Source organism: Crocodylus siamensis, chromosome 8 (assembly GCF_052110815.1).
Source record: "Crocodylus siamensis isolate JL-2025a chromosome 8, ASM5211081v1, whole genome shotgun sequence".
In the NCBI taxonomy this organism is placed as follows: Eukaryota; Metazoa; Chordata; order Crocodylia; family Crocodylidae; genus Crocodylus; species Crocodylus siamensis.
In genome coordinates, this window is record NC_143402.1 from 43,433,177 (window position 1) to 43,505,265 (window position 72,089).

The window sequence follows — 72,089 nt, forward strand, 5'->3', positions numbered from 1 at the left end:
GAAGCAAAACCAAGACCTTTTCTGAAGGGCGAGGGCAAGGAGCAGCTGGACCTGAATCGGAGCTGCGCCAGCCGGGTCTGGAGAACGTCGGGGGTGGAGCCCCTGAAGAGTATAAAAGGGGAGTGTGCTCAGCCCGCTAGAGAGAGATGATGAGGGACAGCGAGGAGAGAGGAACTCCGGAGATGGCCGTGCTCGGGACCCTGCTTAAGCTTCAGCAGTGTGTGAATCAGCACACGGGGATCAGGCTCTAGAAGCTGCCTGAGGTGGATTGAGCTTGCGAACCTGGTAAGTGGCTGGGCAGTCACTGTGCAGATTGGCACATAGAGAGCTGGCCCTGGGAGGAGCTTGAGGCTGCTTGGGCCCTATGCAGTGCAGATCGGCACACGGAGAATCTGCCCTGGGAGCAGCTCGGGCCTCACCTGGTGCACAGGTCGACCACGGAGAAGACCAAGCTGAATTTTCAGAAATCCCCAGGAGTGCCTCATGTTTTTGGTTGTAGCCATGTTGATCTAAGGAAGGGCAATTATTTTGGGTGGAGGGCCGCTTGCCAAGTTTTGTCAAGCCATTGGGGGCCGCATGACAGGCAGCCAGGGGCAGATAAATATACATTTTCTAAATTTTTTAGGAGCCCTGTGGGCTGGATAGAATAGCCTGGTAAGCTACATCCAGCCCACAGGCTGCATTTTGCCCGCCCCTGGTCTAAGGACGTAGGCAGGCAAGGTTCTTTGGGTAAATGTGTTATTTTTTATTAGACCAATTGAGTAGTTGGGGAAAAGTGCTTTGCAAGCTTTTGGGCACAGTCACCCTTCTTCACGCACAGGGAGTCTCTGCTGTTCTGAGCTCTCCAGGGAATAAAAGAAGCTAAAAGTGTGACATGATGTCAGTGAGAAGGTAAATAGGTGGAAATGAGGAAAACAAAAGGTAGAGTGGGGGGTGGGGGGAATGCCAAAGGTAAGTAAGGGAGAGTACCCTACTTGAGTTCTCCAAGGTAGAGAAGAGGCTGTCCTGAAAAAGTAAATAGTTTTTACCACAGATAGGACATGGTGCTGCCCCCTGATGTTGACAATGAAGCAATGCCCCAAGTCAATGCTAGGGGATGCTCAGACTTGATTTTGGTCATGATCCTACGGTTCTCTACCCCAAAGCCAGGGCGATCTGATGCTTCAACCAGATGACACGGTGTCTTTGCTCAACTGCTAGCATTCCCATGTCAGCTGAAACAGGCGCCTGCTTTCTCCTCCCCTTGCATAGTTTTGCTGGGCACACTTCAGCAGCTGCCTCATTCCACTGCAGAGATAGCTCCATTTAGTGGTGGTTGGCAAGCACTCTCTCTGTATCTTACCTACCTCACTGAGGTCTCAATCAGCACTGGTAAAGACTTTGAGACCACTAGGTGCCACGTGCCAAAAGAAGGACAAAACAGCATTATCCTCTTCACTAAAACGTTGTTCACCGTAATGAATGGTTCCAGTCACATCAAAAACTCTCAGAGAGCCCAGCGGCATCAAAGGGGAGCCAGGGCTGAAATCCCCTTTGATATATAACATCAAAGATGCAGTCAGGTTTGTAAGGCAAAATGGTGTTTATGTCCCTCTGAAAGTCTTCTCCATCCTCAGTAGGAATATGCCAAGTCACTGTGGAAATCATTTCCTCCAAACGTTTGACAGCATCATTGTTGCTGAGAAGCAGGCCTTCAAGGCCCAGAGCATCTGCACTTCAGAGAAGCATGAAGAAATGTCTTCCCTAGATGGTGAGCAGTCATCCCAGTCAAACAGGACATGGAGAAACAAATACAGCCACAGAGGAAGAGCTTCATTCATAGTCAGGCTGCACCAGAGGGGACAGAGGCCCTGGGTCATTCCCAGAAACAGCCAGGCGTAGCCTGGCATCTCCTCCAGAGGCACGGTGCCAGGGAGCCAAGGGGCAGGGCACGGTGCAAGGGTGGCTGCAGCTGGGTTCTGCCTGCTCCCTGCCTGTGCACCCCACTCCTGCCTTTGACAGTGATGCCGTGCCATGTACATCCCTGCTGGGCAGGCCGGGCAGTGAGGCACATGGCACCATGTTTCTGTCAAAGCAGGAGCAAGGCGCACAGGCAGGCGGCAGGCAGAGCCCAGCCTGCCACTGCGTCTGCCCTTGCCCCATGCACAGATCGGGAGCGACATGGCCCCCCACCTTTTTGCCTCCCCAGCACCACACCTCTGGAGGGCATTGCCAGGCTCTTCCCAGGACTGAGCGGGGTGGGCACACGGGTCCTGGGGACTCCGGCCCAGCAGTGCAGCCAAGACTGGCTCCGCTCCGGCTCCATGTCCCCCTCCCCACCACCCAGGTGGTGCGATGAGGCAGCCTGGGCCAGTGCAGAGCTGGAGGGCAGTGGTTTCGCAGGGGACACTGGTGCCAGGCAGCAACCCTGGCATGGGAGAAGGGGCAGCTGCACGGGCCCAGCAGGCCCCAGCTCTGATTCCGATCCCAGGCCTGGCTCTGCTCCGGTCCCAGGCCCCCTCCTCCAACAGACTTTCCCGATGAGGGGTGGCACATGCGTGCACACTCAGCCTCCCCCTCAAATTCTTTTTCTCCCTCTGTGTGTGCATTCATGCATGCATGTATGTGTGTGTGTGCATCTGTTCATGGCAGGAGGGAGAGTGTGTTTGTGTCTGTCCATTTGCAGAAAGTGAGTGAGTAGTGTGCGTGCCCATCTCTGCGTGTGCGTGTGTGTGTCTGTGTTCATGGCAGAGAGAGTGTGTTTGTGTCTGTGTGTCCATGTGCAGAGTGAGTGAGAGTGCGCGCCCGTCTGTGTGTGTGCATGCATGTGTCTGTGGGTGCATGCTTGCATGTGTGTGTGTCTGTGTGTCTGTTCATGGCAGGAGGGAGAATGTGTTTGTTTCTGTGTGTCCATATACACGTAGTGAGTAAACGCAGTGTGCATCTGTCTGCACGTGTGCATGCATAAGTGCATGTATGTGCGTGCCTGCATGCATGTGTGCTCATGGAAGGAGAGACAGTGTCTTTGTGTCTGTGTGCCCATGTGCAGAGAGTGAGTAGAGTGTGCACCTGTCTATGTATGTGTGTGTGCGTGCATGTCTGTGTTCCTGGCTTGGAGAGTATATTCGTGTCTGTGTGTCCATATGCAGAGAGTGAGTGAGAGTAATGTGTGCATGTCTGTGTGCACACCGTGCATGTCTGTGCCTGTGTGTGTATATGTTTGGCAATAGTAAAACAGGAGGGCAGGGAGCAGGGAGAAGAGGCAGGCATATGCCCCACTAACCCCAGCCAGGCAGGGTCCCCCCAGCCTTCTCCACCAGTACCAGGAGGAGAAGGGGCCCTGACCACCCCCAGCAGCCCAGCTCCCATAGGGGGAGAGGGCCTTCAATTTTGTGTTTGCCCATGGCCCCAGTACACATTAATCAGCCTCTGGGTGCAGGGCCAGACACAGAGCGGCATGGGGGCAGGTTGGTGCGGAGCCAGACGTGGAGCAGTGTGGGGGGAGCTATGGGGCCAGGCAGGGAGTGGCAGGAGTGGGGGTTGACACGGGGCTGGATGCAGAGCGGTGGCAGCATGGGACAGTGGGTACCAGCAGTGGCAGCCGTGTGCAATCCCTTCCCACCCCTCCAATTCCTGGGAGGCAGCAGTGGCACAGGGTGGTGGGTGCCTGTGCGGTGCTCTGTCCCTGCCCTGGCCCGCCCCCCGTCATTCTTGATGTGAAATCAGCTATTTGATTGCATAGCTCTTTATCCATTCCCACCCCTGAGGTGCCTTGATATTAGCATAGAAGTAACAATGGACACACTTACACACTTATTTATGTCAGGCTTTGGAGTGTGTTCAGATAATGGTCTGGGCATTTGTCCTATTGTCTTATTGTAACTAGCCTGAGGTCACCATTTCACATTGCCAACCCAATAGGGTTACCCAGCCCTGCACGTCTCACTTCACACAGCCTTCAACCCAGTTAATCTGCCCTTGGAAAAGGCACAGTCCCTTCTTGGCCAGGGCTCAGGGACCACTCAGCCCACCAGCAGCTTGCCCCCTGGCCATGGGAGAGGCGGGCAGTTTCTGCCGGAAAAAAAAAAGGATCAGGCCCTTTGCCACTTCTGCCATCAGCAGGAAACTAAGAGGGGCCACTACTGAATTTTCAGAGACTAAGTTTCCAGTCTCCATAGATTCTCAAGCCTGAGTCCCTCCCTCTCATGCCTGTTGGTTCTTATCCATGGGAAGGCCCATGCCTGCGATTCATTTACAGGACTGATTGGGGGATGCCCCAACAGCTTTTCACATTAGGATCCCAGGGTGCTGAGAATGCTTTTTTTTTTGCACACCTGGCTACCCCTGGTTCATTGGCAGGATGGAAGTGCCAAGGGATGATTTGCAGCTACTTACTCGTGGTATGTTCACTGTAGTTCCACTTGTGCTTTCTGCTCAGGTAACCAGCCTCCTTGGGGTCTTCTCCTCAGCTTCATGCTCTGCCCAGACTAGAGGGACACAACAGACAGAAGATATCCCAGTAGGGTTACCCAGCCCTGCACATCTCACTTCACATAGCCTCCAACCCAGTTAAGCTGCCCCTGAAAAAGGCACAGAGCCAGCCAGTATGCATGCCTCACCAGAGGCAGTAGACTGGCTGTGTGTGTCACAGTTCAGGGTGGCCCTGCCAGGGCCCGCAGGAATGCCAGGGGACAGAAGCAAACATACTTACCTGCCAATGCTAGAGTGGGAGGATCAGGGCAGAGCTGCTGTTGTATATGGATGTGGGGTCAGACACTATCACCAGTGCAGAATGACCAAGGATTGCATCCCACTACTACCTTACCCAGCAATGGGGTACAATAAAGTAGTTGCAGCCACCTTCCCTTTCCTTCAGGAAGGGGCAGCCCAGGGGCACAACAGCCCCTTGTATTCAGTACTTCCCTCTGCCTGCAAAGCCCTGTTTCACTGCATGCTGGGATCAGCACTTCACTTGAGCTGTCCCCGTTTCCTAGCAGAAGTGAAGGCCATCTTAAAGCACTCCATGGGCCCCTAGCTGCCTCCCCTCCTCTGGACCCTGCTGTTTCTGTGGCATCCACTGCTCCCCCACAAATGCCATTGCCCAGCTTTGCTATGACAGAATGAAAAAGGAGAGGGTGCAGGAAGACTTCTAATAAAAAACCTGCTGTGCAACTTCTGTGGGTGATATTTGGATTCAGAAATGTCCCCCTGATAACAAGCCTCAAGTTCGCTGATGACACCAAACTTTGGAGTAAAACATCCACACCTGAGGACAGGAGGGTGATCCAGGCTGACCTTGACAGGCGCAGGAAATAGGCAGACGAGAACCTGATAGTGTTTAACACCGAAAAATGCAAGCTTCTCCACCTTGGGAAGAAAAACCCACAGCATGCTTATAGGCTCGGCAGTGCTACGCTGGTTAGCACTACAGACGAAAGGGCCTTGGGAGTCATGATTGACCACAAGATAAGTATGAGCCTTCAATGTGATGCTGCAGCTAGTAAAGTGAGCAAAACGCTGGCTTGCATCTATAGATGCTTCTCGAGCAAATCCTGGGATGTCATTCTCCCCTTGTACTCGGCCTTGGTGAGGCCACAGCTGGAGTACTGCGTCCAGTTTTGGGTTCTGCAATTCAAAAAAGATATGGAGAAGCTTGAGAGAGTCCAGAGAAGAGCCACGCGCATGATCAGAAGTCAGGAAAACAGACGTTGCAACAACAGGCTGAGAGCCAAGGGGCTCTTCAGCCTGGAAAAGCGCAGGCTCGGCGGTGATCTGATGGCCACCTATAAGTTTATCAGGGGTGTTCACCAGGATCTGGGGGAACATCTGTTCACCAGAGTGCCCCAAGGGATGACAAGGTCAAATGGTTATAAACTCCTGCAAGACTGTTTCAGGCTGAACATAAGGAAGAAGTTCTTTACTGTCCAAGCCCCCAAGGTCTGGAATAGACTGCCGCTGGAGGTGGTGCATGCACCTACTTTGAACACCTTCAAGAGAAATTTGGATGTTTATCTTGCTGGGATCCTATAACCCCAGCTGACTTTCTGCCCCTGGGACAGGGGGGCTGGACTCAAAGATCTTCCGAGGTCCCTTCCAGCCCTAATGTCTATGAAATCTGTGAAACAAATTCCTGAATGCAGAAAATGTAGCACTGGAACAAGCCTGCTGATGTCAGCATTACTGTGGCCCCCGCACTGCAGCAACAGGGCATCTAACACACAGGGACATGATCCTCCTATCTCCCCTCCACCCTGACACAATCATCCTTTATCTCCCCCATAACAGATAGGAGCAGGGAGCAGAATGAAATATGGGGCTTGGCCAAGGTCAGACGTCATATTCTGAGGCACACTGAGACCAGTGATGGCCAAACTGCAGCACAAGTGCCACAAGTGGCATAGGCAGTGTATGTGTGACACACATGCAGACCAGGGAGAGGACAAGCAGTACAGCAGCAGATAGGGCATGGAGCAGAAAGTAGAGCAGCAGATCTGGCAGGAAGCAGAAAGCAGAGGTCTGGATCAGGAAGGGGATGGGAGTGAAATTTGGACAGGGTGCAGTGCTAATCTGTGACACACTTGCCAGAAAGGTTGGCCCCCAATAGACTGTAAGCTAGATTCCCTGCATTCTAGACACGTGCCTTAACTATAAACCAGCTGTATATTTCCATGCTCCCAGCAGCCAGCCTTATTTTAACCCGTGCCACACACCTGAGTCTGTATTGCTAAGTGTGCAGACAGCTCACATTAAGTGACCCAATCAATTTCAATGGCAAAGCAGCCCATGTACTAAATGCCAGTGGGGTTCAGGTACAGGAAAAGAACAATGCCCCATTCCTAGTGTGGACACAGCTCCTCCTGGGCCATGCCCCATTCTCATGGCCCTGCCTCCGCTCTTTCAATGCTTTGAGCCCCAGTTAACTGAACACAGGGCACTTCTACACATACAAATACTGCTGGATGGGTTTACTCTGAAGTAATTTACAGCCCCCTGCAGCCCCAATCATGCCACCCAGGGGAGAAATGGAGCTGGACTCATGCCCTGCTATGCTGCAGCAGCAGCTGCCTCTCACAGGTGGCATCCAGGACTCACTTCTGCAGGAGGCAGGGGGCTAAGGAGCACCAGCAGGTCTAGAGGGCTGTGGCTTGGGAGTGAGGGCCCTGGACCTGCATTATGTGAGTTAAGGGGGCAGGGGGAGATCTGATTTTCCATGATAAATAACCCAAAATCAAATACCAACACTTATAGGTACTTAGAATGTATTTTATTGTAGCCCCTTTTTGGGGCTTGGGTTGAGTCCCAGGTTCAAGGTCTACTGTTTGATTGATGGAGCCAGCCCACCAATCTGGAGGCAGCACAAGGGAAGAAATGCCCCGCCCTTTTCTGAAGGGAGGTGGCAAGGAGCAGCTGGACCTGAATCAGAACCGCGCCAGCCGGGTCTGGAGAACTTTGGGGTGGAGCCCCTGAAAAGTATAAAGGGGAGCATGCTCAGCACGCTGGAGAGAGACAACAAGCGACTGAGGAGAGAGGAGCTCTGGAGACAGCCATCCTTGGGACCCAGCTTGAGCTTCAGCAGTACACAAATCAGCACATGGTAATCAGGCTCTAGGAGACGCTTGAGGCAGCTTGAGTCTGTGAACCCAGCAAGCAGCTGAGCAGTCAGTGTGCAGATCAGCACAGGGAGAGCTGGCCCTGGGAGCAGCTCAAGGCTGCTTGGCCCCCACCTGGTGTGCAGATCGGCACACGGAGAATCTGCCCTGGGAACAGCTCATGGCTGCTCAGGCCTTACCCAGTGCACGGGTCGGCGCATGAACCTGCCTTTGGAGCAGCTCGTGGCTGCTCAAGTTAGCCCCGGCCCTAGGCCGAGTGACCAGAGCCCTGCAGCGCAGCTCTGCCTTTAACTAAAAGAGCCCCAGTGCCCAGAGTAGGGCCCAGGAAAGGGAGGACCTCTGGTGTGAGACCGGAGAACTGGAACCTGTAAGGGTTCAGCTCCTGCACGAGAGAGAGAGCCCTGGGCTGCCCAGTGCAGGGTGCCAGGCCATCAAGGAGAGCAGAAGGCACCACTAGAGAGAGGCCCTCGCAAGATCAGCCTCCAGGGGATGAGCCTTGGCTGCTTCAGAGAGGAAGTGTGAGTTGTTGGGGAAGTGGCCCCGCAGGGGAGGTGGGCACGGGAAAGGAGGGTCTGCCACCTCCACCCTCCATTGTGGGAGGGGCATGTCCACATCCCAGAGCCCTAAAGGGAAGGGGCTCCAGGGAAACCCCTCAGGGAGGTGCTGAGTGCACTCCCTATTTTGGTGTTTGTTGTTGTGCCAAGGTCTATATAGCTATGGGTATTCTTTAAGGGAGTTTATATGGTTCATATGTTTTAATGCATTAATATATTTGTATTGTTACTTGGTAGGTCTAGGAAATATTATTATTAACTTATTTGGGTTATATAAGTTAATTCCCCATATGTGTTTATCGTGTTGTAACCTTAAATATCTTGTTTAACGTATTAATTATTATATATGTTGTAAATTATATGGTTTATGTGGACTGTAGGATATTATATGTAGTGTCATATGCTAAGCTTTATTGTAAATATTTCATGTTTTATCTCAAGTATATGTATTTAGTATAGTAATAAATTGTATATAGTTAAGCACTGGGTCTTGGCCTGGTTCTGTAGAGAGGAGAGGGAACTGCTGTAGTAGCCAGCCCCTCCATCAGGACCCTGCCTGACCCCCACCACTGTCATTGGAAGACAGGGCACACTCCCCTGGGTGTGCCCAGGCTACATTATTATAATGACTGAGGCATTGGTAGGCTTCCAAATTGCTTCAAAATTGTAAATATATCAACAAAGCACTGTGTTCAATTGATATATACACATATACATATATATATTTATATACGTGTGTGTGTGTGTGTGTGTGTGTGTAGAGAGAAAGAGAGTGGTACTTCATTTTAATCACAGAGTTTGGGGGTTTTATCAGAGAAAACCAGGATCACTGCTCATGAGGTTCAACAAGGAAAGATGCAAAGTGCTGCAGTTAGAACAGAAGAATCCCATGCACTAATACAGGCTTAGGACAAACTGGCTAAGTAGCAGCTCTGCAGAAAAGGACCTGGAAGTTACAGTTGACAAGCTGAATATGAGTCAACAGTGTGCCCTTGTTGTCAAGAAGGCTAACGGCACACTGGACTGCATTAGTAGGAGCGTTACCAGCAGATGGAGGGAAGTAATTATTCCCATCTATTCAGCACTGGCGAGGCCACATCTGGAGTTCCATATCCAGTTTTGGGTCCCCAACTACAGAAAGGAATGTGGGCAAGCTGGAGAATCCAGGGGAGGGCAACAAAAATGTTTAGGGGGCTGAGGCACATGACTTCTGAGGAGAGGCTGAGGGAGAAGCTGAGGGCTTATTTAGTCTGCAGAAGAGAAGACTGAGGTAGGATTTGATAGTAACCTTTAACTACCTGAAGGCTAATTACAAAGAGGATGGGATTAGGCTGTTATCAATGGTAGCAGAACAAGGAGCACTGATCACAAGTTGTAGCAAGGAAAGGTTGTATATTAGGAAAAACTCGCTCGTTAGGAGGGTGGTGAAGCACTAGAATGTGGTACCTAGAGAGGTGGTGGAATCTCCGTCCTTGGAGATTTTTAAGGTCTGGCTCAACAAAGCCCTGGCTGGAATGACCTAGTCGCAGAGCAGGGGGTTGGACTAGATGACCTCCTGAGGTCCCTTCCAGCCCTAATTTTCTATGATTCTATGTGAGTGGTATGGCAAGAGAGGCATATTAGGGATATATCTTAAGAATGCCACATGGAAAATGCCCTACACAGTTTTTTGGTGACCCTGGTGAGAGACAGAAAGGTGGACCTGGAGGGACACTGCCCAGCAAAGTCAAGGCTGAAGCAGCTTTATTATCACTGAACATTAAAGACCTGGAAAAACAAGCTCAGGACAGGCCTGACATCTTCTTCCTGATCCCAGCAGTGGAAAGGATGGGGAGAATGAGACATGGGAGGCCAAACTAGATGATTTAATGGCCCCTTCTGGCCAGAAACTCTATGAACCCATGAATCAGCCTACCCAGCCTTGGCACATTTCTGCCACTGAGATCAAAACAACCCAGGCTACCTTCGAAAGGCCAAATGTTGAGATCCTCGCTCAGTCTCTCCTCAAGCTAAGCTCTCACTAAAATAAAACTGACACTTTGCCTGGGAAAGGCCTCAAGATTTTCCCTAAGCTTAGGGCCTCTCCACTCATGTCTAGTGACTGTCCTTCACTGATGCATCCTACAGTTCACAGACACACACACAAGTGGTCCTGTGGGGTCTGGATGGCAGCGCTGGCCTAGACCCAGTCACTGCAACTGGTTCATGATATGCCCCATTTGCAGATGGAGAGGGACATGTTACCCACAGGCAAGGCCAGGCCAAGCAATATTAACTGGCACTATGCAGAAGGCACTTGAGACCAAGTGGAGGAAAGGGAAGTGTGGAGAAAGGGAGATGTGATCAGACTTTCCAGGAGCCTAGAATTTAAGTTCATATTATAATGCCTTTCTAGTTTTATGCCACATGACTGTCAAACACCCTCTGAATTCAAACAAATCTGGGCAGAAGTAGCTAAACACCTGGAGGGAGGGTAGGCAAAGAAATGAAAGGTTCCTTCCACCAGCTGCACTATTGAACATGTCTGTCTAGAGGCCAGAGAGGTACACTTTAATGCCCTTCCCTGGAGGGTAATTATAGGCAAGGATGCATTATGGAAGGGTTATTAGGCTTAGTAATGGACCCCATGTAGATGAAGTTTCTCATGTAATTGGAGTTCATGACTGAATACAAGGAGCCAAATAAAAATTCTCGAAAAATAACAGGAGTGTTTTCTCATACAAGGAGTGGGCAAGGCCTAAAAGGAAGGAAAGCAACAAAAAGGGAGCAAAGAAGCTGAAAGGCAACAGAAGCACTGACAGGCAGGGCAAAAACACGGAGCCATCCCTCCCACTGCCAGAATCAGTAAGTACTGCAGGCTTCAGCCTGTTAGAACGAATAGCCCCTGCTCTGCAGAGTGGGGTGGAGGGGCACTAGCAGGGAGAGCAGAACTAGATCGCTGGGGCTATAGGTCCGGACTGAGGGACAGTGGCAGAGCAGTGGTGGGGGGACCCCATGTCTAGGACAGTACGGGGATTGCAGGTTGGGGTAAAAAGTAATCAGCAGATCTGTGGAGGGAGCAGCAGGCTGAGGCAGCAGTAGGGCTGTGGATTGGGACAGAGGGGCACCTACAGAGCTGTGTGTGGACTGGACTCAAAGTAATGCTGATGGCTGGCCTAGGAGTTCATTGGCAGAGCTGCGGGTGAGAAGCTTATGCTGAGCTTATTCTTGGCTCTAATGGAGGCTTTAAGACTCTCACAAAAATTCAAAATCACATCTTTCAAGGCCTGATCCAAGGGCAATACCCGAGGGCATACACTGGGCATTCAAATACTTCTCAGCTGCTTAGCTGCACCCTACGGTAAGGAAGAAGGGCAGCAGGGGCTCACCAGCTCTTATGCAAGAACTATCCTCTTGTAAAGAAAGAGGCCTATGCAGCCCCACAAACCTTGAAAACTAAGTGCCAACCACAACAGCGCAGCAAAGAAACAGTCCCCAATGGCCAGCCACACCAAGGGTGGGGTGGGAGAGACCTCATGTCCTCCTGAGAGGTTTGTCTTCCAGGGACTTCACAGTTTGGCAAGCTCTGACTCCAACAGGGACCAGAGAAAAATAGCCCAGGTGGGAATAACAAAGGCAGCACCAAGATAGAAGGCCTTTATAGGCTGGAAGTTGCCTTGCACCAAAGGTGCCCCTGGACCTCCCTGCCTACCAGAAATGGGCCAGAGGCCCCCAGTTCCAACTGGAACCAGGCTCTGGGAGCTGATGTTGCCTCTCTTCTCCACACCCTGCTGAGGGCTGAGCCCAGGGTGCCCCCTCAGCAGTAACGCTGGCAGAGTGCCCTGCTTCAGGCTCCTAGGTGCCAGAGCAGACCAAGCTATGGCAGAGGGCTGGGGTTAGAGCAGCAGTGGTGAATGGAGCCAGTGGGCACTGAGCTGAGGTCTTGCTAGAGGGCAAGCTGGGACAGCTGCTGGCCTAGGCCTAAGGGCTGCTGAAGGAGAACATTGTGCACCGAGAGCTAAGCTTGTCTGCAAGCTCAGGGCTGAGCCAGGCTCTCAGGAGCCAGCTGCTGGGGGAGGGAGGGGAGAGGATACCGGCCCTTGTTTTGTTTGTTGCCTGAGTTAGATAACTTCGAAAGCAGAAGCTGGGAGGGCCGGTGTCTGAACAGCTTGTTCTTTCCGACTTCCGCGTTCGCAGTTGCTCTTAACCACAAAACAGTTCTCAGAGCCCAGGGAAGAACTGCCTCCCGCTGCACGGACGCTCCCTTGCACCAGTGCCAGCACCCGCTGCGCCAGGCCCTTCTCCCCCGGTTACCAACACAAAGGCGGCTGCTGAGAGCCCTACGGGACAGAAACCTCCAGACACCCCCAGTGCTGCAAAGCACTCCCACCCTCAGAGGTCCCCATTTCCATAAAGCATTTACAGGGAGATCTGGGCCATGGTATGCCCTCTGCCCTTCACCTTGCAATGGTGGAGGAGCCCCGGCAAACAGGAGCAGCCAAGCCCTAGCAATGGAGCAGGACAGCTGGACTTGCAGGTGTGCTGATGACCCTGCTGCATACACAGAGGCTGCAGGTCATGACTCCAGCCCTGTGGCCCCAGTGGTGACAACATACTGCCATCTAGTGACCAACTGCTGCACTTTGGGGGGCTCTTTATGGGGCATAGATACAAGCACTTTAAAGCGCTTCTATGCAGGGTCAGGGCTCTGAAACAGCTGTAGACTCTCCAGGAAAATACAGAGACTTTGTTAGAGGCAGCTCAGTGAAAATGTCTCCTCCACACACAATGTGGAGGGGAAAAAAGCTGATTTTATGCTTACTGCATTAAGAAGGGTATGGGGAGGAGCCTCGCCCGGCAATTATGTAAAGGCAGCAGGATGCCCTCCTCCTGCTTGGACAGGATGTTTGCGGGGTCTTTATTTCCACAGACACAGAGTAGAAATACAAAGGGAAAGGAAAACAGCTAAGAGCACTGGACTAGGGGAGGGGACTGGCTAATTAGTGTGGGCCAAAAGGATGCTTTGCTCAAAGGCGCATGCAGCAATGGTCAGAACCAGCTGTCAAAAGATATGCAAAGGCAGTGAAAGCAGATTGGCATGGCAATGCTCCATGGACCAGTGAGACTCAATGTCTGCATTCCGCTCATGTGGGGCTTTTGGCCCGCTGATATGTCCTCTACAGGAGGTTTATATTGAGCAGATTCTTTTTGGTATTGGGTGGTGGAACCGGAGCATGCTCCATCCACTCCATGCATTGATCTGGTATTGCAGTGCTTCCAGGACCGGTGCAAAAAAAAAAAAAAAAGAAAAATCAATGTCACAGAACGTGACTGCAGGATCTGCTCTGGGGAAGCCATCAGGAGGAAAAGCAGCTTCATCTTCACCTTCCTAGGATAACAAGGGGTTTCAGTCCACATGCCCCAGGGAATAAGCTGGTGCTAGGGACACCATTCAGACTTGTGAATCTGCTTCGGGAACAAGCAGCAATAGTCATTGTTTGGGACAAGCTACAGGCCTATATGGGCAGCGCCTCCTGTTCCTGAGAGTCCCGAGGGCACAGCATGCTCTCCACTCTGGCAGAATCTACAGGAGCAGCCATGGCTCCAAGACCCTTCTATCTATCATTAGTGCTGAAATCCTGTCACTGTTGTGCAAGAATAGGAAATGCTAATATCCAGGGCAGTTCTCAATGTTAGAGGCGGGCTCTATAGTGTCACCCTCTCCAATAGAGTTGAAAAAGCGCATTACAAACTGGGTGGAGCATCTGCTGCTCCCCAGTGCAGTGATAGTGACATAAGGCAGGCCTATGTATGCTCATGGCTCCATACTAAAGTCAGGGAGACAACAGACATATCCCATCCCCAGCAGCAGGAAGCTAATCTCCCATTGATTCCAGCCTGTGCTCAAAGGGCTTGCAGGGAGAAGATGCACCTCTGATGGTTGAAGCAAGGGAAGCTAATAGCCTGGATTCCCAGGTTCTACCCACACCTCTGCTACTAATAATGTCTGTGGCCAGGAAGTGGTCTCTTTCTCCATGCCTCAGTTTCCCTCTTGTGAGATGGTTATAATGACACTTGACTGTCTCACCAAATGGGTGAGGCTTGAAAAAAGTCTCTATAAAGCTCTTAGAGATCATCTAATAAGGGGAACAACAGAAATGCAAAGAGAATATGGGCTCATCTGCCCCCCAGTGATCCCTGTTGCAACTCCCAGTAAAGCCACTAGTGCTACACATGGGCCTGGGAGAAGCAGCTTAGTAGATTGGCTGTGTCTGGCTGAGTCCATTCATGATCTGACCCTGCCTCAGGTCCTTCTGCAAGCAGCAAGTTGTCACTTCCTGCACTGACATAACGAGGAGCTTGCCCTGTCCCCACCTGGTGCACATGACTTCCCTGGTCAGTGACACAGCAAGAAAAACACATCACATCTGCAGTGATAGCAAAACCAATTAAACCCACGTGAACATCAGCCCTGGCAAAGGAGCTGGTGCCAGATGGCCTCCAGCAGAGACCTGGGGGTGGTTTGCATGTGCCCACATGGTAAGAAATAAGGTCAGCAGCATGGTCAGTGGCTTAGTACCATGCAGAGCTTTCCAGGGAAGCAACTGTTGCCCAGAGAGGCTTCCCACGATTGGTAGCTGAGATGCCCTCATCAGTGGCATACATGGTATTCTTCTGCACAACAATGGGGAGTGCTGGTGCTGTGTGCCCAGCTACAGCATGATGCTTGTGGCCAACCCATCCTTCTCCTGCCACTTTACCTTGCTAGGAGAGTAGATGACTAGCAGCAGGGGCCGCTCAGAGTAAAGTGCTATGTGTTTGCTGTATTCAGGAGCTGTCCAGGGCTGCCTGACAGCAGAAGGTATCAGCCTCCCAGATCCCACCAGCTCTGCATAGGCTAGAGAATCAAAGAGGGGACAGAGCAAATAGGGCTTTTCCTCAGCAAACTTTTACCTCCTGAGGCAAAAATCCTTTAGGCTAGAAGCTTGGAGGGCTGGAAGTGTTCTCCTCAGCCCACACCACCACCACACCTTGCTTTATTAACAGCTTCCATCCTCACACATCCCTGTGACGGCACCAGCTCTCTAGGGTGCAGGCACCAAGCTGAGGCACAGAGTAGGTTCACTGATTTGTCCAAGGTCACTTGGGGAGCACAGTAGCCCAGTCACTGAATTATTGGATTCTGGGGTGAAGGACCAACACAAAGTATTGAGGGGCAGGAAGCTCCAGGCTCTGAAGGCTGGGGAAGATACTGGGGTCTGGCAGGCACTGGGCTCTATCCCTGTCAGGAAGATGAGAGCAGGCCCTGATCCCTTGTGGTACAAGGAACCCAGTCTTTCCCTGGAGCTTCCTCTTATCTCCTTAAAATAAGGGCTTGAGGCACCAGCTGCGCAACCCCCATGCAGTTTGGTCCATGAGGAAGATGACTCCATGCCAGTCACTGACCTGCTCAGATCAACAGATAGAGCCCCACAAACCCAGAAACAGAATGTGTGACTGCAGCATGTGTGCCACGTATTAAAAGGGGAAACACTGCATGAATATGTGCCTTCAATTCAAGGAGCCTGCAGAGGAAAATAACTTCTGCTTCTCCACTTCATGGTGAAGAAACAGCTGGGAGCATTTGGGGTTGTTTGGGAAAAAAAGGCTTCTATTTGTTTGTCCCACTTAAATTCTAGCCCTGTCTCCCCCAAGAGACCCTAGTGCATGGAGGACTCACAACATGGTGGTGTTACAAGAGGGTGAAAGCCTCAGTGAGAGGCAAAGGCATTATTAGTCAGGCCCCTTAACTCTCCAGCTTCCTTTGTTCTGTGTCTGTACAGGATCAAAGATAAGGGGTCTGTGGTAAAGGCTCCTACCCACACTGTAACGCTGCTAATCACAGCATGACTTGGTTCACTTCAGTGTTTCATTAATGTAGAAGAGGCCTTTGCCCAGCTCCTGCCCCTTCAGTTAAACTGTCCTCCCCTCCCCTGCTCCCCATTAGTCTGTCAGCAGAGCAGCGGAGAGCAAGCTGGGCCTGCCTAATATTCTTGAAATAGAAAACAAGGAGCAGCTAAATCCTGATGCTCTCAGCTCCTCTGTCTCTATCACAGAGAGGCAAAGAAAGGCACAGGACCAATTTTTCATTAAACCCCTGCGCCTTCAAAGAAAACTTTTCCCCTTTCCACTCCCAGCCATGGGGAGCTAGGGCAGGGAACCATCAGGGTCGTGTTGACCGGCTGAAGTGAGTGGGCTGCACCTCAAGCCACCACCTCCCTGACCTGTCCATGAAACTGACCCCAGATGCCCTGCACTGCCATCATTAGTCTTTCTAGGGACAGGGGTGGTCTTTGGAGACTCAGAACAAGCCCAAAGTAAACCCTAGGATTCAGAGTGACTATACACATCAGAGCTCCATTGCCCACATCAATAGCGCTCTGCATACCACCCTTGTCTCACTGTACCTAGCACCATTTCCAAAATGCTGACCTGCAAGCAGGGCTCCAAGCACTTGCCCTTTTCCCTAAATACAGGTGACATGCAAAAACCTCATTCAGCAGGTAGCTCACCTGAGTTCCCTGGGCAAAAAAGATCAGCATACTAGTTAAGGTACGTGGAGCTACTCCCACACTGTTCTGTTCCTGGAAACACACCTGGCTGCATCCCAGCAAGCTGGCCAGCCTGATGACAGCAGTGGGGTAAGACAGCATTGTGACAGGACAGCCAACCGGCTCTGTATGAGAGGAAAGTGTAGAGTGTCTGCCAGCAAAGCCGAAGAGGTGAGGAATGAGGTGAACAAGGCTGATCCCAGGAAGGAGACATCGAGACAAAGCTGTCAGAGACAATACAGAGGGATCTCTGTCACCAAAAGGATGTGGCAGAATTGCCTGAGGGCCATTCCCTATGAGGGTGTGCCATGGAACAGCAAGGGTTTGATGATTTTTTATATTTTAGTAGCACTGGAGGAACCCAGCCAAGACTGCTCTTATTGTGCTGAGGCCTGAGGGCTGCAGACCCACAAAAGAGACTGACTCTTGCCTAACAACTTAGCTCAGGAAGTAAACAAGATGAAGCCAGGTCATTAGCCCTGTTTTACAGATAGGGAAACTGAGGCACAGAGACAAGACGGTATGTGCCAAAGGTCACCTGGGGTTCCTTAGCAAGCCCAGGAGTGGAATGCAGGTCTCCTGCATCATGGTCTAGTGCCTTCATCACCAGGGTATCCAGCCTCCTGGCTATGAATAGGCCCAGTCACAGCAGCAAGCTGGTCCAATCTGTATAGTCCTCACACAGGAGTGGGATGCAGTTAAAAATTAAATGACAAACATGAGGCTGTCTCCCACAGAGACTAAACTGGTATTTTCTGAGGGCAGTACCAAAGGCCACCAATGGTGTGTCCCTGTAACCTGCCGTGGGCTTGAGTCCCTGTCTGCTGAGCTGCAAAGCCACAGCAGGGAGTCCTTGCACTGAAGATGCCACAGGAAGACAAGACATTACAGCAGAAAGTCAGCGTGGGAAGAGCCTCCTGTACATGGCACCAGGAGTTCCTTCAAGGGTCTCATGGTGTGTCAGGCTGATACAGGGCTGACTGGATGTCATGTGCCATTGCAGCCTGTGGTAAAGAAGCATGAGGCAGAGCTGGAAGGAGGGGCCTGGAAGAGACAATGACAGTGTGCTTGTGTTGCTAGCACTTGGGATGTTCAGTAAACCGGAAAGACAGCTTGTGGTCTGGCATGAGACTGCTGCTGACAGAGGGTCCTGGAAATCAGACAGCTCAGGTCATCCTCTGGGGCTCAGAAACTTGCTTTTTCAAGTCTGCTTCTGGCCCTTTCATTAACCCAGCAACCTGACAGCATCTCACAAGGCACAGGACTTGCTGTACACATCTACACATGCAGCAGACTGCGCAGTTGTTACTTGCTTAACCAAGTACTAAATGACTGCATAGTAACTGGTATTATTGCACAGTCCCATCACCACACCATTATTTTTAGATGCTACTGCTACTGATTCAAAAAGGATTAGACACTTATATGGATAGTGAGAGCATCTGCAATGACATTAGACAGGATACAAACATACAAAGGACATAATCCTTGTGGCTTCAGGGACTAAGCAGCCAGTGGCTGATAGGATTTGGAGAAAACTTCCCCATTGTAGGTCATGGGCTCACTGTCCTCTACAGGCTTCCTGAGCCTGCCTCTGGCATATCTAGCCACAGACACTGAAACAGGCTACTGATCCCTGTGTTCTTTCTTATGGGCCTTTGCTCTACACCTTCAAGTAAATTTGACTTAAGTGTCAGTGGAGGGCTCTCATCAACTTTCAGACGCTCCTAGCATGCCTCCTGCCCAGCTAAAGAAAATATTCCCCTGCTGTTCCACCTATGCAGACAACTCTGATCCCAAGGGCATTGGCCTCAAACACAGGCAGAGCAGCCAGGGGAACAAATTCCAAGCTAACAACCTTCCTTTGGGTAAATCCAGAACCAGACCTTCAGCTCTGTTCTTCAGTTTTGGCTCAAATGTCAGAAACAGTGTAAGACTATCTTGTCTGGTGTGATTCACATTGCCTAAAGAGCTTTCCATTGCCTTCTAACAATCATCTGGTAAGAAAATAAGAAAATCACACCAAATCCAATTGACATCTAGGATCTAGGTTGAAGTGGTTAAAAACAGAATATTTAATTTCCCAGGGATTTCATTTCTTCAGTTTGGAATTCACTTTGTTGCTTTCGCAATGAGTTGCACATTGCTTTTTATAACAATAATCTGTCATCGGGGCCTGGAGAGTGTCTTGGGTTTGTGTTGTCTTTATTCATATGAAACAGATGAGTTTGCATTTGCTTTACTTCTGCTGACTTAGCACTGTCCTGCATTCTGCCATGCTGAGGATCTTTCAAGAGCTGACACACTGAATGTCTACATTGCAGACTGCAGTGACATGCTGAGATACCTGAGCTAGCTTTAAATAAGACAGCTTGGGTACTGGAAGTGGTTGAGGTGCAGCAGAAGTGAGCTCAGATGGAAGGAATTCACTGTTCCTCAGCAACTTTGGTCAAACTGTTAACACTTTACTTTTACTTCCCAGTGATATTTCATCAGAAACAATATTGTATCCCTATTTAATGGTATGTAGTTGCCATTGTCATTAATTAACCAGAATAAATCTTTTGCTGTATGTAATTCTGTTGCTTATTTCCCATGTTCCAGATAAGCACACAAAATTGTAGACAATAGACACCCATACAAACATTAACAGGTCAGAGATCATTTGTCTTCCATCTAACAGTCTTTCCATGCTAACATTTGTTATATCTCCACTGACACTAACAGAGTTACACTGCTGCAAAACCAAAGTATCAGCGTGGAGAATTAAGCAGGATGTGTGTGTTCTGGGGACAGCCCTTCACTCTGATCGGGGCTCAGGAAGAACCCACGGCTCATAGAACGTAAAGGAACGTGAAGGCAGACAAGTCTTCCTTAAAACATGAGCCGTACAGAACAATATGAACTACACTTGTACTGTGCTTTGGTAAACCTGACCTGAGCCAAGTTTCTGGTGGGAAAAGGTCTCTTTTGTGACATCTGCAGTGCTTCATTACTTGGTGATCAGAAAAGAGCCTGCTACTGAATACAGTGATGATAAACCCACTATTCTAATGCAAGTGTCCATCCATTGACAGAAAGACACTATTTCTTCTCACTCAGTTCTGGACCTCGGCCCGAGTAAGGGGCTGCAGGTCTCTGATCTCTTCCATCATCTGAGGCAGCAGTAAAACTCTGATAGTAAATGGTCAATAAAGATTCCATAACATTTTCAGCAAGAGCTGGAGCACTAGTCCTGGTGTTTGTCTGAAAGGAAAAAAGCAGCCAAAAATGGGGACAAAGTTTCATAGTTAGTAGGGTCAGAAGGGACCTGAGCAGATCATCAAGTCCAACCCCCTGCCCTGAAAGGAAAGAGTACTGGGGTCTAACGACCCCAGCAAAGTGATTGTCAAGCCTTGTCTTAAAGACCCCCAGGGTAGGAGCCAGCACCACTTCCTTTGGAAGTTGGTTCCAGATCCTAGCCACCCTGACCTTGAAGTAGCGCCTCATGATGTCTAATCTGAATTTACCCTCTACCAGCTTGTGACCATTATTTCTAGTCCCTCCTGGTAGTGCTCGGAGGAACAGGGACTCCCCCAATGCCTGCTGGTCCCCTCTGACTAGTTTGTAACAAGCCACTAGATCCTCCCTCAACCTTCTCTTGTGGAGGCTGAACAGGTTCAGGTCCCGTAGCCTCTCCTCGTAGGGCCTGCCCTGCTGCTCCCTGATCACGCAAGTGGCCTCCTCTGGACCCTCTCCATGCTGTCCACATCCCTCCTGAAGTGCAGTGCCCAGAACTAGACACAGTACTCCAGCTGCAGCCTGACCAGTGCTGCATAGAGGGGGAGGATCACCTCCTTGGACCTGCTTGAGATGCATCTGTGGATGCATGGCAAGGTGCGGTTGGCCTTCCTGACTGGATCCCCACATTGTCAGCCCATGTTCATCTTGGCATCAGTGATGACTCCAAGATCCTTTTCTGCCTTTGCACTGACGAGAAGGGAGTTCCCCAGCCTGTAGGTATGCTGCTGGTTCTTCCTCCCCAGGTGCAGCACCTTGCACTTGTCAGTGTTGAATCCCATCCTATTCTCATCTGCCCACCCCATGTAACCTGTCTAGGTGTGATTGTAGCCTATTCCTCCCTTCTAGCATGCCCACATCCCCCCACATCTTAGTGTCATCAGCAAATTTGAACAGGGTGCTTTTTACCCCCTCGTCCAAGTCACTGATGAAGGTGTTGAACAGTGCAGGCCCAAGGACCGAGCCCTGGGGGCCCCCACTACCCACATCCCTCCAGGTCGAAAATGACCCATCCACCACCACTCTCTCGGTGCGGCCCTCCAGCCAGTTGGCGACCCATTTGACTGTGTAGGTGTCGACACCACAGTCCCCCAGTTTTTTAATGAGAACGGGGTGAGAGACAGTGTCGAAGGCCTTCTGAAAGTCCAGAAAGACTACGTCCACTGCTACCCCTGCATCTAAGGATTTGGTGACTTGGTCGTAGAAGGCCACCAGGTTGGTCTGAAAGGACCTGCCTCTAATGAACCCGTGTTGGTTGCCCCTAAGCATAAGTTGACTGAACAAACTGCTGCATCTGCTTTGGACTAACATAGGTAAGTGAGCACTATAGGGCACTTAACTAGATGTTATCATGAAAGACACCTTCCACATCTTGGAAAGGCAGACCCACAGAATGCTAACTGGGAATGCAGACACACAGTACATTGTAGAACTGAGTGAAAAAGGTTTTCCAGCCCTGCGAAAATTTTCAAAATGTTTCCCATCTCACATCTTCATAAATGAAAATCTGGAGGCCCAATGCCAAATGGCTCCTTGCCCAGGAAAAGTGTATAGTGGGCTTGCTGGGCTTTGCCTGGCTTTCCGGGCTTAGGAGACCACGAATGCAATTGGTGGGGCAAAACCTACCAATCAGAGACAGGCAGGGGAAAGGCCAGGAGAACAGTCTGCTCCCCTTCTACTCCAAAGCGGGGGTAGGAGCAGACTTAATTGGGAACTGCAGTTGCAGCCCCCCTAATTGGTTCATTTTCAGTGTGAGGGTGGAGCCCCAGAAGGGGATATAAGCAGCTACATGCCAAGCATGCAGTGCAGTTAGTGAAGGATGAAGAAGAAGAAAGGGGTCCCAGGGCCAAGAAGAGCTGGGAGAGGTGCCCAGCAGGTGTATCCGACTGCCCAGAAGAGCCCGAAAGATCCCACCGTAGGAAAGGGTAGGTGGTGCACGAGTGGCTGCACGGAGGGTCCATGAGGGACTGAGATCCTGGGAGCCACAGTGAGGTGGCTCAGGTCTCCAACCACGGCGTGAGGCCAGGCACAGTAGTCAGTGCTACCGTGGGGTGAGTCATTGTGGGGTGTAAGGCCCAGGAGAAGAACGGGCTGGGCAGTCTGGGACCCATTCCCTGCAGTGGGTACGCAAGGGCCCTGGGAAGACAGTGGTTCCCGAACGCAGGGAGCAGCATTCAGAGTGGCACAGCCCTGGTATGCACGAGGTGGCCCAGGCCCGCAACTCCCCCTAAGAAGGATTGAGCCACTGGGGTACACGAGCAAGTCACGCCACTCCCCTGAGGCCTGGACTGAGCCCTCCCTGGAGAAACATTAGCCAGGCCAGGGAGCTTATAAACAATGCCCCAGCCGGCTCCTTGGGACACTTGGGTAAGTGAGGAAACAGGGCTCCCACCAGGGAGTGACACTCAGGGAAGGTAGCCTCAATAGAGAGGCAGGAGGAAGAGATCCCCTAGAGGAGGGGAACCACTAGAGAACTCTTTCGAGTCTTATATTTTGGAGTGTTTATTGATTGTTTGATACACGCTGATCATTTTAGAGTGTTTATTAACTGTTAATTGTATGCCTTGTATTTTAGAGTGCCATTTATTGTTGTATTTACCTGTTCATATCATTTGGGACCATTATGCTTACTATTTGTATTTGGATGTGTATATAGTTATAATTAAATGCATTTATGACCTGTAAATACTCACTTTAGTTCACTACTTTTATATATATACCTGTATTAAATTTTGTACCTGGTTAAGACATCGCTTTCTGTCCCTCCTCTATTGAGACACAATAGCTGGGAGGGAACTGTGAGTGACTACAGTTTCCATCCCAGCAGTTGTGCCCTGCTGGCTTTCCCCTTCTATTGGTGAGGGGGGACACTCATTTTGGGGACACCCGGGCTACAAGTGTCTGTATTGATGAATCAGAATTTTTCAAAGGGACCACATTTTGCTTGAAAAAAATCCAACCTGGTTTTCTTGAGAAGGCTTCTCAGTGGATCCAGGAGGAGCCGAGCAGCCATACATAGAGAAGGCGTGCTTTGGAGCGCTCTGTACAGCTGCCCCATACCTGAAACGGTGCTCCCTGCATTCCACAGTACAAAAGGGTTCCTCTAAGGAGAACAAGTTCTGTTTATTCATCAAACATAATATTACAAAAGCACCTTGCGCAGCACATTCTTTCCTCAGGTGAAAGAAAAGTGCTGGTATCCAGAGCACGATAATATGCATCTGCTGACTGCTGGACATTCTTGGCTGCTTTCATTCAGAGCAGGCCTGGCAGGTGCATGTGAGGTCAGCCTGAGAAGTGGTTTGCTCCTGTCTGAGTCAAATTGCAGAGGAAGAGGCTGGATTCCTTGCCTCTGACACCAGCAAGGCCTGGCAATCCCCGGTGCTCCCCTACCATATTGCTTCCTTAGAGAGCTGTCCATGAGCAATAATGGTCCTAACCATGTATAGGTCCTAATGGACTAAGACCCTTTTAAATCAAATATTATATAGACATGTTTCCTATTCCCTTCTGGAGCCTTCTGTAAAAATCCCCTAGGAGTTCCATGCAGGGTTCTGTGTCCTTGCATTACACCGAAGTAAAAGGACTGGACTTTTCATATAACAAACTGATCTGTTAGTGTGACAGCTCTTTGCCAGGAACTGCACACACAGGCCAGTCCCCCCTGCCTAGTATCCTGTGATGCCATTGGCATTCATTGCTGCCTGCCAAGAAGCTGATGGAGAGAAAAGTGCTCTGTACAGCTGCCCTGTACCTGAAATAGTGCACCAGGAGTCACTTCTGCTGGAACCCAGATGTGCAAATTCTTGGGAAAGGAGAGGGGTGACTGTCTGCCAGCAACACCCTGAAAAGAAGGAGAAAAGAGAAAAGACAAGAAGAGATCTTTTCATGCACCTGTATGACACTGATGAGGGTACAGTGGCAGATCTCCCTACCATTCCAGAGACATGAATTCAAGCCTCTCCCTGTGCTGAAATCTGACCCCAGCCAGCCCAGCTGTAAATGGGTAAAAAAATCAAAGACACCCAGACATGATGCCAGTCATATCACACTTTCTTATATGCCACAGCCTAAGGAAACTCATATACCTTAACCCAGGTTAGCCTGATGAGTTGTCTAGGCTTGGGTGGACCCCTGATGTTGTGTCAATGCCAACAAAAGCTCCTCGCAGAAGGAGAGATTCAGGCAGAGTCTCAGGGCTTGTAGCCACACTCATGCAGACAGAAACTGCTCCTGAATCATCATGACATCCACTCAACAATCTTAAGATTTAACCCAGACAAATGTTGGGATCTGTCCCTTCACCTCTGAGGGTGGTACGTTAGGGGTTTGGTTTTCAAGCTTCTCTCCACAGCCTGGAGAGCTGGACACTCATTTTTCTTTGTTTGAAAAGCTAAGACTCGCACAATGCCAGCAGCTGAAGCCATAAAAAAGCCCATCAAATCCTACAAGTGCTGAAAACTCAGCTTCATGTGTGGAGAACTTCGAAAAAGCCTATCATCCAACCCGCATCAAAGTGCATGGAAGGGTTCCAGCTGCCTTGGATCAGAGCTGGAGGAGGCCCCGTGTCACCGGTCTCTTAGATGGGATCAGCCAATGCCTGCTCTCTGGAGCTTATTATTTAGATTTGCTTTAAAGCCACAGTTCCCATGGACGGTTTCCACTGCTGCTGTACACAGAAGGGGTGGGAACTCAGTGACCAAGGCAGGGATTACTGTAACAATGCTATTTTTAATCTAACAGTTCCTCTATTACTTTTACCAACCACTGACTGGTTTGGCTGTTTACTGCACGATAAAGAGACCATTTTTTGCTCCACAGGTTATTTTTACCCTTTTCCAAACAGGTCTTTGATGTGGGCAGGAGGAGCTGGCAAGCAGTCTCCTGCTTTGGGTTTCACAGCAATCCCAGAATAGAAGGGGAAGGAAGTTAGAAGGATAGTGGGAAACATGGTGATTTTTCATGGGAGGAGATGCTGTCAAGAAGTGAGAAGGAAGAAGTGTCAGGAATTTGCTAGGAAATGTCACGTCTTTTCTAAAGCAATAATAATGGCAATGTTTGCACTGAAGCTGGCAGGGGAGGTGCCCCAGTATTTTCCATTCCCTGTTCCCGCAGTTCCCTCCATGTGTCACCCATCTTGGTTTTGCTCCAGCACCTTTCAGAATCTCAAAAGCTTGGCAAAGGCAGACACATCTTTCCCCGGGTTACTGATGAAGGAACTAGGCCTCAGAGAGACTGATTTGTCTCTGGGGGCAGGCATGTACAGGGCCTAAGCCTTCTGTATGAAAATCCTATTTTCTGTTGAGTAGACCACGTTGCCTTGTAATTCTTTCATGTTTCTCAGGGCTATAGGTTCCGAAAGATTCATCAGATGGGCAAATTCTCTTGTGCTTGGTGAAAATCTCCAAGATTCACCTGCATCCTGAGAAACTTTGATTTCACCATGTCATGAGTGGGCAATGGCAAGCACCCTAAGCAGAGTCTCACTCTTTCTTCAGTTCCAGCTTCTAAATCCAGAGAGCTGGGTTCCCTCTCAGCCTTAGGAAAGCAGGGAGCCCCTAATGAACAAGGAGGAGGTAGAGAGAAGGACAAACAGCCTAAGCCACCTTGGGGAGCACATGGGTGGATGTGGGAGTTCAGAAAGGCATGGGTGTTTTACAAGAGCTCCAGGAAGAGCACATCTACCAGAACAGAGACACTGAGCAGGTGCCACTGTGAGCAGAAGTGAACAATAAATATGCACAGAGCAGGATAAAGTACCCAGAACAGCCTGACAGTCACCTACTTTGGAGGAAAGCACAAGCCTTTACTTTGTGGAGCTTTTTTCCCCACCTTGGGAGGGCCTGGTAAGAGATATGTGTGCTGTAATATCCTCCAGCCTGGAATCAACTGCACAGTTGGCCTTTCTGCGAAGTTATTCCTTGAAAGGTTACATACACCGGAGGTGGAGGGGGATGAGCCTTGTGCCAAGATACGTTATCTAGTAATGTGGTACTATCTCCTACTAAGTGGCTGGATGTGATGCTAACCACATCACTCCTTTGTTGGCTGTAGTAACTGGTATGCCTTAACCACGCTAGCTCAGTGGGCTCTTAGGCTCAGAGCTTCAGCTTTGCATTTTGCTCTCTGACAAGGAGCTACATGCAGAAAGTATAAACTGTGCAAAAATGCAGCACACAAGGGGCACAGCCTGGAAGTTGAATGGACTAGGAATGCAGAATGGGATTGGAATACAGTAAGTGCAAAAACTATATGAGGTAGGAGCACAGAACAGAGAATAGTCCTAAATGGCTAATTTTGGTGTACAAAGGGTACCAAGAAGCAGTTCACTACTTGATATAAGTAGCAGAAGTAAATGCACAGCACACATGGCACTACAGGACAAGATGCTGAGTGGTTTCCAGAGGTAGTAGTCCAAATCAGCAACTGGAACTGACTCCCTTTGTCTTACATGTGGGTGACACCAGACTTATCCCTTTTTCTTGCAAAGTTTTAGCAGTTCCCCATGAAGAAGTATTTCCAGTGAAACTACTAGAAACCCTTTCCACCACCCCAGGGAAAAAGTCATGAAAAAAATTGCATAAAAGGCCAGTAGAGAATCCTGACTACAACAGAGTAAGTTTATGAATAAAAATTAAAAATCACTCCCCTCTCCTTCTGCATGGGCAAAGGCAGGACACTGGATTTCTTCAAGCAAAGCAGGCTGCCATCCAGTATTTAGTCTAAGGACTTCCCTCCCCTTTGCTACAAGAACATGGAGCAACACTGAGTGACAAGAGACTGGGACAGGCCATGGTGGTCTGGGTCAGTTTGTGAATCAGAATACAGTATACACTTTCATGGAAAATTCTGAGGTTCACCAATTTATTCTGACTCAGAACAAAATCTCAAACCCTCCGAATTTCCTGTAAGTTGGAATTTCCATTTACTGGTCAGCCAAGCTATTTTGCATCCCAGACTAAATCATTTTGTATGAGGTCTGTTGCATGAGTTCTGTGAAAAACTGGCTCAAAGGACACTTTCCTTCCAGTGTCACAAGACCTTCCTTTTAGCAGTTAAACCAGCTATGTCTAGGAGTGGTTTTGCCTTATCAGTGTCTTTGCTGCGTTTTCCATGAAAAATGTAAAATCACGATTTCAGTAGGTCCTGAGCGATGACACTCTGAGCCTGCTCAGGAAGCCATGGAGCACTTCTCTGGTGAGCAAGTCTCCTGTGGTTGTTCAGACGGGAGACTCCTGATGTGACTCACAGGATTTCAAGGGAAATAGAAGAGAAGGGTCAGGCTTCCCTCCTTCACTGTCACCACCCCTGTTTCTGGGGGACAGTGATATCTGGTCTGTCTCGGGGAGAAAGAGGGAGAGGGGCCGTTATGATGCAAGGGCCTTGTCAGGAGGCAGTAGGAGGCCATCAGGACAAAATGGGGAGTAGATGCAGCCTTGGATAGGGAAGTAGCACTGCCCAGAAGAACCTGTGGATTCTTCAGTCATCTCAGCCCAAATGTGCAAGACAAACATAAGGGGAAGCATGTGCAGACTGGGACCCGATTGACTGCCCCTTGACAGCTGGGATGTTCTGTTCTCTCTCAGCAAGCATAAGGAAAATCAATAATACAAACAAGCAGCCTGGAAGCTGGCCCAGCCTGTGTGCTGTGGTGACCTTCAGAAGCTGGGTTACTACAGCAAGCATAGGCACTCTGGGCAGTACCTGAGTCCTCTGTCTTGACAGAGCACTTCCTGAGCCAATAATCATTGTAGGTTAAACACTGGATCCTGCCACGGAGGAATGTGGTGGTTCTTCTCATACAGGTGCAGGAAGCTATAGCCAAGTGCCCATGGTGGGATACTGTAAGAGAGCACACATGTAGGGATATTCACATCTATATAAGACACATTCACACTGGCGATACACATATATACCTAGGATGCACCTGCAGGGGCACAGGCATATGCATACCAGTGTGTTCACATGCACTGGTGTGTATGTACACAATTAGTACACACCTGCTGGGGAACAGCTTCATGTCTACAGAACATTAAACCATGTGTAAATGCATACACATGCACACCACTGTCATACCCCAAGAACACAAAGGACAAGTATGCTTACATATGAGTATACAAAGAACATACTATTCAGTCTAATAAAAGATATCATGTCTACTCAGAGAACCTTGCCTACAAAGAACATACACATGTATGCAACCTGCACCTTGGTTCACAGGGATAGGCATTCACAGACACCTGCAAAGGTTCAAGTACACAAAGCAGAGCCAGACTATTTGTTTAATAACACTGTGCAATTACATAATACCATGCATTGCCAAACAAGAGGCATATAGGAGGCATTTTATAAGTACATCATGAGTGTCAACAAGTAAATACCAGTAAATACCAAATGGTTAGCATAATGGTCCCAAAGCATGTGGGGTGAGAGGGAGCTAATGAGAGGCTGAGCCTGTGACTTTGGCTCAGTACAGGTGCCAGTCCAGGCCCAGTTGGGAAAGCAAAAGGGCTGTGGTGCCATCTTTGAGGCAGCCAGAGGTATGCTACTGCAGCATGCTGCACCCTGAGGAGGATGAATAGTGAGAAGAAGTCCTCCAAGAAGGAAAAATACATTTCAGCTCTGAGCCATGTAAGGCAATATCCTGCAGAGACCTTGCACGCAGATGGAGGCAGACTGTTCTGTGCCCCCTGCCACGTGACTCTGCATGTGTCAAGGAAAAACAGTTTAAACTGACTGACATTTAGAGTCACGTGAAAGGCTGCTGCAGAAGCTGAAGGGCAGAGCAAGAAACAAGCAACCATGTGGTCTCTCTTGAAAAGGAGCACAGAAAGAAGTCTGGCAAGGCAAGTGGCAATATTTTGCCTTGTGGAGACTTTTGGAGCAGCAAACATGCCGCTGGAGAAAATTGATCATCCTACGTTAAGGGACTACCTGAACAAAAACATGCCAAATGCTGGATGTTTCCCACATGTGAAGAAGATTCACCAAGGCTCTCTCACATGTACAGTCCACAAAGTCTGCACTGGCAGAGCATGAATCCTTCTCCATTGTGGCTGATGAAGCCACCAACCCACAAAACAATTGTCTTGCCCATTTTTTTTGCACTTGGGAGCTGGACAGCCTGGGACCTGCCAGGTTTTCAAACAGAGCGGGTCCACCTCACTCCTGTCAATTTTGTATTGTGGCTCAGGCTGTATTGAAGGCTCTTTTCAACTAAGGCTTAGAATTTAAGAAGAGCTCAGCATTTCTGTCTGACAGTGCCATGTAATAAGTGCAAGGCTTTCTCTGATGTGTTTCATGCAATGATGCCCAACACAGTTCATGTCACCTGCAATACACATATTCTGTCTTTAGTAAGTCACATCTGGTGCACACAGTTCCCTAATGTGGATAGCCTGGTTTCCTGCTTCAAGAAATCCTTCAAGCACTGTTCAGGGAGTCCTTCACCAGTCAAAGTGAAGACCCATATATGGCAGTCGCTGTCACCAAAACCTGTCCTCACAGGGCGGAATTTGTGGTTCAACATAGTCCGTTAACATGCCAAGAATATGCATCATTATCAGCATTTTATGTCCCAGGAGCTGGAAATCATACCTGGCACACAGTGCATGCTTAAGCTACACATTCGTCGGGAACAGGGAAACATTCGAGATCAAGTGAAGTTTGTGGCAGAAAGTGCCACCCAGTTCATGGAGCTGCTAATGTGGTTTGAATGCCAGCAGGCTGTGATCCATTACACATACAACAAGCTGATGGATTTGATAAGCTGGGTTGAAGACATGGCATCCCAGGAACTGTCAAGCTGTCATCATGAAAACCAGCAGAGAAGGAACTTTTTTCCAGGCAATAGCTGTGAAGTTGAACCAGTACTACAAGTACAACCCATCACTACTTTCACCTTGCAGAGACAGAGGATGCTAGCTAACATGTATTTCCTGTCTCAAACTTAGCATTAAATATTGCTAAACTCTTTTTTATAATGTTAATAATAAATTATAGTGATGGTATTGGTTACAATTCATGGTGCTTTAGTTTCATAAGACATTTCAGTTTAGAAAAGCTTAGATTACTAAATAATGCATCAGTTAATGGCTTCCGTGGGCTTACCAGGGTAATTGTCATGGATTGGGCCCCATGGCCAATCAGCAGTGAGCAGCAGGACTGCCAGGGCCCCTTGGCCAATCAGTGGCATGGGGAGGGCCCACTGTGAAAAGACCACAAAAACTGTGGCCAGCACTCCAATCTGGCCATGAATTTTGGACTTTTCATCCGCTCTGTAGGTAGACCCCTAGCCGTCACTATCCTCCTTATCTGGTCCTCTCTGCTCCTGGAAAGCTTCCTCTGCCCCGTGGAAGACAGGCACTCCCCCACATCCACATTTCTCCCTTAACCCTTCTTCCATCCCACAAGCCTCCTTCCAAAGATCCCCATCCTCTTGTTCGTTCTCTGCGAAGGTAGAGGCAGTGCTCCCAATAGCTTAGGCATGTGGGGAAACAGCAATGATCCATCCTTTGTTCTAGCTGGCCAGCCACTGGAGGGAGAGAGCTCTAGGAAACTGTAATGGGTGTCAGGCCATAAACCAGAAAATGCTTCCTGTTGTCTCTGAGGTGATGTTAAAATAGCCATGCCTACTTGCAGCCTGGCAGCCTGGGGCCATGGGAACAAGGTATTCTCCTGTGCCTCCTGCTCCGAACATGGCTGCTGCCAATAACTATTTTCTGAATGGCTAGTCCATCAGGACAAGTGTCCCTGTCCAGTTGTGGTGATTGCCAAAAGCGCCCGCCCTCACAGAGTTGTGTCTGGCCTCAGCATGGACTTACAGCAAACGTTCCCTCATTGCAAGGATGTGACAACAGCCCAAGTTCCCAGGGCATCCTCTGCCCTGTCCCCACATTCACAGGGACAGTCACATAATGGGATATGTTCAGCCCCAGAACAACAGGTAACCCTGGCCCACTGCTTCCATCCCAAACCCTCTCACTGAGAGGGTGACCTGACCAGACACTGAGAACAGAAACACTAAACAGAAATGGCTGTTCTCTAATCTCAGCTTTGGGCCTGCTCTCAAACTGACTGCGCAACTGGACAATTCATTGGGCCAAGCCCTGCTGTCAGTTACACCAGTGTAAACCTTAATGGCATCTGTAACTACCAGCATCTAAAAGTGTCTATATCATAGGACCAGCGTATTACAGGCAGCTGTAAGTAGGTTTGTGTGCTTGTAAACTCCAGATGGTTGTAAGGTGGTTATAAGTAACTGGTTGACTTCTTTGCACTCTAATTCTCTATAAGCAATTAACCATTTATTAAAATGTCTATAGTCATTTATTTACCTTTGCAATAATTTATTTATATGGTATAAACGACGTAGGAATGTAGGTGCAGCATTACCTGCAGCCCTTTAATCAATGGGAGCAGTGAGTGTGTTCAGATGAATGGACTTTACTCAGGAGTCTGCCTCAAGGCTTTGAAGCTAAAAAGGTCTGCTTGCAGGGAAAGCCTGGTACCAGATAAGCATGCCTTCTTTTGTGGGGTCTGACCCTGAGTAAACCAGGAACCATTTGGCTCTTGTGGGAAAACCTTGTTTTCATAGACCTGCTTGATTCTTTGCTCCATAACAGCCACTAAGATCAGCTGGGACACTCTTGTTTTATTCCCTAGATAGGAACATGGCAGAACATCCCTGCAGGATGGAACAAAGCTGAGCTTACTCGTGTTTGCCAACCTTCAAGCCACCTTCCAGCTCCAACTGTCCTGGGGACGGGTTAGCAGCCCCGGCTCTCCGTGGCCTTTGCGAGATTGCTTTGGCACTGGGCTGTGCGGCCTGCCTCAGTGTTTGTTACTACAGCAAGTGGTAGCTGCACATGTTGTTCTTGCTTGGTAACTTTCTATCATTATAATAATGAATGTTGTTGAACTGAGCTGGATTTTTGTGCTGTCAGTGGATCCAGATCCCCAGGATCTACAAACTCCATAACAAGTACAGTATGAAATAAATACAGCTCACCTGGCACTTCTTAGATCCCCAACTAGGATTTAATATTACTCCATAATAGCACTGCAGGTCACTGGGGAAGAGGGCAGCTACTTGAAAAGTAGTATATTCCTAACATTTGGCCACGGGAGGCAGATCCTCCATGTAGACTAAGTCACCTTGTTACGGTCCGAGAGGCACAAAGAGGAGTTAAGCTTCCAGCTGTGAAGGAGAAATAAAAAAGGCATAACCATCCCTATGCCAGCCTACCATCACCGTCCTCCATGAGGGAACCACATGTGGAGTAAGATGGAGTCAGGAGCAGGCAAAGGCTCTCCAGGGACAGCTCCAGTTGGCATAAATTAGAGCAGCCTTGTGGCAGCTCTAACTTGCAGTGGCAGCCGAACTGGCCAATGGTCATCCCCAGGCTGGCTGGGGGATAGATGGAAAAGGGACATGCTGCCCTTCAAACCCTTTCCTCAGCTGTACTTGATGCAGGTAAGGAATTCCCATTTGCTCAAGTTTTTGCAGAGGCGCAGGATTGCCTGCCCATTTCTGCCCTACCCAATACATGAGCATTTACGTTTGTTTCTGTCTCAGTGAAGCAGAGATGGCAACAGCTGCCAGGAGGGTCAGCACATGTTTATAAACTGTTACATAACTACAGAGCGGGGCTACTGAAAACATCACTTGATCTCATGGCTGTGCTTTGTACAGAGAACTCCTTCCAGTACCCCTTCCTCCATGCTGGCCATTATCGAGTCCCTGTGGCATGCCAGGGCTTCTCTTGAAGAAGACGAGCGCTGCCAGCCGGCCACAGGACTCTGCGTATCCCGGAGGTGTGCAGGTGAGGCGGGGGGCACCAAAAGACCAGTCAGGAAGGGGCGAACAGCCAGTCCCGCCCCAGCTCCTGCCTGGCAGCGCAGTGCCTGCAATACTGCGAGGAGCTGGATTCGCTGTCCCAGCCCGTGTGAGGAGGAGCAGGGGAGGAAGGCTCTGGTTTGTTTCATGTTTGTTGTCAGGAAGGCCCACGGGTCTGGGCCCAGTCCTAGTAAATTTCCACACGTCTCCCTCCAATGGAGGGAAACAAACATGCTCAGCTACTGGGCTCGGAAAACAATGTAATTGATGTCCCATCACCAAGGTATTGTGTTTGTGTGCAAGATGACCTTTCACAGGCAGCTCCCCAGAGGAATTTCCCTCCAAGAGGCAATGAAAACATCAAAGGCCTGTGCTGTGGTCCACATGAGTGCTGGGCCTGGCCCTGCCCTCATCTACCACATTCACACACAAAGGTACATGCTTCCAGTACTCACAGGGGAGGGGAGTTCACAGAGTTGGGTGTCATGGGGTGCAGGAGCTGCATTCCCGGATTGCCATGTCCAAGTCTTCACGACTGGGGTGCCAGGCCCCAGGTACCGTGAGACTGGCTTAAGAAGCAGTTCTGTTATTTTTTGATTAGAATTTGGCCTAAGGAGCTGAACCTTACAGATTTGCTCAGGACATCCTCAACGTCTTTTTTTTTAACCAACCTGAATTTCTCCTTAAATACTGTGACTCCGAGAGCTTTAAAAAAACACAAAAACTACAAGACTTGAGAATTAGCAATGCTCTGTCATCCTGCCCTAAGGGAATGGAACAGGGATGGAAAGGAGCAAAATCAAGCACAAAAAAGGGATGTTCCTGCAGCAGATACATTTCCTTTCCCTTTCCATCCTGCCCCTATACACTTCTCTAGTCTATGGCTTCTCTCTACCCTCCATCGCTACTCACACACCACCCCACACTTGCCTCCTCACTACTGTCATGGTGGAGAGGAAGGAGTAACAAATGCACCACCAACCCCCAGAAAAGGAGAGATCTTTCCATCTCCCCTCCTTGCCTGCTGAGAGGAGAGGCTGGCAGGGCAACAGATATTGCTGGAAAAGAATGAAGGGGAAAGGAGCTGGCTAGAAGGTCACACCAGCCTGCACAGCTCTCAGCCATAACCAGCCCTTTTCACTGCTTCTACTTCACACCTCCTTGCCTCCTGAGTCCTCACACCCCCTGAAGAGAGGCAGAGTAGGGAGAGCTAGGCTCCCTTACTCTCTCTTGTATTTTAAACCCTGTCAATGCAAGTCTGCTGACAGTGGCAATGGGCCTAGCTCTCCCTTTAAACTACTTGAGCGCTGGCTCCAATTCAATGTCTCCCAATTTACACCAATGTGAAGAATAGCAGAATCCAGCCCTACAGGTCTCTAGGACAACCCAGTACTGGTACTCACTTTTTTCATAAATCAAGACAAAGAAAATGCTTCTGCTGGTTTAAACCAATGATAAGCAGCCTTCCCAACCTTCAGAGGGACCTGTGGAGAGGTAAACTCACCTCCTATAAAATAAAATAAACTTAGGTATTGTCCCCTCATGTACGCCGGGTTTATACCGAGGTCAGTGACAGTATTCTGAAGTTGTGACTGAGGGGAGAATCTGAGCCATACCTTTTACTTTTGTGTGAAACATTTGTACATGGATGACACCCCCGTGATTCCTGCCCGAGAGTCACTCCACCAGCTGCCCACAAACCACGGTAGGTAGTGATGCAGCTCTGCCCAAATGAGAAAAACTGCTAACCCCCAGCACCTTCCCAGTGAGAGTCCCTCTCCACAGCACTCTAAGCAATGCCGTCACAGAAGGGTCCGTGGAAATCACAGGGATTTGCTCAAGTTAAAAGGAATTTAATAAAGTCACCAATAAAGAGAAAAATCATCCTCAAACCCAAAATAACCAAATCCATTCACTATAATTACAGATGATGTCTTCTTTTTACTAATCCCTGAGATTTACTGAATCATTGCATATAAGAGTAAAACCATTAGAGATTGTTTAGGATCTACTATGTAATAAGATAAAGGACATTACTATAAAATCTCACACAAATACACACTCACACATGCCTCATGCACACTCTTGGTACCGACAACTAAGCTCCAAAGTTACAAAGCTCTGGTTCTTGAGCTAAAGAAAGTTCCCCTCTCCTCCCACCATTAGCTTTCAGTTTCTTTGTGAGTCAAACATAGGTAGGCAACATCACTTATTCTTAGCAAGAGGCTAATCTTTGAAAACACTTCAGCATGGCAGTAAATTCACTCACGCAAGTCAGCCTGTTGATGTCATCTCTGAAGTCAGTGAGTGACTCCTCACAGGAATATATTAATTCATGGGGCTGATTGAAGGATCAGACACAAAGGCAGTATTACAATAGGGACAGGTATTTACAATCAGCATTTAGACTTTTCAATTTCAGAGATAAAAGAAAATGGTTTCCACTGAGTCACATAAGGCTGCTCTGTGTAACCAAAGAAATGCAAAGTGGCCAGTCCCCGTTTCTGAAATCCAGCTAACAGCATGGATTAGAGCTTCCTTAGTAGGAAAATCATCATGTTGGGAAGTGATTTCTTGCAGGGTGACTGATGAGTTTTCGCTTACTTGTACTATCTAACCCAGTTACAGGGATGGAAATTGTATCAGGTTTTCTCCCACATAATTCAGTGCTTGAACAGCAGTCTCTGAAGGAATCACCAAAGATGATAAAGTAGATTCACAGCTGTCACAGTGTTGTTATTCTGTCCCAGAAGCACAGAGGTTGTTCTCAGTCTAGCTGATGAAGTGTACATCCTTTCTATTATCACTGTCACCCTCGGTCTCAAAAGATAAAAAATGGGAAGAAGAATTCTTTGAAGGGAAAGTTTATGAGTTGACAAATATTGATCTATTCAAATTGCTCAAGACTGGGCTCCTTGGAAAAACTTCCCCATCTTCCCTTTGTGACTTAGAGAAACTTGGGGGCCAAGGAGACGTATCAAAGTTCAAATCCCAAGGACTGCTGCAGCACAAAACAGTCAAATTAACTTCTGCACCTCCTGCTACTCCTTAAGTGAACAAAGAATCAGCTTCTTTCTCTGCACGTCCAACCCGACAGAGATGGTGTATTGAGATAAGCCTCCCTCCCCACTACTATACCCCATAGGGATCTGAAACTCAGGAAGGCACCTGCCTCTTTTCTTCCGAGCATAGATGTGGGAATGCAAAGCTCCATGAAAATGGGTCCAGCCAAATTATACTGACATGTTACTCACAACATTTGCCTGCAGTCAGGTTCCTCTGGCTCCCCCAATCCTAGTCAAACATGCCTCTAATAATGGGACTGCTTAAGTTTTGTTTAAACCATTTAAACAGTTGAACTGTTTTCAGCCCACATGCTCTCAGCAGTGGGCCGTCTTCCTGGGACACACAACACAGAGAAAATGTAAGCTTTCCCACAGGTCTGAGAGTGTAGTTCACACCTGAATAGCACTGTACCCTGCTCTACCACTCCTGGTCCCTTCACAACTCATTCGTTATCATCTGTGGAACTACACTCATCATCTGTAGTTCCCGCCCTCTCTGCTAAACCAGTCTTGGTCTCTGCCCTGGCAAAGCAACCAATCTCAAGTCCTACCTTATATCTTGCCCTGCTAGTCCAATCTACTAGAGTTAGAGCTATTGATGCATACCACCCTTGAGCTTCAATACCTCCTGCTATTCCAAAGATGAGTTTTTCCTAGATAGACTGCAAATTAGAGTGCATTAAGTGGTGCCTTTGTAGTATGTTCAAATGATGCATTAACTATCCAACAACTCAAGTACATTGCAAATCAAGAGACATACATACAGATGTTCAGAGGAATCATTCTGTTCCACTGGCAAATGCAAGGACTGAATATCAGCTTGTAGAACAGTTTCCAAAGACAGCTATTAAAAATGCCCTTAGTTGGGATATTAAAATGTACTGGATCAACCACTGGAAAATATACTGTTCTAAGCAGTCCCAAGAGAGAGGTTTATTGAAACCCAGGGAATAGTTTTTCCAGTTCCAAATCCAATGCATAATTGATATTTTGGGGTATTCTATCCCAGTCACCAGGGACTCTTGTGAGTCTCAAGGCTAGTAACTTTCCACAAAGACATGATAAATCAACCAGGAGGGAGAGAAAAGTTTTGCAGCTCTTTTCTCTCCCCTCTTGCTCTCTCAGTTCAGAGTCAGGCCTTATGAAAGGAAAGCAGTAATAATAAAGAACATCACACTCTTCTTCCAGAGAGAAGGGCAGCCTTAGGGCTTGGGATATGGGTTGGCAGAGTAAAGGAGATTAGTGCCCATTGAAGCATGGGAAGTGTGAGTCAGAGCAAGAAGGCAGTTGGAAAAATGTTTATAAACACATCAGCTTCTGAATTCTCCACTCCAGGCACACCGAGTTCCAAAAACACCACATACACAGCTGGAAAACTACCGTCTAGGTCCACTGAGGGTAACAGATTTCCACCCTTTGTGCACTGGTTGTGTTGCTAAGGAGTTTCTCTCTTCAGCATTCCCTTTACAGTCTCTGAGTCCATAAGACCATTACAGCTTCCAGGGATACCACTTCTAGCCCCACTGCATCAGGTTCAACAGTGAGTAAAATAAACCAAATAGAAGCCACATAACCTTTATTCATTGTCAGCTGGCTGGTAGGTCAAAATGACAGAGGGGATAAGCCACAGGGTACACAAATCCAAAGCTATCCTGAGAATGTGCAACTCTATACATACACTCTTCTCTGAACCATTGAATCACAGACTAACACATGTATAAACCCAGCTAGATATTATTCCTTTCTCTTGCATATCAGTGCATTGCCATTCAAATATGTTCTCCATGTCCCTTGACTATGTTGTCAACTTCCAAGTTATTCAAAGTTACACCTTGACTAAGGCAATAGTAAATACAGGGTATTTACAATCAATTCTTAACCACTTAAGATTTTGACACCTTCCAGTCCTCCCAGGATGTTCACTCCACTCCTATTACATTCCCAGGGAGGGCCCAATAATAAAGTCCTAGAGAACTTTCCTATTCTCCTAAAAGCCAACAAGAACCATTTCCCAAAGATCAGTATTAGTTTCATGCTGGTATTTCTAGTGGGCTACAGATCTCTGAAGTTTAGATGCTTCTTCCACAACAAACACGAAAATGCTGTTGCAATTGTTCTTTCTTGCTGGAATTAGCCCAAAGGAGATAATGCATCTATAAACCAGTTGCCAACCCACTGTAACCCCATGAAGGAGAAACAGATTTGCCTCCTCTTCCTCTAACTCACACTTCCCATGCCTCAATGGGCACTTGTTTCCTGTGTTCTTCCAACCCTGCCTACATGGTAACAGAACCACAGACTGGGCATAAGTGCCACAAATGCCACTTACGCCACTTTCAGTTCACAAAGGATAGCAGAATCCTGCCAGAACTGAGGTGGCAAGGTCAGGTGATGCTCTGTTAGCTATGGCAATAAAACAGGGTTTGTCCACTGAAAAGGAATGGAACTTAAAGAATAAAGCAACTCTGGTTCCCACTACAGTCAATGTGAGCTTAGTTTTGACCTGGGCCTTATCTAGACTAAGGGGAAAGCTATTCCCTAAAAATGCATTCTGCCCTCCCTTATGTAAGCTCTTACCCCATGCTTATCATCACAGTACCTGGACATCCTCCAATAATTGTGTTGAACAATGTGATAATATCTAGCAAAGGTTGTTTACTCTATCACCCTAGTTTGCTTGTTTTAGTACTCTTACACTTGCTAGAGAACACAAGTCAAAGGTTCAGATTAAAAGATTCCAGGTGCAGAACTAGCCTTGCACCTGGAGCAGAAGGTAAGAAGGTTTATGGCAGTCCTTAGTTCCTACAGTTTCATTCCACAGTCTCAGACCATCCTCAAGGAAGTCCTGTCTCCTATAATTGCAAAAGTTCACCTAAGACTGACAGCACATTGAGCTGACATGTTTGAGATGCAACCAGAGTTTTCATATATGTTAACCAATGGAAGCTATGTCCATACAAGGGTATTAACATCAGTGATAGCTAATACATGACAGATACAGATCCACACTGTTTACCTGGCATACTAATGCCCTGAGCACTGCTGAGAAGCTGCTAACATATTTTTTAAAACATCTTTTGACCCAGTACAGACAAGACTTTAAGTAGGACTCATTTGGGGGCCAGAAGGGATTAACTATCTCAAGTGGAGTCAAGGCAGTGATGAGAGGTAAAGTGACTACTATCTTTTAGAGTTATTTCAATCCCTTGTGAAACACAACGTGACAAGGCAGATTCAGGTGCAAGCATGCTGTGAACACAGCAGGGCTTACATGAACATGAAATCACACATCAGTGTTCACATGACAACTGAGAACATTGTTGGTAACATAACTAAACATACACAGCAAGTTCCTTATTGAAAAACATACAGAATATTTTTCATGCCTTTTGGCTGCATTCATAGTGACATCTTGCCCACCATCCAAGGATGGAAGTGAGATTATATTAAGATCGTAAATTCTTTGGTGGTAAATTCTCTCTTTTGCCTTATAGTACATGTCTGTAAGGTGTCTTATAAACCGGATGCTGGTATCAGTTCTGGCCTCTAACCACAAACATAATGTAATTAAATAGAATTCTAGCAGGGTAAGTGCACAGGTGAACATAGCAGAGAATCTAACTCAAAGACGGGTGCATCTAGAACAGTGACTCTAAACCATGGAGCTGCAGCTCAATATTAGCACTGTTAAAGGTAGAAACATATTCACAAGAAAAGCTCAGAGGTTTCAAATAGGAAGCCATAGTGCCAAAAATATTGTGACCTGTTGTGGTCTTTCTGAATTCTTTGCTACATAAGAATTGTTCTATTTTTCTTCCATAGTGAAAAAATGTATGAAAACTAAGAGCTGGTATTTTCCAAGGGGTGTCTTGAGTCTAATGAGGGGTTCCTTGAGTCTAAAAAAGTTGAGAACCACGGATCTAGAGGGACAGTATCATGGCTTCAGAAAACTAAGAAGAAATTGTGGAACTATTTTCTTCATAAAATCCTTGTTTATCTTTCCAGAGAAAGGAAATGACCAAGAAATCCTCATGCTATGAAAAGGGGGAATCAGCTAGAGTAAGTAGGCAGGCACCGTCAGAAAGAGAAAAGCTTTTGCTCAAGACTATGTAAAGAAAATTTGTTAACAGAATACAAGTGCCCCAGTGAGCGCATGGCTAGGTTCTGTTCCACCTGCTCAGAGCATAAATGGACTTAAATGCCACAGTATGATCCTATTCCACCCCAGCTGAGTCCCTGAAAATCTGTTAAAGCACAAGATAAGTGAGGCTTCCTCCTCACTGCTTTTTGCAACTCAACCTTGAGGGTCAGATGGCAGACTACTACAAAAGTAGATGCCTTTGTGTATTTTCAGGGACTTGAGCAGGGTAGAGCAGAATTACACTTAGGCAACTAAGTCCACTTACATGCCCAATAGGTAGAATAGGATCTGGCACAATGTCTTTAAAGGGATGTGAATTGCTACCATCTGGTGAAAATCCCACTGTGAGACACGCAAACATCTGGATGGAATGGAAAATTCCTCTCTACTTTCTGGGCAATTTCTTGAGCCTGAACACATCAGCCACAGTCTCACAAGGCCCAGCATGCATTCTAATATTTATCAACAGTGTTTCGCAAGAAACGCAGCACATTCTGTGCCATTACTTGGCAAGGACACAAAATGAAACTAATCCCCTTGCCTTCTTTACTTTGCCAGATTTCTCATTTGGGTGGTGAACTTTCTCCATTCACAGGCTCTGAGATAGGCATCTTATCTGTAAAGGCCTCTCCACCCCATTTCTGGGGTCAGAGTCCACTAGGACATAGCCCCATGTGTCCTCCTCAGGCAGAGAGTAGCTTCTTGTATTTTGAACACTGAAGAGAGAACACAGATGCATATAGGACAGGAAGAGGCATCCTAAGCCATCAAATACACTTCCCTGTATTTGGAGGTAACTATCTACCCAAAGATTTTCCAAAACAGCCCCTTCAAATCCTGACACACTGAAAGCACAAAACTGCAGAACACCAAGAACACCCTGCAACATGCCATAGGGAAAAGCAAAGGAGAGAAGGAAACTTCCAATGCCCTGACACTTCAATGACAGGGAAGTATTTAGTTGCTATATACTCAGAGAATCCTAGGAAGAGAACCACACAGCACATCACAAAGAAAGGCAAAAACCTTACAGTCTGTGCCAATCTCACCAAGGGGGAAAATTTCTTCCTGACCCCCAGTTCGGTAACCTCTTCAACCCTGAACAGAAAAGGAAGCCCCTCTAGCTAGGAACATGAGTTTCCAAAGTATGGGCAGGATTATCAGCACACCCCAAAGTAGATTCAGTGTCCAGCATATTGGCACTTCCTACTTATTTGTATACCTAATGAATACCAACCGAGGTCTTTTCAGGACTTTATCCTTCTTTTTCTGCAGACTCTGCTCCCTTTCAGTTCTGCAAATACTCTCTCACCTCCATGTTCTCCTCACTTCACATACCTGTCAAGTGTCCTGAAAAGGCCACGTCAGTTCTGCCATAAGAATACCTGCCTTGGATAGTTCTAGGGCCAAGCTGTACACCTCATCATGGGTTTATGACCCACAGGTATGTAAAAAAAAAAAGGTACCATCTCTCTCTTCACAAAGTTGTATCAGTCATTAGGGCTGTTGACCAGCCTTTGGTGACTCTGGTCCCCACTCTAACTTCTCAGAAGACCATGGTATGTAAAGAAATCAATGAAGAGCAAGCATTCCCATCTGAGGATTTTAAAGGATGTCAAAAGATGTATTACAAGCTCTGCCCAGAGGATTTCTCTGTGGAATCACTTTGATGCTAATGGCATTCATAAACCTCTCTGAGTGTGATGCAGTATCCTAAAACTTTCCCTCAAAAAGCCCATTATTTGTCCCTGTTCCCTTTGATGCCTGCCCTGTATGTACCAACTAAGAAGCACCACTACCAAAATGTCACCTTAGAAAGATAGATGATACTGGTCAAGTTTCATGCTCAATCACCCTGTTATTCATAGCATTCTCTCCTCCCTACCCTCCATTGGTACAATGTCTGTTTGGACTGATAAGCCCTTCCAGAGTTACTCTGTTTTCATGCAAAGTTCCCGGCATACAGTTGACACTAGATAAGCAGCAGATAACAATGACAATGTTCAAGGACAAACTTCTCTTCATGGCTTTGCCTGAGAGATTTCTGCCCTGTTATTCTGCACCAAGCATATGGGAGGAGAAAAATATCAGAGTGCACATTTAAACACCAAATTTCTTGCCACTTAGAAACCTTCAATTCTGCCCAAGAAGCAGAATTGAGCTACGAGCCATGCCTAGTAGGCTGTTTGCTGACAGGACTGCCTTATGACACAGCAATTTCCTTATGGATGATACACCTTGATGGGCCATCTGTTGAGAAACATCTTCCCTCTTGTGATGTGTGCAGTAGAAAATAGAATAAAATCAAAAGATTGGAAAGTCATGGTAAGATCATCCAGTCCAGTCCCCTGCCATAAGCAGGAGGTTATTGGGCTCAAACGAGCTCAACAAGGTGCTTGTCCGGCCTCCTTTTGAACACCTCCAAGGATGGTGACTGCACCACCCCTGCTGGGAGCAAGTTCCAGATTCTAGATACCCGTATGGAAAAGAAGTTTTTCTTAATGGCCAATCTAAATCTTTCCTTAATTATTAGCTTGTGCCCATTGGAGTTGCCTTATTGAAGAGTTGCTGTCCTAGATCTTGGTGTTTACCCTTGACATACTTGTAGGTGGCTATCAAGTCACCTCTCAGTCTTCTCTTGCTCAGACTGAACAAACCCAGTTCCTGGAGTCTCTTCACATAGGGCCTGTTCTCCAGGCCCCTGATCATACGGATGGTCCTTCTCTGAGCCCTTTTGAGTTTATCCACATCCTTCCTCTCTGGATCTGCTCACAACACATCAGCTGACACATGCCAGAGTCCTATTTGCCCTGCTGGCGACTTCATCGCACTGCTGGCTCATATTCATCTTCTGCTCGACTGTCACCCCAAAGTCCCTTTCAGATACAGTGCCAGACATATAGATATAGTGAAGGTTCTTCTTACCTAGATGAAGGACCCGGCACTTGTCCCTATTGAACCTCATTTGATTGCATTCAGCCCACGGGACCTGTCTGTTGAGGTCATCTTGAATCCTTACCCTATCCTTTGATCTCCCCACAGCATTAGTGTTGTCCACAAATTTAATCATTGCACTTTCCACCCCCTCATCCAAGTTATTGATAAAGATGTTAAAGAGGACAAGCCCAAGCACTAATCCCTGGAGGACACCACTGGAAATGGCCCTCCAGGATGAGGTCATCCCATCAATTACAACCCACATCACTCCTTGGCTTAGCAGCAGCATCTGCAGTATGCCTGTGCATCTCATCTGGGTGCCCCTATGCTGACCAGCCTGTCTGCCTGGTCATCTAGCACAGTGAGCCCTAATGTTACCCATCCAACCCCTATAGACATTAGGCCAGAACTTCCATAATACATGAACAGCCCAGCCACAGACAACTTGCCAAGCTGTCATATTCAATGCCTGGACATACAATATAGCATTAACCTCAGTCCCTGTTTGCTGCCCCTAGTGTCATGATCTTGGATGTAGTAGAGGCTTCTGGACAAACTGGCTGCATGTACCTTTCTCTGGCATGCATACAGCACATTGCATATGATCCTAGGGCTGCTAATAGTCCAGGTGTAAATGTTAGAACAGTATCTGGCAGGTATGTTTCTGCCTGTACTGCTTCACTAGTACCTGTGAGTAGCCAAGGGGTCATGTGGCATCAGTGTCACCAACACTGTACTATATTTGCCTACATTTGCACACTGTCCTGTGTGTCTAGCGGAATGAGTCCAAGGCACCAGTTTGAGTCAGTTTTGATGCTACACTTCTGCAGCCTGTTGAATGGGAATGATTAACTTCCAGGGCTAGGAACACACATTCAAAAAGCCTGAGCCTGAATTGATTCAATCTTTGAAGGTAATCTAACTTGCCTGGGCTGAATCAGTTTGTAACCATACAGACATCTCCTCCAGACTGAAAAAATGCAGGCACATGCCTACAGTGACTGAAGCTAAAAGTCAAGAGGTGCTAAAGCATCCCTCCCTTCCCTTCTATAGTGCTGAGCTGAGGGAGACATGGTCAAGCAGAACACTCTTCCCCCACCCCCCAATCAACGAGGGAGCCAGCAGGGATTTACATACCATTTATCACCCCATCAGCAAAACAAAAGGATCACTCATTAGTTCAAGTTTTTCTTAAACAACTTTTTCTAAGGAAGGAATGGAGGGACATTACCAGCTACCTGTTGATTAGCTCCAAAGAACCCTAAGCCACTGTCCTGTCTGCCTTTGTCCTATCTCCCACATCATGGACCATAGGCAGCTTCTGGTATGCTAGTTAATGCTGATAGGTGTTTGTGTAAGACAGAGGGGAATCCCTGCTTCAGCAGGAAATGGTGGAGGGAGGAGGGGAGCATGAGGAAGCTAGGCAGACCCAGCTGTATCTGCAGTCTTTGCCTGAGCTACTGCCAGGGAGTAAAGGGGAGGTGCCAGCCCAGCTCTCTGGAGCAGAAAGCTCCACACAGCCCAGAGAGCATGTGGGGATGCTGGGGGACTCTGATTTAATTTAAATCAGGAAGGGGTCTGGGACAGACATTGCATAAACCAGTTTGACCCAAATCAGTTAAGTCTGATACTGCATTCAACCAGGTTTCTCTCAAACCAGTTTCAGCCATTTTCAAACTGGTTTACGTTTGAAGCCCAAAGGAAGGTAATCCCAACGAGGATCAAAGGGAGCAGGAGGGCACACAAGCCTCCATGGCTCACCAAAAGCATCCAGGAATGTCTCCTTGCTAAAAAGGAGGCATACACCCAATGGAAAGAAGGGGACATCACCAGGGATGACTATACTGCAGTCGCTCAGGGATGTAGGGCAGCAGTCAGGAAGGCCAAGGCAGAGATGGAATTAGGACTAGCTTCCCAGATTAAGGACAATAAGAAGTCCTTCTTTAAATACATAGGGGGTAAAAAGAAGGTTCCAGGTAATGTGGGGCCCCTGCAGGACGCGTTGGGAAATTTGGTTGTCACACCAGACGACAAAGGTAACGTGTTTAACGATTTCTTTGCCTCCATCTTCCTAAGTAGGGACCAGAACAGCCACCTCCTTGCAGAGCCCCCCTCGGGCCCCAGGGGAGGCACACCTGGGCCATGGGTTAGTGAGGAACTAGTTACGGAGCTTCTGGAGGGATTGGACGTATTCAAGTCAGCCGGCCCGGATGATCTCCACCCTAGAGTTCTAAAGGAATTGGCTGAGGTCATTGCAGGACCCCTGGCACGGCTTTACGAGCACTCATGGTGCTCTGGTGAGGTACCAGAGGACTGGAAGAGGGCCAACGTGGTTCCCATCTTCAAAAAGGGGAAGAAGGAGGACCCGGGAAACTATAGGCTGGTTAGTCTTACCTTGATCCTAGGCAAACTGTTTGAGAAAATTATTCTGGCACACATCCATGAGGGGCCAGCAGGGGACCGCATGCTTAGGGGCAACCAACACAGGTTCATCAGTGGCAGGTCCTGTCAGACCAACTGGGTGGCCTTTTACGATCAGATCACCAGATCATTAGATGCAGGGGTAGCAGTGGATATAGTCTTCCTGGACTTCTGGAAGGCTTTCGACACTGTCTCTCACCCCGTTCTCATTAAGAAACTGGGAGACTGTGGTATAGACACCCACACAGTCAAATGGGTCGCCAACTGGTTGGAGGGCCTCTCCCAGAGGGTGGTGGTGGATGGGTCCTTCTCAACCTGGAAGGACGTGGGCAGTGGGGTTCTGCAGGGCTCGGTCCTCAGGCCCGCACTGTTCAACATCTTCATCAGTGACTTGGACGAGGGGGTAAAAAGCACCCTGTTCAAATTTACTGATGACACGAAGATGTGGGGGGATGTGGGCACACTAGGAGGAAGCAACAAGCTACAATCGGATCTAGACAGGTTACAGGGGTGGGCGGATGAGAATAGGATGGGATTCAACACAGACAAGTGCAAAGTGATACACCTGGGGAGGAACAACCGGCACCAGGCCTATAGGTTGGGGAACTCCCCTCTTGTCAGCACAGAGGCGGAAAAGGATCTGGGGGTCATCATTGACTCCAAGATGAACATGGGCCGACAGTGTGGGGATGCGGCCAGGAAGGCCAACCACACCTTGGCATGCATCCACAGATGCATCTCGAGCAGGTCCAGGGAGGTGATCCTCCCCCTCTATGCGGCATTGGTCAGGCCACAGCTGGAGTATTGCGTCCAGTTCTGGGCACTGTACTTCAAGAGGGATGTGGACAACATGGAGAGGGTCCAGAGGAGGGCCACTCACATGATCAGGGCAGGCCCTATGAGGACAGGCTATGGGACCTGAACCTATTCAGCCTCCAAAAGAGAAGGCTGAGGGGGGATCTTGTGGCCTGTTATAAACTAGTCAGGGGGGATCAGCAGGCATTGGGGAAGTCACTGTTCCCCTGAGCACCACCAGGAGTGACCAGGAATAACGGTCACAAGCTGGCAGAGGGTAGGTTTAGGCTACATATCAGGAGGTGCTACTTCACGGTCAGGGCAGCTAGGATCTGGAACCAACTTCCAAGAGAAGTGGTGCAGGCTCCTACTCTGGGGGTGTTTAAGAGGAGGTTAGATGAACACCTTGCTGGGGTCATTTGACCCCAGTACTCTTTCCTGCCATGGCAGGGGGTTGGACTAGATGATCTACTCAGGTCCCTTCCGACCCTAGAAACTATGAACTATGTGCACTGAACATCTGTTCTGTTACAGATTTAAACCAGTTTCTGATCACTTAAACTGGTTTATGTGTAATGTCTGTCCCTAGCCCTGGTGGCCTGTTCTCTTCTTCCCCAGGTCTTTGCATCTCTGGATATACAGGCATACCTCGGAGATATTGCGGGTTTGGTTCCAGACCACCGCAATAAAGCCAATATCGCAATAAAGCGAGTCACACGAATTTTTTGGTTTCCCAGTGCATATAAAAGTTATGTTTACACTACACTGTAGTCTATTAAGTGTGCAATAGGATTATGTCTAAAAAAAACAATGTACATGCCTTAATTAAAAAATACTTTATTGCTAAAAAATGCGAAGTGAGCAAATGCTGTTGGAAAAATGGCGCCGATAGACTTGCTCAATGCAGGGTTGCCACAAACCTTCAATTTGTAAAAAATGCAATATCTGCAAAGCGCAATAAAGCGAAGCGCAATAAAACGAGGTATGCCTGTAAACAAGTCTGATACTGCAGTAGAGATAAGTCACTTCCTCTGAAGAGCTAGAAATATCCTAGGATTCAAAAGGGGCAATTCCTCTGATGATTTAGGACAGTGGCTTTCAACCTGTGGTCCATGGACCCCAGGGGGGGCGGTCAATAAAAGATGACCATGGGATCCATGAAAGATAACTATGATCAATCAAAAGTATGTGAATATCCATACTTTAATTAAAAGGAGTCTGCACCTCCATTCGAAATTTTCAAAGTTGTCCGCAAATGTAAGAAGTTTGAAAACCACTGATTTAGGGAGCTGGGAACCCACTGACTTGCGCAGGAAAATTCCTTCCTCAGTCCTCCAAAATATGTTCACCAAACAGTCTGCAAATTGGTACAATTATGTCCTTGATCATCATCAGCTGGATGCAATGATGTAAGCTTGCCATCCAAGTGGAAATGAGGATAAGTCTTCAGGCTTGGCAACAGGTGGTGTCAAAGGGAGAGGAGAAGAATAGCTGGTGCTTACAAAGGGGCTCCCTCAGAAGAATCATCAGCACAGCTACTAAGATCTCTGCATTGTCAGAGGGTTTCATGCAGATTTCACTGCACATCCCTCAGCTGGCACCCTGGGTAGATAAATCCCCTGAATCTAAGAGGAAGGGGCTAGAGATTGGAATTTAGAGCCATAGAGCACCAGGTTTAGACAGATGCCAGGAGCAGAGAATAACACTTCCAGGCTTCTAAAGTTAGTGGCCTCTGGGCCTGTCAAAGCCTCTTACCAAATAGAAGCTCTCTCATGAGCACAGCTATAATTTCTGAGTACAGCAGCCCTTCCTTCAAACAACAAGAGCTGTCCAAGATGTTAGTAGGATCAGAGGCATGCATAAACAATTTGCTTAATAAAGCACTTTGGGTGAACACAATGTACCCTGGCCTCATACAGCAAAAATGCTGGAGAAACATCTGTGACCCCACCCTACCTAGCTAGAATCCATATGTCCAAACAGGCAAGGAAACAGTGGCACCTTGTGGCAGATGTGTTTTTTGCTACGGCCTGAAGTTTTCGCTGCGATTCTGGAACCCAGAGAAGCAGGAAGCAGCTGCCCTCCTTAGTTCCAAGTTCAAACCTGAACTGAATGGATCCTGCCTCTTCATCTCTTCTTTGGGATCCAAGATTTTAAGTACACTGGTGCCACCACCAGTTAGCAGAGATATGCAAAGCAGTAGTATTGAAGACACTGGACTGACACTGGCCACTCTTAAATTGCACGTGCACTGAAACTTGTTCTAAAAGTGGTGGAGAGACTATTATGAAACACAAAAGTTGTTTTTGCAGGTGAAGCAGTGGGAGAAGTTGATTAGTAAAGGAAGAGAGGGGACCATTTCCCTGCTGAGTCTGAGATTACAAGGATATTAACTTTATGAGTGGCTTCTCAGTAGGACTCCCATGGAACAGTCTTATAAATGATGTCCCAAATCTGGAGCGAGGTCTATGGGGAATATTCTTTTTCTAAGCAGCATCACAGTAGTTAGGAGACCATGTGTTCTTTTCCTGAGGCCTGTGATCACCTCACAGAAAAGCGTTCTGTTCAGGTTTCTCTCTCTGCAGCAAATTAGTCCTTCAAGCTGTTGAGCATTGGAGCTAAACGATGCAGACACTAGGCTGGGGGAGCAAATGTTCTCCTCAGTGCCACTCTGCTTAGGCTTGTCATCTATCTGAAGCTTCTGTGAATCTGCTTCCAGCCAGTCCTCTTCCACATACAGTTGAATCGGTGCAGACAGCCTACTTCAAATGACTGCCATAGGTTCAGCTGCTTGGCACTGAACCTGGCACATGACCTGGAATTGTGAATAAGCTGCAAGGGCTTACTCTAGCTTCAGGATCATTGGTAAGATTCCCCAAAGCATTCACTCACTGACATGCACAGGAATTTTAAGGTTAGGGCAGAGCAGCAGTCCAGACACTCTGGCACCCAGTCTCTAACTGTGGCCAGTATTAGCTGCCTCCAGGGAGGGTGCAAGAAAATCTGCAACGGACATGTATGAAATAACCTGCTCTGAGAAGCACTTTCTTCCTGACCCCGTCCATTAGTTTAGCCATCTTGTGCCCTGAAGCACAAGAGCCCAGAGCTCTTATTGAGCAAAGGCTGTTAACAGGACTCACTTCATGTAATTGTGGCTGTTTTCATTATCCATATCAATGTCTGTAATCTTCCACATGAAATCTGGGTCTCACTGGTGTATTGTGACATTGCGTTGTGTTATACAACATTTAGCCCAATTGAGGAGTAAGCCTTCTCTCTGCCTTGACTATGCATTCCCAGCTCTCCTGACTGGTTCTAAGTTTAAATGGGAACAAATTAAATCCAACACTCTTCTTAGTACAGCAAGGCTATTTCTTTTCAGTTAGGACCTTAGGCAACATGTTACGGTCTCATGACTGAAGCAGAATACGTTGAAGGTAGACAGAGTTACGATGCCTGTTCTCTTGTGCAGCATTTAGACAGGTGTTAAGTTCTTTTCCAGGGGTGTAGGTTATAGCCATGTTGCTAAGGGCATGGGAAGACAAGGTTCTTTGTGTGAATCTGATATCTTTTATTAGACCAACTTAAATAGTTGGAAAAATATTCTTAGTGATCTTTTGGGTTTCAAACCCCTTTGTCAGGCTAAGGAAGCCTCTGCAGTTGGTGTGCGCTCTTCCTGGGTGGAATGAATAGTGAAGAAGCCAGAGGCTGGGCTGGTCTGCATGCAAGACAGGCAGTCAGTGAAGATGTAAACTGAGGAGTCAGTGGGTGAGAGAGAGGCTGGGGGGTGGGGGAGACAAGGGGGATGAATGTAGCAGGTAAATAGTGGAGAGGTAGCTGGGGAGACAGATGTCAGATTATAAAGTGTCATAAATCTAATGTCTATATTTAGTCCATGATTTTTTGTATCCAGGAGGTTGATGAAGTGAAGTTCACAGGCTCACCTGTGAAAAGTGTTTTGTAAGGAACACTGAGGATTAGAACTGAGAGATTGGAGCGAGAGTGGTTTTCTTGTGAGAAATGTGCCCCCACAGGTAGTAGGGTAGTCTTGTCTTTGATAGATTTCTGGTGTGTGTTCATTCTGGTGAGCAGTTGTTGTTTGGTCTCTCCTACCCAAAACCTAAAAGCTTGCCAAGAATTTTTTTTCCCCAACTATTTAAATTGGTCTAATAAAAGATATCAGATTCACCTAAAGTTCTTTCCCAGTAATTAGCTAAAGACACAGAGCTAGAGCTTGCTCAGAAACATGTCACTAGCAGCCTCTGGTGGCCAGCTGCATACATGACTGGCTTCTTAATGTAGGTTTATTTGCTGTAACATAAGATAGTTCTATTCGATTTATTTTTGGGTTATTAAAAGCACTCCCCTTGGTGTGCCCACAGTTGTAGTGCTTGGTGCTGATAGATAAACTACATACATTGGATAGATTGGGCACAGTGGAAAGCCTCAAGGAATGAAACAAAAGATAACATTCAGCCTAAGAAAACTCCCCCTCCCATGGCTGTCTGACAGCGTCAAGGCAGGATTCTCTGGGAAAACCCTCAGCATTGGCCTAACTGTTCCTATTAAAATCAGCGCTGAACCCTTTTGCAGATACCACCCTATGATTTCATTCCATATGCACTGGCTCCTATAGGCCAGATGGGTACAAAGATGTTCTGTTAATAGGATCAACACTGTTGTATATATGCAGAAATTTAAAGGTAATGCATTTAGAGTACCAAGCCATTCTAGTGTAATATTTATGCACACTGTGTGTACAGCTAGCAATTTGCAGATGAACAGGTCTATACTTTCCATCTGTTGGAACAGAGTCTTCCCTGAGCAGGTGAGCTCCACTCCTGCAACCTGAAAGGGTCCTATTACATGATTGTGTTCAGAGCTGGGTCTGCAAGGGAAACCGGAGAAGTTCTGTGCAAGTGGACCCAAGGGAAGGAGCTGTTTACAGGTGAGCACAACCTAGAGGCTGGAGATAAAACTAAGCCTGGACCACTGATATTTTTATATGCAAAATTCCTGGGTAATCTCCCTCTCTCTGATACTTACATGCCCTTTCCCTTACTGGGATATCTGAATATGCACATTAAAGATGGTCAGGTACCCTTCTCACTGTCCTGTGAAGTAGGGAGGTGCTATTATCCATGTTTATGGATAGCCAGCTTGTCATGCAGACAGGGTACACAACTTGCCCTAGGGTACACAGGAAATCTGAGACAGAAGAGGGACTAAAATCCCAGTCTCCTAAAACTAGTTAGTGCCATAACCAGTGAATCACTTTTCCTCTGTGGTAGAGTACTTTTTAATACAGGCTGATGCGTAAATTGGAGAGATTTTGATGAGAAAGGATCAAAAAACTGTTAAAGAACAACTTCCCATTCAGTTTCATTGGAACTGGAAGTGTTTCACAAGATCAAGCCAGTTTTGACAAAATTTCCAACATGCAAAGCTAAAACAAATCATTTCCATGTTGTCATTTGGTTTTGAGGAGGTAAAACATTTGGCATTTTGGTTTGGAGAAGTATAGGGATGAGGAAGGAGATGAAGATAGGGAAGTGTTAGTGCCATTGTACAGGACATTGGACAGAGCTTATCCAGAACATCAAATACAATTGTGGTCACTTATGTTCAAGAAAGATAAGTTCAGATTGGAACAGGTCTAGGGAAAAGCTACTAGGATGATCAGGGGAAATGGAAAACGGCTAAATATGTTTAGCCTAGCAAACCAAAGACTGAGAGGAGGCATGATTACTTTCTATAAACACATCACTGTAAACCTAGGTGAGGACAAAGTTGACAGAAGAACCCATGGGCATAACCCACTCATGAATAAATGTAGGCTGGAAATTAGAGACAGGTTCCAGACCATGAGAGTTCCTCACCTTAGAAGGATGGGAGCAAAAAGCCTACCCAGCTGGAAAATGGAATTCAAGGCTTGATAAACCAGGGGGTATTTTGCTGGGCTTTGAGTCCTGATCAGAAGCTGAATCCAGTTCCATTGCTCCTCAGACAGCTACAGCAGCTGTGGCAAGCCAGGTTGCCGAAGAGACAGGTAAAACTAGAGCAGTGTTGCACTGTGACACCAAGCCCCCCAGCAGGTGAGGAAGCCTAAAAACAAAGCACACACCAAATCCAAACGTCCTGCTTACAGCAGCAGACCAGGAGTTCAGCAGGGCTGGGTGGGGACATTTACCAGTAAATAGGAAATGGACATACCTCAGGAAAACCCTATCTGTCTGCTGTTCTTTGCATGTTTAAGCATGACCAAAATGGTCTCTCAAAGATGCCGCAGAGCCATAGGAAGTTAGGTAGCTTTTCTGAACTTGGGGAGCTCCAGCCTGGGGTCTGCTGGTTGATAAGGTAAGTGTCACTTCAGTAAGACTTGAAGACAGGGCGCTGATACCTTTATTCTCTATTTCAGTCCCTGCCATAGCAGGTATAAGTGAACAACTCACCAGCTTAAAAGGCTGAGGGAGTGCAAACAGAAAAAATGATCGTCAAGCAGCATCAGGTTAAAGGAGACAGGTTTGCAAAGCCATGCTAATCAAAGGAAAATGTATGTATGGGGATATACCTGGCCAGGGAGTGCTCAATTTAAATTACTGTGTTTCTGAACCACCTCATCAAAATAGTCAAAGGGAACGTGGCAAAAGTCACTTTAAAAGGACAGAAATTAAAACACAGGGACAAGAAAGAAATGTTGATCAACCTCCATGTCATGCAGACTTGTGCTTACAGTGGGCATAGGTCTGTATTAGCAAGAACAAGAAAGAATGAACAGATACAGTATATGCCCTTGAACTGACACAATGGGATCTGAGACCATGCAGCTTATTGTGTTCCAATGTATTTATATAACATTTGCTAAGCCAATGATGCCATTAAGTGATAGATTTTTTTTATGAATGGTGTTTTTCATATACACTCGATTTGCATAGGGTAGTTTCTCTGTGATATGTATTTCCTTTGGATCTCCGACCAAAATGTCTGCTGTAACTGCCAGTTTAAAAGAAGTTAAACCTGCTGAAGTAACAGTCAGCCAAATAAAAGAAGTCAAAAGCAAGAGCTTAAAGTTTTTTTCCCAGGTGCACTCCTGAGGACAAGAACAGAATTTCAGTAGTTTAACACTTGATTGTTTTAGCAGATACATAACAATTTGGGGTTTTTTACCAGATACATTCTGTTGGTTAAAACTTTGTCACTGTGTATGGGAGAATGGATGTGTACATGTATGGTTGTCTATCATATCTTTAACCTACAGCTTCTCTTGTAGAGAAAACCTGTATATACACACCTTCATAACTCGCTGTGACCTTTCATCCAAAAACACCCACATTCTTTACGCACATCCTTACAGGCCCCAAGGGAGGCAGAAAAATATGAGATTTTGGGGGGACTTCAGGGCAGAAACTGGAACATACACTGTACTTGTGGAGTATACATTCTTAGTGTTATTACAACTCAAATACTAGTGTTTTGAAGACAGAAACCAGGAATGTAAGTATCAAGATGTAACTACAGGCCTGAGAGCCCTGGGTGGCAGCAGTACATGGGAGAGGGGCTAGGGTGGCAATGCAGTTGCTGCTGTTTTTGCAGCCCCCCAGGATCAGTGCCTGGGGCTGGTGTTCTAGTTCCTCCCTTGCCTCCCCTTTGTTGCATTACTCATAAGTATCATCAAGTAAATTGGTGGCTGAGCTGGGATTCCTACCTAGTAATGCCTGACTTGCAACATATTACTGCTTCAGCTGCCAGAGTACACATCTTCATGGATCCCTGGTAGCACAACCTCTAGTCTAGTAACCAGGAGCTCTAAACTCATTCCACATCAACCCAGTGAGTGGGTTTTAAAAAATTTCATTTGTCCCACACAGTTAGATAGCTTGGTGCTAAATGAAGGGTATGAGCAGACACATGGGAAGCAGTTCAGATCTTGCCTTGATCTGAAGCTCATTTGGAGCACACCAGTACCAAGCAGGCCTCTCCCAGCTAAAGTATCTCAAAAGATGCCAGAGACCATGCTTCACACTGCTCTACAGCCAGGGAGCTGGTGAACAGGGGTCTCAGCATTCCTTTTGGCCCAATATCCTGGAGGCTTCCAAACACAGCTGAGAGGAAAGAGCAGAGCCTTTGGGTATTTGAATACCCCAGGCTTCTACTTGGTGTTTCCTGCCATTGCAGGGCTGGTCAGCTTCACATCCAGGGGTGCTTGTACATATTAGTGGGGTTCTTTAATCAATTATTTTTTTAATTTTTTGCCTTGCAGTGTGAGAGAATCTATCCCATAACTCTTTTGCACATTACATGTCTAAAACTCACAATTGGTCAGTGTGCTATTACAAACAGAAGATGCTAGGGGGCACCTCAAAACAATTCTACCTTCCCAACCTCTTACTACTAAATTACAGAAGGGGCACTTGTGACATGTCAAACGTGTTGTCTACTTTAGAAGAAGGCTGGCCAGATTGACATGTGCTGCATTTCCAGCAGGAGCAGAGTGAACACCTAGTCTCCTCCCAGCAATCTCTCATGGAGCAGCGCAACAAGGTACTAGCTCTGCTCTCTAGCTCACAGCAGTCTGCCTGTCCTTGTTTACAGCATATCTGCCAGCTGATGTACCGTAACAGAGCAGCTCAGGACTCCAACCACTGCCAGTCAAAAATACCTTCTCAAACTATGTGTCCAAGAGCAGTATGCTTGAGGAGAATGAAAAAAGGGACTCCGTAGAGTGCAGCCCTTTTTTGGCCCCACCTGCATCACTGTTGCTTGGCTCGGGTGACAAGTGGCGACTGGCAGAAGTGGACAGTCCTGAGGATCTGGGACAACAAGCAGTGGCAGCAGAACTTCAGCATGAACTAAGTCACCTGACTTAAGAATTGCGCCAAGCTGATTCAATTGCTTCAGAGGCAAGCCACTACCATGAAAGTGTCCACAGTCAACAAGAAGTATGTGACGACTGGGTAGTCAAGGCAGCAGCCCTTATGGGATGGCATCCAGGCATACATGCAGCCACAGTTCTTCTCTCACAGGATGCTGCTAGGTTTGCAAGTGTTCCCTGCATGCTTTTATTCCTCCACATCAGCCTCACTATTCAGTGAGCTGCAGTCTCAAAATGTGACCTCGGGCCCTAGATGGCAGTTCTTGTGAAAGCAACTGTAGTGCAAGTGTTGACCTTACCATGACAACACATAAACAGGGACATGCTAAACGTGTTACTTGAGGGTAAGGGATGACCTCCCACACCGACTCCATCTCAGGAGTCTCTCCACATTTGCTGCAGGGTCCTGAGATGATAAGAGACCCTGCCAGAGGTTCCTTCATGTCCATCCTTGTCTGTCCATTACCCCCAGGCACCCCCAGGTTGCCTGCCTTTGGTGACCCTGGAGCATGGCATCAACCTGGTGAGTGCCTCTCTCACTTGGGCTGCTACAAAACTCTCCCTGGATTTTGCAGAAGTGGGTTGGAGAGGGTGGGGGCCTTGGTGACCCTGATATTCTTGACAACCTCCCCATTTTGTAGGTCTCCGCAGTTTTCAATAATGCGACATTCCTGCATGTGCCAACAGCCAGATGTGACTAATTGCATGCTATGCCCCAGGGAAGCCCTTCAATCTTTGCTCTCCTCCTGCTGGAGGAGACAATTCTGCCTTGTGACCTTGCTTCCTGGAAGGGCTCAGTGAGTTCCAGGGGCACCTCACCCTGATGCAGAGGTTGTGATCTATTAGGCCCTACTTAGTGTTGCCAGCAACCTCTTGTCTATTATTCTGTATTTGTGATTGTGAGCACTAAACTTCTGGAAATGCTTCTTCCACTTTCAATCTAGCAGCATTGTTGGAATGTGCTTGCATCTGCAAATTTAAACAGTGCTTCTGCTAAAGGGTTTTTTTCCCTCCAGCTTTCCTTTCCCAGGGTAGCTTACACATTTTCTGGAACCCTTTGCCCAAGGGGAGGGGGTGGCATCTAGAAGTCAGGGACAGGCAGCAGTAGGACAATGGAACCACAGGCAGGGGCTGGCTGGGCATTCGGATGGTCCAGCTGACTGGTGACTGGAGCAGTTTAAAGTAGGTGGCAGGAGGACAGGCTAAGACAGGGGATTGGTAACAGTCATGCCAGTCAGGGATCAGGGCAGGGGAGGAAGGAGCAGCACTGCTTCAAATTCAGGCAGGTCTCACTCTCTCCCTGTGAGGGCTGGTTCTAAATAACAGGATAGGAGGGATAGAAATGTGACGGTCCATGGCCTCATACCCCTCAGGTTGATGTTGGAATAGCTGCCAATTTGGGGACAGAGTGGGGAAGTGACCTCTGGCTTGCTCTCTCCTCCAGAAGGTGGGGGAGGGCATGTTAAGAGAGAACTCAGTGCATGGAGAGAACTCCCTGTAGAGTTGCCTATAGAGGTCTGCCTTCTCCAGGCCAGCAGGTTCATTAGCTTTGCACAAAAAAAGTGGCTTTAAAGTTAAAGTTGAACTTCTCCAGCTTCCCAGAAGTGGCTTTCAATGGGCCCTGTGTTACCAACTCCAGCTGGATCCATCCCAAAGGCATTCTGTTTCTAAGCCTTATCTAATTCTCAGCTTGTAAACTCACCCTGAGCTGTTTCCTCCTTCCTCAGCACCAGCAATAATTAAGGGTCCAGAGACAAAATTAGGCTCTTAATGATATCCACTTGTGCAGCCCCAGTATGTTTAGTGGTTTTGCCAAATGGAACTGATTGACCTTGTAATTGCATCTGTAAAGATATCGGGCTGGGTAGAAAAAAGCCAGGTCACTCCCCTGCACTGCAGGCAGCAGAAAAAGCTGATTGCTCTCAAAGCCAGCAGGTTGAATGTGAAACCCACAGGTTGGCAGGAGACCAGTGGGGTCAGAAGAGGTCATTATTACACAGATGCTTTCAAGCTGAAGGGCGCTTGAAATGAGCTCTTTTGCACTGCGGGACTGCCCTTTGGAGGTGCCTCAGTGTATTATCCGAAGCAACTTGAGAGACACAAAGGGAAGAATCTTATTTCACAATACACACCTAAATAGCATGTTTGCAGCTGTAAAACTACTGTTTGGGGGCATTTCACCCTGGATCTCTCCCTCCCCTCCCTTCCCTTTCCCAAGGGGATTTGGACTACCAAGCTATTTAGGCGTTATCTAGTGGTCTCCCCAGCCCTCTTCTAAAAGCTGACCCATTGCACCTTATTGGGAAAAAATGGGTCAATAGCACTGAGGAAGTCCTGTTCCTCCTCCCAAGCAAGGGGTCCAACTAGAACCCTGGCCTGTCTCCCAGGCTAATCACCCATCTTCTGGCTTGGCCTCTTCTCTCTGCTCACACAGTAATCATTTACCTGGGCAAGTCAATTCACTTCTGTGTGTGTTAGTTTTCCCATCTTTAACATAAGATGATAATGCTCCCCAGGTGGAGGTCGCACCTGGCTCCCTAGCAAATGTAAAGCACTTTTTTAACACTGCCCTGTGGCAAGCACTCTGGGATGTTGAAACATGATTCTTTCTTTCTAGGCTGCCTACACAGTTTCCACAGTCTCCTGATGTTTTGCATTCTTTTCATTATTCTGGCTATCTTTAGTATTCTCTAGTTATTCATACACTTTTAATGATGAGCGGCCTAGTATTGTACTCCAGAGTCTACAGAGAGCATTAGCAGCTCTTTCTCCAGCTAGTAACCAATGCACTAACAGAACCAGCGCTCTTACAAAGTAGGTCCCAAAATAACATTTTCTATGGCAGGTGTGCTCTATCATTTCCAAATTGTCTCTACATCTCCCTTCTTTATATAGAAGTCTCCAGTGAGTCCCTGGGTTCAGAATTATTCTAACGCATTGGGTATTATATACATTTCTCCAAGATAAGGGCCTGCATGTGCCTTTGAAGTACAGGTTTTTGGTGGGGATGTTAAAAAAATAAAATAAAATAAAATAAAACAATCACACTACCCTTGTAGATGTTGTGAGAGTTACTGCTGCTGAAACAGGCATAAGGGAGTTTACAGGAAGTACTCCATTGCTTGAGAGAGTGCAGCATAAATCCTAATCTCTGCACTACCATTGGTCAGGGGTTTGGGGCTATAGCCCCACTTTCTCTCCATCCCTTCCCAGTACCTTTGTGAGCAAAGACCATTTCTGACACTTGAAGGAATGCAAGAACCACTAGTTCTACCTAGTCCCTTTTTGGGAAAGAGGCTTACCCCCTACTCCCCTTGGTATCTGCCTACAACATCTGCGATCACCTGAGTATTCCCTCTACTTCTCTGGAAATATCCTGGGAACTGATATCTCCCATCAGAGCCTGAGGACTGAAAGCTAATAATACAAATTCTGCACTTCTCATCCTGACTAGGGTCCACCCAGACCTACAGTCTATCTCCTTCCTGACCTGCATCATCCTTTGTAGTCAAGTTGATTCCCTTTCCTGTCTAGTGACTGTTTGCCATTTATTCCAGTCATTTTGAAACATGCACAAAAACAGAATTAGGCTCTGGACCTTACTAAAGAGCTGACCACAAATCTTGTGTCTGCATTTGTGTTAAAGGTAACTAGTGCAGGGCAAAGAAGTGGGCTTTGTTATCTTGCTCTATAATAGGCCAATACTACTAAGCCAGATCACATCCACTCTGCCTGGCACCTGATCCTTTCCAGCTGTCTCAAACAGCCTGCTTGATACTCCACAAACTGATAACTACAGGAAACCCTGTTCTTCAATGCAAAGGGTATGCCTGGAGCCATTTCCAGCATTTTCTGGTTGCCTAGAATTCTCCTACAGCTTCCTTTCAAAAACCCACTAACTTAGAGCAATGCTACATTTCATCTACTGAACCCCCTTTATCTGAGGCAAGCTACCACTTTTATTCTCTCCCCTCCAGCCTGGCTTTGGTTGCAGGCAGAGTGGAGTGGAGCTAGCCCAGCCTGGAAGCTCCCTATAACTACTTCCTTGCCAGGGGAAAGCCATTAACCAATCACAAGAGGTTTCTTTTACATTCTTAACTAGTTTATCTTCCTAGCAAAATGGTAGATTCACTTAATAAGTTGCTGCTCAAACTGCAGGGCAGCCAGTAGCTGGCTGCAGTTCAAGCTACCTGAACATTAAACCTCACCAATAACTCAAATGGAGGTGAAGACCCCATCTCTTAAATAAAGAGCCTGTGGCAGAAGGCCATATCTGTTTCTCCCCAAAAACTCTGCTCTGTGACAATTTGGTTAAGATGGGCCCTACAGAGGGTACATACCTTTACCCTATCTCTTTAGGTAACCTGAGCTGGATACATTCCTGAGGGAGGGGGGAAACCTGCTCCCTCTGCCAACATGACTGGCATCACATACCTGGGTGAGGGGCTTGGGCTACCTGGGGAGCTAGGAACTGCCAGTCTGCCCAGCAACTAGTGATGCATTTCATATTGGTTGGCTGACAGCCAACAGGTGCTGGCCTCCATTGGACTCAGATGCATGATCAAAGGCTACTCCAGCCTGTTTGCTCTATGGGATTTCTCTGATATTGCTTTACCCTGTACCCTATGCCAACCCTACCCCTTGTAGCCAATAAAGTTCTCCTGTGTACCTAGCATGGGAGACTTATTGGGAGTGGTCTAGATTATGCCTTGGGGTCCACTTGGTTCAGCTGACTAAGGGAGATCACTACTTGTGCTTCTGACTGAGGGAAGCGTCCCAAGTTCTTGAAGTGAATCAAGTACGCTTGAGGGCTACTAGGCCTATGTTTCCCAGGGGGCACAGAACCAGAATCAAGCCCATCCTTAGTTGGTGGCAGTGTTACCCCCAGGCTAGCAGGTGTGCTCCAGGAAGGGGGTCAGTCAGACATGAGGCGCCCCCAGGGAGGCACCCCGAGCCTGGAAGGTGGTCGGGGCAGTGAGTTGGGTGGCTCAATGCAGGAGCGCCCCCTACTGGCCCACCACGGAGCCCATTTAGTTCTGGGCTTTCTGCTGCTTTCCCACATGAGGGGCAGTGTCCTAGTGGTTTCTGTGAGGTAGGACCTAGCTACTGCACTGAGACCACAAATTCTTTCCCACAGGCCCACTAAGCAGCTGTTATCAGATGTCAACTTATTTTGATTATTACTGATTTTGTGTCAATTCACATCAATAATGTAGAGGTGAAAAGCCTCAAATCTTGGTACCAACACCCTGTCCCAGCCAATCCATCTCAGTGGCATTACAACAAAATTAACAAGAATTGATGTTAGACACTATCCATTGTGAAACAAGAGGTACAATGATTTGCTTGACACCTTCAGCTTGGTAACCTGAGTCTTTGCTTCACCTTCTAGCTTGACTTCTGGTAAAGACAATGGATAAATATGAGAAAATCCTAACTATAGGCAGGGGATCAAGTGCTGAGGTCTTCCTGATGAGGCACATGGAGACAAAGAATGTTTGCTGTGATGAGAGAGATCCATCAAAGGAACCAAAGAAGCAGTGCTTCAAGAGGTGACCGTCTTGGGCAAACTCAAGCGTGCCCATATTGTATCCTGTCATGAGCATTTTCCAGGATTATTGTGATGGTAGCTCCCTAGAGGAACACATTAAGTTGAGGAGGAAAGAGAACTTCTCTGAGAATACAGTCATAGAGTGGTTTGTATAGTTAGCCATGGCTATTCAATACATCTACTCCAGAAAAATCTTGCACAGAGAAATCAAAGCATCCAATGCATTTCTCACCAAAAAAGGCATAATTGGTTCAAATAGCAAGTAATATCTAGGAGCACCCAGGGCATAAACATTAGGTGGAAGGAGGGGAAGGACAGCAGGTTTGAAATTTAAGAAACTGGAAGGAGAGAGGGATGAGATTTTTGACAGTTCATTTTAACTGGCAGGGCTGTGGGGGCTGTGGATTCAGAGTGAGGGGCAAGGGCAGGGGCAGGGCACTAGTATATCAGTGCTGCTCAGCACCACAAAGCAGTTGTGGGGACAGCCACAGCTAAACCCACATCCTGGTGAGCAAAGGGGGCAGGGGGACCTCTGATTTCCTATGACAATAAAACCAGAAGCAAGTGCCAAAATATGTAGGTATTTAGAATGTATTTTTGTATGATGACTGAACAAGTGGTAGGCTTCCAAATTGCTTTAAAATTGTAAATATATCAATAAAGCACTTGTTCTGAACTGATAACTCTATATATAGTGTTTCATTTTAATCATGGAAAAATGCAGATTTGGGGGGGGGGTTAATCACCTAATTTGGGATTTTTTTTTTTAAACAGAAAACCAGGATCCCTGCTGGTGAGGCCTGGGCAGTGGAGTCTGCCCCAGGCTGGGACTGGGGAACCAGCTGGAGGGTGGACAAGGTGGCTGATCTCATGGCCATTTGAAACCAGAAGGACATGCTCCAACAATTCAAAGCAGGCCACCACAATGAGCATATTTCCAGGTGATAGCTGCCCAGATGGCAGAGCAGGGCACTCACTCGAAGATATGGCAGCAGTGTCACATGAAGGCCAACTGCTGACAGCCTGCTGATGGCTGGCCCATACATGCAGGCAGCTTTGCTACAGTGCCCGTACCACAGCCCAGGCAGCCATGAAGTGCCCGTCTGGGTCTGAGGGGACAGCCATGGGGCTGCAAGTCCAAGGGGACAGATGGTGTTGCAGGTGGCAGCAGGTCACAGCCAGGTAGCAGTCCCTGCTGCTGGACAGCTGCAGTGGGTAGAGGGTGAAGGAGATGCTCTAGGTCAAGGCTGCTGCAGCAGTCTGGCTGGTGCAGGTGGCTAGTGTTCCCAGATACCAACTGGCTGGGCCTCAGAATCTCCTGAGGGCAAATAACTGTAAGCAGCTTGCCAGGACAGATTTTTATACTGCTAGGGCCAACGGAAATCCAAGGGTCAAAAAAACCTGCATAGGAAAAAAAGTGGGGTAGCACACATGGAGGCAGCCCAGAGCTACATTCCAGCTGCCAGCCAGGCTCCAAGCTACAGGAGCAATGTGGCTGAATCATCTCTGGCCCCCAGGACTGCAGGTAAGGATGCTGGGGCCAACACAGTTGCTGCTAGTTGTCCCCAGGGAACCAAACATCCATACTCATCTGGACACAGCCTATCTGTCCATTTTAGGCATTCACCGTAGGTCTGCTACACACAGCTGTAGTGTAAAATTGCTATTACAGTGCATCACCACTACACTAGGTGGTAATGTTGCAGATTCAACTAACAAATAGATACTCTGGGATGGTTGTGGACAGAGGACATTTGCACTGGTGTATCTTATACCAGTGTAGTTTTAACCCTGGATTCAGTCCTGACCTGGATTTAACCCTGATTGTTCCCAGAGTAGTTCTACACTGGATTCAAGTTAAGTCACACTGGTAAAGGACTGTACGTTTTCTTTCTGCTTCTTGTTTACATCAGTGTAAAGGCTCAGGACACCATGTGAATGTGTCATGTATCCAGGGTCCCGGGATTTACAAGGTATCTTCACATTTTTCCATTGCTGATAAAGCACAGATCAGGATAGTAAAGAAGGGATGAATGAACGGGGTCAGACAAAATCAAAACTCCCCTCTGAACTCATGTGATGTATAGCATCCGGCACTGCCATCTACAGATGAGTTAAACCTGAGAGCAGACATGGGAGACAAACCACAGCAAAGGAGATTGTTCTGAATAGTAGCAGGAATAGCAGGTAGACTTCAATTGTCATGAAATTCCAAGCATCCTCTGAAGGCTGTAGATTCAAATAGTGTTCAGAGGAACATCCAGACATCTAGGTGATTGATCAAACCCTACACAATCTGGGAAACACTGGAAATACTTTATCTTGTCCCAAAATGGCTTTCTGTAATGACAATCTCACGGTTCTCATGCAAGTCTGGTAGGTCCATGGCAAAGAGAGTCAGTCTGTCCTACAGTTTCAGGCTGGTGTATAAAGTACAACACTAAAGGCCTCTTATCCCACACTACTTTGGTGAGGCTTGCAGCACTAATACAAGACTTGCACAGGGCCTTTTCTTCCCAACTGCACTGTGGCCATATCCCATACATGGACACAGAAGAATGAAGAGACTTTTTCAAGGGCACGTAAGGAAAGAGGTGTGAAGAGGCCACACTGGTGGGAGGGAGTGTGAATGGTGGTAACGTGGGTTGTAATGTATGAGAGGCAGGACCTATGTTCTGTGAAGTGTCGCTAGTGTGGTACACAAGGGTGTGTGTCAGAAGGTGCTCTGTAGTACCTGGTACCTGAGGAGAAGGATTAGTGGGCTGCAGATTAATGGAAGTGCATGGAGCTGGCTGTGCCTAGGAAGGGGGCACTGCAAGGCAGCTAACTCCTGCATGGAGTTGGATAGAGATGTTTCATGAAGAGGTATGTGTCAGGTAGATCTGTGGTAAGACCAGCATGACAGCCGTCCTGAGCTCTTAGACTCTCTTAAGCAAACAGCTAATCTGTGCCCTCCTGCCTCCACCACTGCAGAGTCTAAGGACAACACAGATATTGCTGATTACCCTGATGATTTTGAAAAAGTGGAGAAGCCCACCCTGGAAGAGGTGGTGAGCAGTGCTCACCGCACCATGGGGGTGCCAGTGGGCAATGAGGCCTTCCATGAGGAACAGATGGGTCATACTCCCTGAACACTTCACAGGAGATGTGCAACGGTGAGGTAAAAGATTTATGCAGCTGGGGTCACTCACCCTCTGGTTTTTCCAGCTTCTCTGCAGCCCTGCCAGTGCTGGGGAAATAGATTTAGCTGATCATATACTTTGGCTTTACTTTGGTCTTTTCCACATTATGAAGGAATTCACTCAACCTCAGCCCATCTCCCTCATGTGTCCAAGAACTTTTTGCATTAGATCCCATAGTTCTTTGATATATGCATCCCTCCAGATGACTGAGAAGTATGAGTTGAGATCTGAGTATGAGATATGAGACAGGCAATAGGAGTAACGTATGACTCCATGCCCCACCCCCAGTACCTATTGGTAATTTCCATGGGGAAGGAGGACAATGCAGTTACCATAGCCCATTCTCTCTGCTAAATCTGCAAGTTTAACCTGGTAGAATTCCTACCCATCCCTCAGATAGGAAACTATGATTATCCCCATTATACAAAGCCAGAAGGTCACATGCCTTAGCTAAAACCACACAGCACATCAAGGCAGAGCTAAGATTACAACTCAGTGAGCACATTGACACAAGATGCTACATGGCTGTAGCACCACACTACGTAGCGTCGGCGGGCACAAACCATGATGCCGCAGCTATGTTGCCATAACAATGTGCTCCCTCACTATAGCAAGTTGCTACAGAAGCATAGCAGCTAAAAATAGCTGGGCTCCACTGGCATGGTGCAGTATGAGCTGTTACTATACCATCATTTAGTACTTTCAAAAGGAAGTACTCAATGATGTGCAGTAACAACAGCGCCATAGGGGCACATGTAGATGTGCCCACTATAGCTGATACCCTTGTTTCCTTCCAATTTCCCATGAAAACACTTTGAAAGAAAAGAGTTTAACTAAAGATGTCCTGAAGTTATGTGCTGCTGAATGTTGTTCTCATATGGTAAATGAGCTTTCCTCATGGCCAGCTTCATTTTCACTCCTTGCTTGGTAGAAAAGTATCAGAGAAATACAAAGCAATAAACTAGGCTTTATCTTCTTCCAAACTATGTTTTTACTTGCCCGTGGGTTATTTTGTTCTGCCCAAGAGACAAGACAGCAGGAAGTGTCACAATCTAAATAAAGCTTTGTGACAGATAGTAGGAGAATGGAGCTCCAAGGTCACAGTAGGCACATCTACACTGTGCAACAATTACTGTGCATTTATTTAATATATTTAGTTTATACAAGTACTAAATGACTACACAGTAACAACTGCACAATCAGCGTCTAATGTAGACGTGACTGATGGATTTACTTGCTCCCCCAGCTGATGCTTATGAACATAAAGCTACAGCAGACCATAATGCCTCAGGCTGAATTGCTGAGTAACAATAAATGTCAGCCTTTGCTTTACTTAAACACATTGACAGCTGAAGTGCTGTGGTGCTTCTGCTCTGTTTCCTCTCTAACAGACTACTGCCAGGAAAAAGGATATATTTATTCCCTCCTTGTCCATTCAGCTTTCTGTAGTCCAAAAAGAACATCTGTTACACGGTCTATATAGAATAGGTGGAACTAGGAAACACATTGGCAGAGCAGTTATGCTGCCCTGCCATTTTGAGATGCATTTTACTTTGATTTTCCAGTTTCCCAAGATCATATACAGCCTTATAAAAACAACTGATAATAAAGTATTATAGTCACAACTCTGGGAGGTACCAGATTCTTCTTACAGGACCCACATCTTGTTCTGATGCAGTGAGTTATATTAGTAAAAACATATATAAGGCATCCTGAGATCTCCACAGTGGCAGTGCACAGGTCTGTGTCCACCCACTAGCCCAGGTTTTCAACTTGGGTATGGAAATAGAGTCCCATTAGTCCAGTTTGATCTTTGCTGTGAAGTCACTTGTTGCACAATAATAGGTAAAAGCCATCACTAGTATTCTGACTATAGTTGAATCAGGACCTGCCCCTGCTTGTTCCAAACACTGCCTGGTGCTACATACTTAAGAGCTGCAAAACACACTCTTGGATTTTCTTAACAAAGTGCTAAACCTCTTGAACACAGATAAATGCTCAAGTGTTTCATGATCATGACAGCCACACTCCATTGCCACCTTTCAGACAATTTTCCTCAGCACAGCTTTCTCTCATAATTATGTAATCGCTGAAGAAAGCTGGGGCTTTCATAGTCACAATGTAACACCATGGCTATCTAGTCAAAAATAACAGCACTGGACACCGATACCAGTTTAACACATGAGAATACATAAAAAACTTATTAATCTAAAAACTGCTGTACCATATATTGTGACCCAATCCAGCATCTTCTCCAGAAACAATTATTTCTGCCTCTTTTTCAGAATTCCTGTGACCCTTGCTCACATGAACAGCTCAACAGAAGAAACACTTGAGAGTAAAATCAGGCTTCAGTCTCAAGTAGTTTTCTATTTTTCAGCAGCTCTCAACATGGATACCAGTTCAGGCATCAAGCTAAGCTGGGTGACTCATCCTTTACAGGTCCAGCATTTCACTCACAGAACCAATTACTGGAATCAATCCACAAGCTGGAAACTCCTTGCAGTAAGAAATATTCCAGTAGGTCTTGTTTCCTCCATACTGGCCACATCTGCATGAGATGCTTACTGCATAGTAACTCATTACTACTACACAGGAGCTCATTATTACCGCTCAGTAGAATTGCCAGGCACAAACTGTGATGTGACACTACTGCACAGTAGTAACGAGCTATTGCACAGGAGGCGTCACTAGGCAACTGTGCCAGGACACTACTATGCAGTAACGCTGTATACTGTGCAGTCATTTAGTACTTGGTTATACAAGTACTAAATGACTGCACAGTAATAACTGCACAGGAGGCAGCTTGTGTAGACCTGCCCACTGGGCAGGTCTACACAAGCATTAGTTCCAGAAGTAGTTTACTCTCGAGTAAACTACTCGAAAGTAAATGCTCCCAGACAGGCATCTACACATGCAGGGAAGTGGAAGCAGATTTGCTGCTCCTAGCAACAAACTGCTCTCACTTCCTGAGGCCCTGCAATGGGCTCCTGCCACCACTAGGGGAAGCTGGAGGCCAGGGAGAGCTGAAGGCTCTGGCCACGGCTGCCTGTAGCTGGCAGCCATCTTCAATAGGCAATCCCACTCCATGCTCCCTGGCCAGCCACTTTTCTGGCCAGGAGCACCATGCACAGCATGGGGGCAGCACGCAGAGGCTCTCTCACTGCAACCTCTGCCTCTCTGCACCATGGCTGCTCCAGCAGTGACAGCCAGTGCCTCAGGCTCCTTCTAGTCATGGTGCTGACCCTGCTGACCCCTCGCCATGATTGCCATCTGGCCCAGGGCAGTCTGGGCCCTGTCAGTTCCCCCATGTAGCAGTCTCCTGGACAGCTTCACCATGCCATCCCTGGCCCTCCACCACTGTGCAGCTGCCACTGATGGGGCCATCTATGCTCTCCTGAAGCCCTGCCACCTCTCTGCCCACCAGACCAGCCAGGGCTGGTGGATGCATGTTGTCCAGACCACCTAGGACAACGTGCAGTGGCTGGCAGTATTCTGCATGACCCGGGCAACCTTCCAGGACCTACTGGAGGAGTTCTGGAGTGGCAGGACACCGCCATGTGGCATCCCCTCCCTGCAGGCACCCAGCTGGCCATCACCCTGCTCAAGCTGGCCAAGCCCATCAGCCTCTGCTATGTTGGCCACCTCTTTGGTGTGGGCAAGGTCACCTCTGGGGCATATGGTACTTCACATGCATGACCCCCTGGAGGTGGTAGTGGGGTTCCATGCCCTGGGCTTCCCCCAGTGCATCATGGCCCTGGATGGGACCCACTTCCCCATCACCTGCCTGCCCCACAGCAACCACCTCTACTGCAGCTGGTGAGGCTTCCACTCCATCATGCTCCAGGCTACCATTGACCACCACAGCACCTTCACAAACATGAGTACCAGCTGGGCAGGTAGTGCCCATGACGCCCGCATGTTTCAGAACTCCACCCTGCCAGCCCTGTTGCAGAGCAAGTGCTTCATGCCAAGAGTGCCAGACCTCCAGCTGGGCATGGTGGTGGTAGTCCTACACTAGCTGCATGGTCCGACACTAGCCAGCTGAAGCCAGCTGGACTCCCACCAAGCACACTTCCAAAAGTGCCTGAGACAGATCTGCACCCTCATGGAGTGTGCCTTCAGCTGCCTGAAGGGATGCTGATGCTCCCTGACCACTGGCCTCAAGTTTGCTGAGTCATTGTTGCAGCTGAGGCTGACATCACCCTAGGTCATGCATGCTGCATAATACCTGTGAGGCCAGGGGGGAGCTGTTTAATGAGGTCTGGGTGAGCAGGCACAGCAGGCAGAGGATGCCTGATAGTGGGAACACCAGCTGCAGTGGCAGCAAGAGTGGTGGGCACCCCTGGCTGAGGCCCCAGGTGAGCTGCACATCCACCAGTGGAGGCCATGGCACCAGGCACTGGTCTACCACCTCCTGCACTCCCTGCTGTAGCCCATCTGAACAGCTGCTCATGGACCCCCGTGCCACCGCCCACCCCCAGTGCCACACGTACTGTGGACAGATCTCTGAACAGCCCCCTGCTATCCCCTCCCTCCCTACCAGAAGAGCACCCTCCCTCCTCATTCCCCCACAACAGAGCCCATCCCCTCTCCCTCCCTCACCACAGAACACCTCCACCACCCACCCTACCCACCATCAATAAAACACCCTCTTCCCTGTGTAAACTATTCACATTGTTGTGTTTGTGTGTGAGCTCCCGAAGTGGGGGGCCATGGGGTGAAGGTGATTAGGGGGCATATGTCCAGCACCCTGGCCTCTGACTGTGGTCCCACAGATGGACACACCACAGCGAGCCCAGCAAGTGGGTAGATGGCCCAGGGAGACAGCAGCTGCTACTCTCCTGATGCAGCCATCTCCTTGTCCAGCAACCAGTGGCCAGCAGGGTCTGCACATGGTGCTGAGCCTGTTGCAGGCAGCTCCCACTCTGTGGCCACATGGAGCCAGGGTTAGTAGCAAGGCTGGTTCCAGGCAGAGGGGGTTGGTGGCAGGAGACTTGGGACAGGGGCTAGGGCTGGGGCTCCTGGTCTGTGAAGGTGGCACTAGACCTCTATCCAGGCCTAAGTAGGGGCTGCTGCTGGGTGGCAGGCAGCTGCCAAGGAGTAGGCAGGGCTGTGGGTGCGGCCATGGCAGTGAGCAGCCATGAAGGAGACAACCAGGGCCAGGACGGTGTCCAGACCCTAGCTGTCCTCCTCCATCACCACTACTGCCCTGGCCACGAGCATAGCCTGCCACTCTAGGACCTCAAAATTGTGCTCCTCCAAGACCAGGAGCCTTGCCTTAAACTCCCAGTCCACCTGGTCCCATGGCTCCCGCCAAGTGACATCCTCTGCCCACCATACCCGTGAGTCCACCAGCTGCTCCTCAGACACTGTCACCAGCCAGTCCAGTAGGAGAGTCTTGTCCTCCTCTGACAGAGCAGGCACATCCACCAGGTCCCTGCCAAGGGCGACAGTGACCCAGAGCTGCTAGCTGCAGGACCTTCAGAGCTATAAGAAAAAAGCTGTTTGTGAGAGTTTGCAACATTTCTGAGATAAGATGCTCTGTACCATGGGGCTCTGCATTGCCCAGCCTCAGATCAGGGGTAGTGCGTGCACAGGTGCCCATGGACCATTGCAAGTCAGATAAGCAGGCCCTGGTACAGGCAGCCACCAGCTGAGCTCCCTGTCCCCACTCACTCCCCAGGGGCTGGTGGACTGCTGGGTGCTGGCTGAAGGAAGCCTGCCTCCCCCATCCCCTTCCCAGGCCAGGACAGGTCTCTCTCCTGGCAGCACCTTCTGCCATGGCCCCAGACCCTCACCCCCACTTCTTCTCCTGCAAGCCAGCCTGTCTCCTGTGCTGCCACCAAGCCTATGGTGCCCAGGCTCGGGGAGTGAAGGGCTTCTAGCCGACCAGGATGCAAAGCTGGTGGCACCCCTGCCTGAGAGTGCCCCTGCTGAGAGTGTCCCAGGAATGTCATAAGGAGCTATTTGAGAGGACTGAGTGGTGCCCAACCCACTACTCCCTGCTGGCACTGCTTGCCATCATGCCCCAGGCACACCTGAGAGCCTGGCACAGGACCCTGAGCTTTGATGATGTGGTGAGCAAGCCCACAGTGCCCTGTAGCCTCTGCTGCCACCTAGAGGACTATCTGTGGCTGCAACACATGTACTTGCCCTCCACAGCTGAGGATGACATTGTCGCCGGCATTGACACATTCCTCTGCATGTGAGAAACCTGTGCCTGCCTAGCTGAGGGGACATAGGCTGCTTAATAAAGTTGTGTACTGTCTCCTGTCTCCAGGTGTGACTCCAGGGTCCAGGGGGAGCACAAACAGGCAGGACAGGGGCAGGGGTAGGGGCAAGAGCGGGGCAGGGAAGCCCTCCCCCCAGGGTGGGGCTTACTGTGTGGTCCAAGTCTGTTGCCAGTAGCAGTGAGAATATGCAGCTTCCAATGGTATCCTGGGACACAGGGGCATGGATCCTGGCTTCCTGGGCAGAGGTCTCCTCTGGGGAGGAGATGGAACTCCTGAGGGCCAGATGGCCTTCTGGGCAGGGCTGTGTATGTGCAGCTGGTGGGGAAGCACTGGCCCTGGCTGATGGAGGTGTTTCATGAGGCTGGGGGCAGAGACCATAGCAGGATGGGCTCCTGGCTGCCTGAGGGGCCCTCCCCCACTGACACCTCATCACAGGTGCAAGGTCACAGTGGAGGTTTGGGCAGGCCACCTGTGCTGAAGTAGACAGCATGGCTTCAGCCAGTGTCCCAGAGTGTGAGGGTGTTGTCCAGCTGCTGCATAAAGGGCATGGACTTATGGGCAGCCCCCGATCAGCAGTTGTGGTCTGTGATGGTGACCCTCTGTGTCCACAAGGCCTTGACCTTTATGCGGCACTGGCATGCTGACCAATCATGTCTGTACTCCTGCATGTGGCCTCCTGTATGTGGCACAGGCTTTCATATATGTGTGTGTTGGAGCACCCGCCCCAGGCAAACTGCCTGAGGACCACAGCCTTATCCCACAGTGCCATAAGGTCCATGGTCTCCTCCTGGTACCAGTTCTTGCCCCAGGAGGCTGTGGGTGGTGTCAGGGACAATGCCAATGTGGCTTTCTTGACAACCTGCTGGGCCTCCATGGAACAGTCTAGTTGCTGCCAGGCCTGGACAGGTGCCTGCAGTGCCCACTGCAGGGACATGGTGTGGGACAGGAAGTTGCATGATAACACTGTGCTGGGGACCAGCACCACGGTCTGGCAGGCTACTGCAGCTGCCTGGGGGCCACTGGAGCAAAATCCAGTGGGCAGAGGCTGGCTGCAGGTAGCCCAGGCTGCTGCTGGGCTTTGACAGCTGCCTGCAGCACTCAGAGCATCACAACAGCATGGGAGAGGCAGCCATCTGAGGACAATGTGCCAGGGACCAGTGCTAGGGTCCAGGCAGACTGCTGCAGCTGGCCTGGGGCATCTGCTGTGGGACCTAGTAGCCAGAGGCTGACTGCAGCTGGCCCAGGGTCACAGGGCCCCAAGGTCTTTTAAAGGCCAGGGGCTGGGGCAGGCATAGAGCCATCCCAGCCCTGGGACTTGAATAGCTCCCAGCCCTATGGCCCTGGAGCTAGCCTAAGGGTCACCCCCTGGTGGTGGGGCTGACCAGGAGTAAATTTGCTCCCAGTCAGCATCTACACTTAGTTTCATAGTTTCATAGTTTCTAGGGTCAGAAGGGACCTGAGCAGATCATCTAGTCCGACCCCCTGGCATGGCAGGAAAGAATACAGGGGTCAAACGACCCCAGCAAGATGTTCATCTAACCTCCTCTTAAACACCCCCAAGGTAGGAGCCAGCACCACTTCTCTTGGAAGCTGGTTCCAGACCCTAGCTGCCCTGACCATGAAGTAGCACCTCCTGATATCTAACCTAAACCTACCCTCTGCTAGCTTGTGACCGTTATTCCTGGTCACTCCTGGTGGTGCTCTGGGGAACAGTGACTCTCCCAATGCCTGCTGATCCCCCCTGACTAGTTTATAACAGGCCACAAGATCCCCCCTCAGCCTTCTCTTTTGAAGGCTGAACAGGTTCAGGTCCCGTAGCCTCTCCTCATAGGGCCTGCCCTGTTGTCCCCTGATCATACGAGTGGCCCTCCTCTGGACCCTCTCCATGCTGTCGACATCCCTCTTGAAGTGTGGTGCCCAGAACTGGACACAATACTCCAGCTGCGGCCTGACCAGTGTCGCATAGAGGGGGAGGATCACCTCTTTGGACCTGCTCGAGATACATCTGTGGATGCATGACAAGGTGCGGTTGGCCTTCCTAACTGCCTCCCCACACTGC

The 72,089-nt window shown here is 48.2% G+C and overlaps 1 long non-coding RNA gene and 1 pseudogene across 1 annotated transcript; one reads left to right on the forward strand and one right to left on the reverse strand.

The window, feature by feature from the left end:
• Positions 1-885: 885 nt before the first annotated feature.
• Positions 886-27,824, reverse strand: LOC149858349 (uncharacterized). Its single transcript, XR_016443984.1, has 3 exons — positions 27,697-27,824; positions 4,375-4,466; positions 886-1,827 (listed from the first exon to the last, which is right to left on the reverse strand). It is a non-coding gene; the product is annotated as an uncharacterized LOC149858349 (long non-coding RNA).
• Positions 13,252-13,419, forward strand: LOC149858350 (U2 spliceosomal RNA; annotated as a pseudogene).
• Positions 27,825-72,089: the final 44,265 nt, after the last annotated feature.